Genomic DNA, 72,089 nt, shown 5'->3' with positions numbered 1-72,089 from the left:
AGCATTATCATTTATCATTTGTAGGTTAGTAACCAAATTCATCAAGACTTCTCATGAAGCTTGGACTTGTCTTAGATCCATATTTGGCCAAGTCAATGTAGTAGCTAGGATGTTCCTTAGAAAGAAGCTATATAGTCTTGAAATGGATGAAAAAGAGATAGTAGCTAACCATGTGAACAATGTCACGAGTCTAATAGATCAGCTCAGTGGAGCTGGGGTAACCATTGATGAAGAGGAAGTTGTTTTCATCTTACTTGAGTATGCCAGATGCTAATGAGCAATGTGTGTCTGCTCTTTCAAACCAATCTAGCATGACCCTTGCATCAGTTGCCTCGTCTTTGATCCTTGAAGAAACCAAGATGCAAGCCAAGAATACTTCCAAGGAATCCACCTCATAGGTTCAAGTGGAATCAGCTCTCATCATGGATGAGAAGAAGAATACTCGAAGTTTCTCAAGACTTGCTACTATTGCAAGAAAAAGGGACATGAAGCGAAGGCCTATTTCAAGAAGACGCAGGATGAGGAGAATAAGAAGAATGAAGACCAGAAGACTAGGAGCAGCCATCATGAGGTCAATGTGGCCACTGATACACTTTTTAAAACCTTGTGCTAATTATGTTTTTAGGAGTCTGTGTGGCGCTTATTGTAACCTTCTTGACTACACACCTTGTGTGTGGTATGGATGTAGATCAAGAGAGGGTGTTGATATTTCAGTGATCTAGCATTCATTTCTATTGGTCCTTAGTGGATAATGTTAAGTGCACCTTAGGGATAGAAGTTCTAAGGTCATAAGTTCTCCAATTACCATGGTTAACCAAAGTAGGCATGGTAGGTACCACTCTTGATTGTGGAGTTATTTTATGGTGAGTCTGGTGAGACAAATAGGGGAAGGTGGAGGAATCTTAGGGAGACTAATCGCTTACCCTCATGGAGATCTGTATATTTTAGGTCTCTACACTCATTGTGTACATGAGAGGAGACTTTGTTCTTGCTTTGTGCTACAGATCATTTGTTGGTTGGCAATATACTTGGTGGTTCTTTTGTGGGCAAAAGGCTTATTTCTATTGCATTAAGGTAATCATGGTGTTCATTGTTTATCATCTCTATTCATGTTTGTTTCTCATATGCTTGGTGCATCTATTCACTTATTTCACTAGCATTGTGTATGCTTATGTGTGGGATTGTTTATGCTTCTCAATCTAAGTGATTATAACATCATTAACATTGCAATATCATCATCTATTTCTAACATTGATAAGGGTGTAAGACTTGTTGAGATTACAAGATCGATGACAACTAGAGCTAGGCACGATATGTGTTGGCATGGTAGATAGCAGCATGTGGGTGATAATAAATGGCCGCGTCCAGCTAGCCATAGTGTGTGGACATTAGATAGGTTTATCTGGTGTGTGAACACAATACAATTAGTGTGTGGTGTGTAGTTGTCTTCTATTATGCATTGTGTGAGAGTGGATATGGCTTCCCTCTTTGGTTAGGGTTACACTATTTGGGTTTTGTGAGTGAGTGAGAGAAGAGGAAAAAAAACATTGTGAAGAAGAAAACCATTGGAGCTTGGAGCAAAGAGAAGCTATGGACCACACACATTGGCATCAGATTTGAGAGCTTGGCCTATCGGGTAAGAAGATCTAGCCTCCCTCTACGGATTGTAGGTGCTTTCAGTGAGATTGGAGCCAAAGAGTGGCTGCTCCAAGCAAAGGGAAAAACTGGTTTTTGAAGCTCTCCATTGAAGTTGGATGTAAGTATATGCACATGTTTGGCAGCTCAATCATATGTACTTGATGTATGAGCATTGGGAGTGAACCTGTCAATCAAATACTTGATTTGGCATGCATTAAACACTTGGAAGTTGGAAAAAAATCAGAATTTGCAGCCTTGTGAAAGGCTATTTTGAGCTATGTGTAGAATGCCAAAGAATGCCATATTGGTGGCCATTGAAGCATGGAATGGGCAATATAATTGATGTACTTGAACCCTAGAAGGCTTTTCAAGTCATTGGTGATCTTAGGAGCTGGTGTTTAGCATCAAAAATAGGGCAAAAAGCTGGCACAGACTTACTACTACTGGTTGTTGGGAGCTAAAACTATACCACCATTGGTACACATTGGTGGCTCAAACACATTATCAAATGGTCTCCCATGGAAATTATATGATGTTTATTGAATACCCAAAGCCCTAATTTGAGTGTAATGGAGAAAAGGGAGCTGATTAATGCATGATTAACAGAGCTGTTAATAGTGATTAGAGAACAGAGCCTCACTAAATTACTAATTACTCCCTCCACTTTCACAATTGGAGTAATTCCTTGCATACAAAGTTAGAGGACATAGTAATTAACAATTTATAGGTTCTCGACCAAAATAGAGAGCTATTTTTGGCATGTACTTGGCACTTTGTGAGCTCGAATGATGTTTATATGCTACATAGAGGATGTATGGATGTTAATGCATATCTTCCACACTTGATTTGATCGTTTCCTAGTGTTTTGGAAGATTGGAAGGCTTGGAAAAACCCGTCACAACAACAAGGCAAAGTGGACTATTTGTACATATAGTTGAGCTTAAATGCTATGTGGATGATCTTGTATGCATAATACGAGCAAATTAATGGTTTTTGAAAAGTGGAGGATTGTTTTAGAAGCATTTCTTAGAATTTGTGAGCGGCGCCAGGTTGTTTTCACCATTTGCAAACAATGTTTTTGAGTCCAAAAAGTTATCACCATAAAAATTTTGGGCTATGTGGATAGCATTGGTGCCGAGGTTTATGTGTGTATGTGCATGTCTTAGTTGATTATTGAAAATCCTCAGTGAACATCATAGTAAACAAAATGAGTGATAGTCTTGATAATTTTTTGGTGAGAATCTTGATAGGCACAACTTCGGCATTTGGAAGTATCGTATGATAAATTTTCTCAAAGGCAAAGGCCTATATGGAACTTGGTGACAACCGATGAGGCGGAGCCAAGGGTTCCCCAAATGAATGCAACACCTACTTAGCTTACAACACATCAAAATTAGACAGAGAGAGCCTTCAAAGTGTTGCATTACTTCTCGATATGTGTTACAAACACCATGTTATGCTATATATAGGACGACACACAAAATCACAAGGATGCATGGGATACTTTGGTAAAGTTGTATGATACGACCACAGCACCAAAGAAGATGCAATTGAAGAAGAAGTGGAAAACACCGTAACAGAATGCTAGTAGCATTGAATGACACTATTGTGGTAAAATGGGACATATGGCTAGAGACTGCTATAAAAAGCAGAAACATGTAATAGGTACTATGACATCACAAAGGGAGAGTGATGGTATTTGGTATATGGATTCTGGAGCATCAAACTGTTGAGATATCGAGCTCATCCATTGCGGCAGTGGACACTGACCCACTTGGAGGATATGCCCCACACTTACACCACTGGCATGGTTGGTGAGATCATGGGTGATATGCGACCAGTGGGATAACAGGCTGTGTAACAGCCATTCTAGCGCCAGCTCATTTAGTTGGGTTCACACTATAGAGAACCCTAGTATGTATTTGGTTGAAAACCTTTTCATATTGTGTGTACTCTTATCTTTGTATATGGTGTGTTGAGTGTTATGTGAAGAAGAAGAAGATTTTCAGCCTCTCACCTTGTGTGTTCTCTTTTAGGGTTTTGTGAGTGTGTGTGTGCTTGCAAGAGCTCAAGCTCTCTTCTCCCCTACATCTTTTCATGGTATTAGAGCCTGGTTCATGCTAAGGGCTGAGTTACAAGCAAGAGAAGAACAAGAAGCAGTACGAGGGTAAGAGCTTCATCTACTCTTCCCTATTTGTATTGGCGGACTACACCCTTGTCGGGAGCTCTGCGGGAGGCACCGGCAAACGATCTCTGATTAAGGAGCTTTCTTCGTGTGTGGGAGTAAAGCTATAGGGTAACTATTTTATCCTATTGGTTGTCCTATCGGATAGAATTTTTCATGCCGAATACGCGTTTCGGGCGCTTGAAGACCTTGGTTTTTCAGAAAGCAAGCGATTTCGAGCACTGCGGGTAAGTCATCGTTTCTATGCAGAACTCTGTTTTAAGAACTGCAAGAAGACAGATTGGTTGTGCAGACATTGTGTGTGCTTTAAGGAGGTCAACAGTTGCCATTGGGTGTATGTTTGCACATTGAGGTCACTGGTTATGATATTTGAGTGTAGTACAGTACCGCTGCATAAAATACAGTAGTTTGTGCAAGACAAACCAGAGTGTTGTTTTTGGTAAATTTGTGTGTCTGGCAAGATGTCAAATGATGACATAAACCAGATTATTGCTGAGAAGCTTGATAAGAACAACTTCCATGCTTGGAGGTTCAGGTTGACAAATTTCTTGATGGGAAAGGGTTACTAGGACTACATAGAAGGTGAGCATGAAGAGGCACCAAAGATACGAGAGATCAATTCGACTACTGCAGATGTGAAAGACTTCAAGGATTGGAACCAAGGAGCCAGAAAAGTTATGTATTGGCTCTCTATCAGTATACAGGACACCATGATTGGGCACATATAGGATGCCAAGCCCCCAAGGAGGCGTGGGACACCTTGGTAAAACTCTATGAAACGAATACCAAGGCACGACAGATAGAGTTGAAGAATGAACTTCATACTTTGGAGAAAAAGAGTATGTCTTTGATTGACTATGCATTGAAGATCAAGGGTATTGTGGAACCCCTTGCATCTATTGGCATTTCAGTAGATGATGATAATAAGGTGGAAGTTTGTTTACGTGGTCTCGGGCCACAATACAAGGCATTTAAGACGTCTATTCAGACTCGAGAAAACATTCCCAATTTCACAGATTTGGTGTCTATTGAATATAGAAGAGAAGAGCTTAGGTGAAGACCAAGAGTCTTCACAAAATAAAACCAGTTCAGAGCAACAGGCCTTCTACACAAGTTCAGGAAGAGGACGAGGTAGAGGAGGCCGTGGATGCGATCAAGAAGGTGGCCGAACAGGTAATCGAAATTATGGCCACAACAGCAGTAACAACAATAGTCCCAGAATTCACAAACAACAACAACAACACATAGGTGGAAGAGGCCAATTCATAGGCAAGGGGAGTCAAAGAGGTTGTGGAAATTGGCAAAGGCAGTATAATGATACACGTGGATGCTTTTATTGTGGTAAGCCTGGACATGTGCATGTAGATTGTTATAAGAAGCAGGCTGACATGCAAAATGGGAAATTGCAGCAAAACAACTATGCATCCTCGAGTAGAAACAATGAGGATAATGAAAGGTTGTTTGTTATGCAGCATGTCGTTAATGCCATGTCTGAAAATGTTGAAGCAGCTGCACATAAAGATGATGTATGGTACGTTGATTCAGGTGCTTCGAACCACATGACAAGTCATGGGGAGTGGTTCAAGGAGATGAAAAACCTTGAAAGACCAGGTTTTGTCAAAACAGGGGATGACATTGCTCATCCAATTGCCCATGTTGGAGATGTACCTTTGTCTATGCAAGATGGCAAAGTGAAGTACCTTGCAGATGTATTTCATGTTCCGAACATAACAAAGAATCTGGTTTCAGTTGGCCAGATGATTGAGCAGGGTCTGCAGGCTCGGTTTAACCCTGGTTGTTATGTTAAGGACTTTAAAGACAAGTGCAGGCTGGTTGCAAAAGGCAACAGAGTGGGAAGAATGTTTACATTGAATGTAAACATGCCTGAAGTGAGTGCTGCGATGTTTACAAATGGTTCAGAAATTATTGCAGACACAGACATTTAGCATAAAAGAATTGGACATGTGAATGTGCAAAGAATGCAGTATATGCAGATTAAAGAAATTCTGACAGGTTTGCCAAAATTTAAAGTTGAAGGTATGCAAAAAATATGTGAAGCATGCCAATTTGGAAAGCAAACAAAGCATGTATTTCCACGTGATAGAAATGTGAGCAGAAATGCACTAGATGTTGTGCATTCAGATGTATGGGGTCCTACGAAGACCATGTCTATAGGTTGTAGAGCCCACATGCATTGATGAGGCTGTTGGAAATGTGTGTTGGGAGAAAGCTATGGATGAGGAGATGATGCAATTTCCTGAAGGCAAGAAAGCCATTGGATGCAAGTGGGTGTACAAAGTAAAACATAATAGTGATGGAAGCATAAGCAGGTACAAGGCTAGATTGGTAGCCAAAGGATATGTGGACATATGGCATTGATTATGAGGAAACTTTCAGCCTAGTTGCCAAGATGGCAACAGTGAGAGTTGTGATAGCAGTGGCTACGTCAAAGCAATGGTCTTTACATCAGATGGATGTAAAGAATGCATTCTTGCATGGGGATCTGCAGGAAGAGGTGTATATGTTGCAGCCACCTGGTTATGAGCATTTGAGTCATCCCATGGCTTCTTAATAATGGTTTGGGTTTGGCTACAATATTTAGCACACTTTGAGGTTCCCTTGCTAGTTCTGACCCATGGAAGGCTAAATTTCACCTCCCACTGAGTCCTCCTTCACTGCAACTAGCAATGCAAAATTTGGTCGAGAGGGAGGCTTTAAAGCTGGCTCTTTTCATAGCTTCTTAAGAATGGTCATGGTTTTGGCTACAACAGTTGGTAGGCTCTGAGGTTCCCTTATTGCTTCTACCGTTGAATCTGGAATGGGGTTAGGAATACACTCAGGTAGGGTCAGTGGTTTGTACTAGACCACTCTCTCAAGTACCAGCTCTAGGTCAACTTGCACTTACAAGCTCTTAAATTAGGCCTTGAACACACATGATATAGAGAGCTCTCAATGGTTTTCAATTAAAAAATGAGGCATGAGGAGGCCATGGTTGCACGTAATCCCTCTATCGTTACCATATCGTAACGTTGCAAATCGCTCCTTAATGAGCAAGTACATGTGTGTGTTTTTTTTAAGGTTTTCTTATAGCTCGTTACAGCCTCACGAGACTTGGTGCACCCTTCGCTAGGTCAAAAGAGTGTCCATTTCCCCTAATTAGCTTAGGCGCTACACCCACGTGAACCTTAGAAATATTTTCCAAAAAAGTGCATGCCAGAAGCATCGCATATGGAAGAGGAAGTCTCAAAACCTAATTTCCATCAATCTCAAGATGAAATTTTTTTCTGAAAAGTTTTCCTGTTTCACAGCCCATTTTTTTGTGTTCCAAAAGGAATTTGAAAAAACTCTATATGAGAGAGTTGTAGTATTTTTGGAGTACTACAACTTTTTCTCTTCAATTATCTCATGATTTCATCGTTTAGACACTCAGAAAGTAGCCCGAATATGGTACGCAATCCTTTTCAGAGCTATTTTAGGCAATTTTTAGTGCTTTAAGGGCCATTTTTACCTCGATTTTTGAGGTTAAATTTGGTGCTTGATCGCTCTCTTCCTTTGATTGGGTGGATTCGGTGTCAATAGTATCTTCTTCAGATCCATCCTGGATTGTGACCCTGGTGTCACCTCTACCCACTTTTTCACTCTCCTTCTTCTGCCAGTTCTAGAAGTGGTGGCACTTGCTGGGTTCTTCCCTTTGTCCCCTAGTTGTTGGGCTTGGGCTCATGTCAAGACATTCAGTGGCGTGATGTTTCTAGGCTGCACACTTAGGATCCTGATAGTGGCCTAGTTAGAAGTGAAAGCAAAACCACTTGCGCAATATGGGCAGTCTTTGATCAAATGATCAATCCCACACTTAGTACAAGTAAGCACTTGCATGTCATTAGGTGGTGGTGCCATTGGCTCTAAGTTTGAAATGCATGAACCACATTCTTGTTAGGACAGTTTACTCTTGGGGATGAAGTCCACCGCAACCAAAACATTGTAGTGGCCCCTTTCTCATATTTGAGTTTATGTCCGGATCGCAACACAAATTGTGTCATTAGTTGGCTAAAAAGAACTGCAACATTCGAGCTTTCCCATAGAATGATGGTTTACCATACCCTTGGTGGACAAGGGAACCCCGAACTTGTCAACATCCCAAGTCTCCTCCAAGCCATCACCTCAAGGAACCCTTAACACTTAACACTCCTCTCGCCTTGCCACATCGACCACCCCCTCAACCCATTATGAAGATCTAAAACCTCTAAGATCTCACCGGTGAAGACTATGATCACTCTCTTTAGGGAGGTCTCACCAAGAAGGAGTACTCAAGAGTACCCTGGCTAGCCAAGGAAAGTCTAATGAAGATCTAAAACCTCACCGATGAAGACTATGATCACTCCCTTTAGGGAGGTCTCCCCAAGAAGGAGTACTCAAGAGTATCCTCGCTAGCCAAGGAAAGTACAATGCCCAAGCAAAAATGTGACAGCCACCATTTAGCCACAAGACAATCCATTAGTGGAGATATGCTAAGTGGGATCTCCATGCAACAGAGTTTTACCCAAGCCCCAAGCCCTATTAGATCCCTATCAAGGTGTTACTTCTGTTTGGGTGTCCCAAAACCTCATGGGCTGCACTCCAATCTCCAAAGTTAAAGAGGTCAAGGGTAACCTCCTCGATGTTAAAACACAGATCAAGCTCTTCTAATGACAATCAACTTCCTAATGAGATGCTAATCTTACTCTATTGACAACACAACTAATGACTAATCTAAGGTGGGTGATATCTACATGAACTATGAGTGTGTGCTAATTAAATTGCACTCAAGTTAATTAAATTCCAAGATAGATTAACTTAGACACATAGAGAAACTTGAGATAAGTGTAAGTGATATGTTCATTGCTTGAAATGGTCCCCTTTTATGTGAGGAGATACACCCTTGGGCTTGTACATAAATGTGGGATAATTCTCTTTGCTTCATGCTAGACTTTACTCTTGTGTGACTACTCATTCTCACTCCCTACCTCTTCCTTGTGCTGCTTAATGGCATCACATTTCCTAATGAGATGCTAATCTTACTCTAATGACAACACAATTAACATGACTAATCTAAGGTGGGTGATATCTACATGAACTCATGATGATGAGTGTGTGCTAATTAAGTTGCGCTCAAATTAATTAGACTCCAAGATAGATTAACTTGGACACATAGAGAAACTTGAGATAAGTGTAAGTGATATGTTCATTGCTTGAAATGATCCCCTTTTATAGAGAAACTTGAGAAAAGTGCAAGTGATATGTTCATTGCTTGAAATGGCCCCCTTTCATATGAGGAGGTACAACACCCTTGGGCTAGTATATCAATGTGGGATAATTCCCTTTGCTCATGTGGCTTCATACTAGACTTTGCTCTTACTTGGCTACTCATTCTCACTTCCTACCTCTTCCTTGTGCTCAATGGCACCGCACTTCTCAACACTTGAATGCTAGTTTAAGCCTAGTAGTAGCCAGCATTTCCGACAACCAAGTTGCTAGAAGTGCAAGGATTCTACAAAGAAAACCCCTAAATTTGGTCCAAAGTCAAAAAACCTACACCACAAGCTTGTGTAAGCCCACGACATTAAACACTAGACCACGACATTAAACACTAGACCACAAGCTTGTGTAAGCCCACGACATTAAACACTAGACCAAAGATGGAGTGGAGACCAAAATCCATGCCTCCAACACCAACCTTAAAGCTTAAATAAGAATGGAGAGCAATGGATTACCCCTTGACTCATGTACCGACATACCACCTTCTTCAAAGAAGTCAGAGGAGTCTGTGGATGCCAAGTAGCAAGAGGCAATACCTTGCCCATGTATAGTGGCCTCATCCATACCTATTTCCATATCAAAGAAGAGCCACCCATGGTGCCAAACCCCAAAGAGATCCATGTATACACTTTCGTGACACCACTAAGCAACCCCAAGGATCAAAAGATCACCACATGGCCTCATAACACTCATGTGTGCACCACGCCGCATGGAGAAAAATGGATTCCACCTCGACTCGTGCCAACATGACCTTTAAAGAAGCCAGAGGAGTCTATGGATGCCAAGTAGCAAGAGGCAGTACTTCGCCTATATATAGTGGCCTTATCCATACCTATTTCCATTAAAGAAGAGCCACCCATGGTGCCAAACTCTAAAGAGATCCATGCACACGCTTTCGTGACACCGCTAATAAGCAACCCCAAGGCTCAAAGGATCACCACATGGCCTCATAACACCCGTGTGCACGCCAGGCTATAACACCAACGCACTAGCTACAAAAGACAAAGCTCAATCAAATGTGCCGACAAAGGCAGTAATAGTGACATCAATTCTTTCATCATCATGGATGGGCAAGCAACTCTCTGCCTTAGCTCATCAATTCTTTCATCATCATGGATGGGCAAGCAACTCTCTGCCTTAGCTCATCAGTGAGGCCACATGATAAGCCAAACCATTAAAACCCCATTGTACATATGTAATGTAGCACTTCTTATTAATTATACATGCACGTATACCCCTGAATGATAAAAACCATGAAACCCAAAATTTGAAAACACACACATGCACCTATAGTATTCCAAAACCTTAAAACCATGTTGTACACATGTATTGTAGTACTTCCTATTAATTATACATACACATATACCCGTGGTCTATCTAGGAAAACTCTAGCACAAGGGGAGTTGGTTCGACTACTCGACTTCTATTTCAAATGCATTGGGCATGAACATGGTTGGTGATTTTGGCACCGTCCAATCGTGCAAACATTGTCCCCCAAGCTTTTGTGGAAGAGTATCCATGGCCAAAACATGAATCCAATCTTTAGAGTTAGCAAGATCTAGGAGGGACTCATATTCTTGGACCTCATCTTCACCATCCAACATTATCTAGCATCTTGTTATTACAAGCTCTACATATATCAATTGATGTGGTCCTAGCGGTTGTTTCAAACTCATTGGTAAGAATGCCTCGACCCATGGGATAAGTTTTCCCTATTTTCAAGTATATTTTCAACGATTAGATAACCTTGCGTATAGAAATATGATTGGTTTCCTAATCACATAAAGCAGCCTTGCATCTCTCATGTAAGGCCTTTTGAGTATCATGGTGTATAACCGTCTTCTATGAAAATTCATCACCACAAATGTGTGGTGGAAGGTTAGCCCAGAAGTCTTAATCTTTTTTGCATCTTGAAGGCCGCACAAAGGTTTAGTTGTGTCATTGATGCTGGCAAGCTTGACCACACGAGACTTGTGCTTTTTATGAGTATTAGGCTTTCTTAGGCCTCCCTGTAATCCTTGGTAATTATGCTAACACTAGCATCACCATCCAAGATTACAGAGCCTATTGTACCTTTATGAAATGATAGATAACATGACCTTCATTTCATCCCTTTTGATGTAGTGTCCTAGCTTTTTAATGGACGATTTTGGCTATCCTTTTGTCTTGGATATGGAAAAAGAGTGCTCAATGTGATTCATTCTCCCCCTCTTCAAGTTTAGGATGTTGAGATTCACGGTACCTCCTACAAGAAGCTAATTAGCTTAATAACATACTAAGCACGTACTAATGACTCATGATTAAGTTAAACTTATGGTGGATGGTGACTTATACTCATTAAAGAGGCTTGAGATGTGTGCAAGTGCTTGTACTTTCATTTCTTGAAAATGACCCCTTTTATATGAAAAGAGTACATCTTTTCTTGATCCTTGCATGTGGGATAAACCACTTTTTCCATATGACATCCTCCTCACCTACTCACTCCATGCCTCTACATGTGCTCTATGGCACCACACTTCTCAACACCCCCCCTTGGTGCCATATCTCTAGGCTACTGAAGGTGGTCAGATGTGAGTTACAAGTCATTACCCCCCCTTGGTGCTCAACTGGCTACTCTCAGGTGGTTGGGTATGAGTTACAACGATCATTAGCCCCCTGGGTGCTCAAGTGGCTACTCTCAGGTGGTCGGGGAGATACACACGACAAACAAGATGATAAGATGGGTGTCTACTCATATAGTGACTCCTTTTTTACAACATATGGCTAGGGTAGTGGTGGTGGCTGCTGTTTAGAAGAGTTGATCTCTGGGAGTCTCTTCATACTCTTCATACTTGGTAGTCAAAGTAGTCCCCATAAAGTTGTCTTAGCTTTTCTTCAATTTGTAATCTTCTTCTTTGTGTCCGAACTTGTTGCAAGAGTCACACTTTGGCTTATCTTTGAACCTGCATTCATTTTGAAAGTGTCCTTTCTTCAAATTGTTTTTTTTGAACAATGCGTGCTCAACAATGCTGGGATTGCTTCCTTTTGATTCTTCCTCCTTCTCCAAAAGGGAGGAGACACATCCATTAAATGTTGGCTCTGGTAGATTCTTCAAGGTTGTGACAAGTGCATTGTATTCCTTTGGCATGCTTTTTAAATTGCAACTGCATCTTTATCACCAATTCTAGCATTTATGCCGTCCAACTGGGTCATGATGCTTTTCATTTTATTGACAAACTGAGCCAAAGATTCATTAAAGTTCATTTCTAGACCATGGAACTCAATCTTTAAGTGAATTTCCTGGTTCTTTTTGCCTTGGCTCCAAACACGAGATTCAATGTATCCCGTACATCTTTTGCGTGCAAATAACACGCCAGTACCAGGGTTCCAAACCACGGTACACCCCTCCCAAGGATGATAATCTCTTTCGTTGTACCTCCGAGAGTCACATAAAACTTGGAAAATTTTTATTTTAAAGAGGAGATATGAGAAAGATAAAGAGAGAGAGAGAGAGAGAGAGAGAGAGAGAGAGAGAGACCGAGGTCAAGAACGAGGCTAAGGCCGAGAGAGAGCATGAAAACATCCCCCAAGAAGAGAGAGCATGAAAACCTTCGAAGCCCAAGACGAGAGAGAAGAGTTGCCCAAGAATCATCCCAGCTCTGCATTTACCTCCAAGTGCACACAATTACTACAACCATGCTAAAATCAATTGAGGTAGAGATGCCCCAAAGGTCAATGCAAATCTGCATACTAAGATTGGTGTTGTCGGGTAATCCAAGTGAAGCACACCATTACTACAACCATGCTAAAATCAAGTGAGGTAGAGATGCCCCAAAGGTCAATGCAAATCTACATACTAAGATTAGTATTGTCGGGTAATCCAAGTGAAGCTACACAAGCTCTGTAATGCTTTAGACATCACCATGCTTCAAGAAACAAGTAGACTTAGTAGCCACCAACCTTTCAAAAAGATACTCAAGAAGCACCCTAGATCCATTCGACAATGTCCGACAAGCCATCTATAGCTCACAGCTTACCAATGTACATGCCATACTCGGTGTCCTAAATTCTTCCATTCTCATGAACAAACCAACCTCATTTGCATCCACCTTATCAGTCAACCTCGCACACATCAACACTCAATTTCCTATCTCAAACCATGTGTAAGAATTGAAGAAAGCATACAAATAAGTGTCAAAAAATGTACTCTGTTGGAGTTTTCACCAAAAGGGGCTTCTACAACTTTTTCCCAATGTCCATGCACAACATCTGCACAATATATTTGCAGGCTCTGTACCCAAAAGACACATCAAAAGACACATCAAAAGGCACCGATATCTCAAGCATCTACATTAAACCTCGACCGTTCAAAGATACATTTTTGGATGGGGAGACCATGGTAGTTGCACACCTGGCCCATAGTACGACCCATTGCCTAGACCTTCCTCAAATCAACAAGAACCTTTTGTAGTCTCCTTTTCCGACCCACAATTGTTCCACATTGCCTCTATCCCTAATTCTCTCTAATGCCAAATCTCTTAAGCCACAGAGACCACCCATCTCCATTACAACTATGAGAAAGCTACCATGCATCAACAATCTAATGATCTTAACTTTCCAGGAAAAGGGATATTCAATAAATATCAAAGAAAGCAATAAAGACAGTCAAAGTACTGAGTTAAAGCCTTCTACGAGTTTAGAGGAGTATTATACACACACAAGGCACACCTTCCATCCATTGCCCATGCATGTCGCCTAGATATTTCACTATGGGCAACATCACAATTCTTTTCACATTTTACACCCAACAATATGCATGCACACATACACCTACAAGTAACCTCATCAATGCCAATCCTCCAAAGTACATCTCTGGATGGAGAAGACCATGGTAGCTAGCATTCCCAACTACCTAATTTTAAAGAGTCCCAACTATTTCCACAACAAAAGAAGGCTTTGCATCATGAAGAACTTCTATATCGCCTATACCTTTCATGCCACATCGACAAGTTACCTATCACTAGCAGTACCCAAAACTTATCATCAATGCCCTACATCTGGTTGCAGATCGATCCCGAATTAAACCACTTAATCTCAAATTTCAACTTCATGGCCTATCCTGACCCATCTACACTCCATGGTGGTGGGCTTTGGTGCCTCTTTATCCACCTCTCTAGGCTTGAAAAACTTGGTGATGGTAGAATGAGAGGAGTATTGGATGCGAGGATCTCTGAGCAATGATCTCCCTTTGATCTCATAGCAAATAGAGCACTGGCAAACATAGCACTCTTCCGCATCAACCCCCGTCTAACAGAGTCTACATGTCGTATCTTCTCTGGGTATCCGCTCAGCTCTGCCATTCTCTATTCTCAATCTATAGTATGATTGGGTACTCTAAGTTGGCCAATGGCTATCCTCATAGCATGGGACATGAAGACATCGAGATAACATGGTCTCTATATGAAACCTTCTACTATGAATCTCAAGAATTTATCTCTATAGTACTGCCTCTTGGTAGGCAATGCATCCATCTCACCCACCCTCAATATATGCGTGACTGTCTGGGACGGGACTTCCATCAACATAGGAGCCGCAACAAACTTTGTCTGGATAATCTGGTTGTGTGGGGAATGGAAGTTGATACCTGGTATCTCAATTAGGATAAAAGTTTGAGCCGTGATGTGCACGCATTATCGGCGAGAGAGAGAGAGAGAGAGAGAGAGAGAGAGTCTTTGAAAGCCATAGCCCAGCCAGCACAACACTTGTGATCTGTATGCCAGCACCAACATGCAGGCATTGAACTTGAGACTTGAGAGAGAGAGAGAGAGAGAGAGAGAGAGACTTTTAAAGCCATAACCCACCAGTACCAGCACTTATAATCTGTATGATGACACCAATGTGCAGGCATTAGAACTTGAACCCCACGCACACGCACGCGTGCAGACTCCAACCTTTTGAATGTGAGCTTTAAAAAACATGTCGACTAAAATTTTCTGTAGAGTTTCATCAACAACCCCACACGATATAACACAGCCGCCTCTTCCCACAAAGTTGGAAAAGGATTGCTAGGAGCCTGTCTGAAAATGCATTGTAACGTGCTGTCTTTCCCAAAACCTGCAGCCCAATAAAAGGTCAAGTTTCCTGCAAGATTACCACCACTACCCAGGACCAAAATCTGAGTCCAAATCACCAGCAGATCCTGTCCCTCCTTGAATGAATTTAAGCTCATTAGCAGCTCAAAGCTAGAGTTGAAGGCTTTGAGACTGGACCCCACTCCCTCAATGCTTAGCCCCTGCGAGGGTATTATCTATTTCAGAAACTCCCAACCACCGCTAAGATGGACACTAGGACCATTACGAACTCAGTACACTTGAAAAGCAAACAGAAGAATGTCTCGTAGGTAGGAACAATGGGATGACAAAAGAAAAAGGCCCAAATGACAGCAGCCAGGTCCCCTTAGGAGAGTGATTGCTGCTGTCACACACGAGAAGTAATTCCATGCTGCTGTCATACACAAGGAGTGGTAACTCCAGAATAATAACAAATTTAAGTCAGAACAAATGTACAGCTTACGCTGCCTTTTTAAGCAATTCCCACCACATCCCTGCACATAACCCTCAGTAGTCCCAACCGTCACCACGGCTGCCAAACTCCCATTTTTTCAAGGGGAGGCCACCATACAGCTCAGAAAATTTGAGAAGACAATTAGTCCTTTTCATGTAGTGAACTTTGGTATCCCTGCTGATAGCTGAGCTAGAAAGCTTTGATGTGTCAATTGCCCATGCAGGATGGATGTATTCAACTGTACGTGATGTCGTGCTGTTAGCCAAGATATAATTTAGGAGAATGTCCTCACAATTGAAGAGCTCATCTACAAGAGCTCTCCCTTGCTCTGCTTCTTGACTCCAGTACTTAGGGAATGCCACTTCACTGTCTAGAAAAGCAGCACCCGTCAAGATCATGTTGTAACCCTTCTTGGTACGGGCATACCGCTCATTTCTGTACTTAAGAGGACTCCCATCATTCAGACGTGGATAAAAGCCCACAATTCTCTCTGGATGATGACGCCAGGCATTGAAAGCCCTCTCCAGGTCATCGCATGTCATCATGATGTCATCATCCAACTCAAACACAGCTCGTGTCTTTATCTGAGGATCAGGTTTGAAGCGATTGTTTAGAGAGTTTTTCTCCTCCACCCGGATGCGGACAGGCACAGCCGAGTCAAAATCCGTATCAGGGTTTGGGGGTTGCCCCTTGTTCCAAACAACTACTATCTCTCTAACTGATGAACAGCGAGAATAATGCTTGATATACATCTTAAGATTCCAGAGCCGTGCCTCATATGTCATTGTTAGCATTGTGAATTGGGAGTATTGGCCTTCTACTGGGTATGGCTCCTCAGCTCCGTTTCCACCAAAGAAGGACCTCACTCCAATACAGACTGAAACCACACTCAAAAAGAAGCACACCAGCATAAGCGACGCACCCGCACAGCTGCTGAACCTGATTCGACCCCTTATAGCAGATGTACTTCTGTTCAACCGAGACAATGCTCTGTGTAATTTTGACGTGACCTGAGGCCGTACCCAGCCTGATGACGACACATCACTTCTCTTGCCTGCACTGAGGCACTTGCTCAAAGGAAACACGCACCGGACAACACCAAAAATGATGCCAAATAGGAGAACAAGCGAGATGAGAACCAGGAAGGCTGCAGAGCCCAACAAGTACCTTGCATTAAGATCACCAGAGGGGACCCTATCCCCATCCATTACTGCAATCCACCCACCTGACGGTAGTTTCTGGGCATCCAAGTGGTGGTAACGTAAACCATTCCAAGCATTCCGACCTTTCTTTGATTCTTCTAGACCCAAAGGAACCTCCACCTCATGAAATTCATTTTTGGTGAGAATCTCCACACGAAATAAGAGAACCCTGTGCCCATAGGTCTCAGCACAGTCCTGTCCTACCCGATAAAGCTGACCCTCGTGAATGAATGGTCTCCCGCCATTGCGAGCCCCCGAGCTTGGATCCCCATTATGCAAGGGGTTACCTTTATGTTGCTTCCATGGACCAAAAGGTGTGCTTGCAAACCAGATTTCAAGTTCCCCATTCTTTTTGGCCCCAAATCGGTGGAAATCCGATCCAAAAATCCAAAAGTTTCCATTGTATTCCACCATTGTTGCATCCACAAGGGGCCGTTTGATAAGGACCCTATCTAGAGTCCATTCAAGAGGGAACTTCAATGCACGGTAGAGGCGGAGATCCCCCTTCTCATTACCCTCTGGCATCATATATACCTGGAAAGAAAAAAATAAATAAAAGGTTACAACAAAAATAGTGAAATATGATATTTTTGCATGATAAAAACATTTTTTTTTTAACAACACAGTCCATGGATAAAGATAGGCATTGAAGGCATCATGCTGCAAAATTTTAGCTACCTTACAAAAACTTGCAGGCCCTTGGGGACTTGCGCTTATATCCTCTACCACACCAAGATCTAAGGAACCTATATTGTTATGTACCTCACGCTAACCGTAGGGTTTTTTTGACCTAATCCAAGGGTTAAGGGACTCAAGCATTAGGGAAAGAAAGATTTCTATAAGCTTTCCAATCCACTTTTTCTAGGATTTGCACGAAAGAGGTGTTCGTCTGAATCTTTGTTTATGGGTTGATGCATACTCTAGATAAGGTAGGGGTGTTGATGTGATTGCATGTATGAGATTCGAGCAGGTTCGTAGGAGGATAAGGGAGGTGTATGCAGATGCTTTTTGACGTTAGAGATGTGTGCGTGTCCTAGTGCAGCCATAGCTAGCAATGCACAACAAGAAGTTGATATACAAAAATGCAACCAAAGCATCAAAATACAAGTTGCTGATATGCAAAAACGCATCACGCAAACAAAAAACAAAAAAAACAAAAAAAACAAAAAAAATTGGAAACCAAAAAAAAGGTGGCATGGCATTGATGACATGGCACTGGCACGTGGCAAGATAGCAACGCAAGGTCACCTTATAGGCTTGGAAAGATGTGACAGCTTTTGGAAAGTAAAAGATTAAAAGGTTTTTAAAAACTAAAAAGAGGAGATTTTATTATTAAAAAGATGCTTGTTGGACTATAAGTAAGTTTTAAAGCGCTTTTCTCAAGTACTTTTGGGCAAGAACTATAAATTCAGCCATTCTCTCATTGTTGAGGTATGTAAGAAAAGACAAGAGAGCTCTCTAGCTCTAAGAACTTGTACTCAAGACTCCTCCAAGGAGTTCTATCTAATAACTCCGTGAGGAAGGGTCGACCCAAGGCTATTTCGACCCCCAGTGTGGTGTCTTCTCAATCTTTTGTTTATTTCCAGATTTTCTCAAGATTTTACGCGTGAAATTAGCGTGAAATTGTTGTTTTCTTGAAGATAAGCTAAGTACCCATGCCATAGCCCTTACGAAGGCCTGTTTCAATGGTGGATCTCTCTTTTGAGGATGATGTGCACATCAGTGACCAAGATTATGCCAAGGAAGTCAAGGGACAACAGGTTGAAATAAAGTATGTGGAAAAAGTAGCTTAAGGAGGAGATGCAACTTATGCGATCACAACTTAAACTATTCAAGAGTGCTGTTTTGAACCCTCCTCAACAAAACCCTCCTCTTTTCGCTCCTAACATGTTGGGAGGTGACCAAAAGGAGAAGACCGAAGAGCATATGGACTCTTGGTTAAATAGATGGATCACACGCTTTAAGTTCCATCCTTTTCCAATAACCGAGAGATTCAAATGGAGCAAGGTTCCCTCAAAGGGAAGGCCTTGACACAATGGAAAGACCTAAGCAAAAACCCATCACTTTGAACTGAATTTGAGTAGCGTTTCCGGGCTGAATTTGCTCAACCCAGGGATGAATTTGATGTACTCAACAAGCTGATGGAACTAGATGTGTGTTACATGCACAAGCTTGTGACACCTTTTACTTGACATGCAGAGATCATTCACAAATATGCAATTATGCAAGAGAAAGTGGAGAAAGAAAGGAAGTTGTGTTAACGTCTACAAAGGACCAAAGGATCTGAGACCAAAAGTGTAATAATGTGTCTACGAAGCGATAAAATCATGGTTTTTTAAAAAAAACTTTAAAAAACCCAATTAGAGCTGAAGCTATGGGGTGAAGTGTCTCCTCAGAAGAGAGAGAGAGAGAGAGAGAGAGAGAGAGGAGTTCACAGGATTGGGTCCCCAAAGCCCTCACAAGGGCCCCCACCCATAGGTGTATTTGCATGTATAATTGTATGAAGTAATGGACTGAACTGCAGGCCTGTAAATCCCTGTATACTGACCAAATCAACGTGCAGATGCTGGAATTCTGGGGCTGATTGCTGGCCACCTTGTGTAGCATCTGTTGGACAGTAGGACAATGTGCATATTGCTGTCTATGCGCTGAGATGCCTGCATATTTAGCTTCCACACTGACTTCGGACTGCTTCTGGACCTCTTCTCCTTGCATTAATGGTCGAGGGCTGCCTCTGGCAGTGGTATCTACCATGTATGTGTGCAAGACTCAGAGATGGGGATCCAAGCAGGGTCACCGCGAAAAGAGTTTTGCTTCTCATGAAACGCGAAACGTGAAACGTCCATGAAACATTTCAGTCATGGGCATTTCATAGCAGCTCTAAAAAATATAAGGAAAAAAAAAGCTACGATTCGGGCTTTCCAAGGCACCGCAGCTCAACCTGCTTCTTTCTCGTCTGCAATAAGGTAACCCTCTCTCTCTCTCTCTCTCTCTCTCTCTCTCTCTCTCTCTCTCAATTGAAATTTAAAAAAAAGGGTTCTCCCTGTTGCCAAATTTTATTCTGGGGTCCCCAATTTGTTTTGAAAAAGGAAAATTTGGTAAAATGGGAAAAACCCCCAATTTGGGCATCAAATTGAATGGTTATTTCTGAAATTTCAGAAATGGGCATTCAATTCGATGCCCAAATTTGGGGGTTTTGTCCAATTTGGGGTAAAAACCCCAAATTGGATGCCCAATTCAAGCAAAATCCCAAATTGGACCCCCAAATTGAAGGCCCAAATTTGATATTTCAGATTTGGACCTCCAAATTGGAGGGGGAAATTGCACTCCCCCCCCCCCTCTCCAATTGAAAGCCCAAATCAGAAATTTCAGATTTGGGCCCCCAACCTTCAGATTTTATGTATATAATCATTTTGGTCCATCGTTTCACTATCCACCTACCTGTTGTTGAAACATTTCGTTCCAAAATGAATCGTTTCAGTAAGGTTTCGCTGCAGCAGTGAAACGTTTCATGGCGGTGACCATAATTCCGAGACTGAAACGGATGCTTATATAAGGGTTTCTGGGCTGGCTGACTTGAGCAAGACAGCCCAACTTTGTCCTCCTTGCTGGTCGTGGAGAAAAAAGTCATTTCACCACAAGAACGCCTACCCCTTTGGGCCATGGGCACCCCAAGGCACCATGGCCCCTAAATGGGGTGGTCAAAAGACTGCCCAAGTCTCCCATACATGGATTTGTCCATGCCCCCTAAATGTATGGTGTTGCTACTCAAAATGAGATTTGCACACACCAAGGTAATGCATTTGACACTAGCCAACCAATGGCCTATTAAGTGCCCAAGATGACATGACAATATTACAACATATAAGAAAGCTACAATGGTGTGTGGGACGAGCACGACGCTGACATGTGTGGGACATGCACAACACTAACCCTGACTACCCATACGGATCCGCATAATTTGTGTGGATTTTTCTTCCATGGGTTGCCAGCGATAATTAGATAAAGTTTGAAGGAACCGTAACAAGACCGTGGAGGATGCAATACACTTTGCTAAGATCTTCGACAAGCCCATTTTGACCCCCCCTCGAAAATGATTGTTTCCCCCAAATAAAAACAGGTGTTAACAATAAGATAGGTGAATCAAAGTAGCATGTTTCTTATCAATCAAGCTAACCTGTTCATTATAACTGAACACATATGGGAATGAGAGATGCCACTCCTCATCCAAAGCAACACCAAGGTACTTCCATGATGAGCCCCTATCAGAGCTTTCCACAACCCCAATGTCACCTTGCTTTGTGAGAGCATTCTTTGTCTCAAAAAAAATGTACATTTTCAAGCCCTGGATTGGAAAAAAAAATGCCATCAGCAAAATCAGTCACCACTCCTTGCAACAGCAAAACGAGAAGGTTTACCACTAACAAACCTGGACATAGAGAAAAGGATCAGCAACAAAAGTGCTCGGGTGGCTTGCGTCCGTCACCGACGCACAAGTGAGTATGGGGTTTGCAACAGGCCAAGCACAACCCTTGTTGTTCCGAATGTTTTTCTGTACAGGTTCCACGACATTAAAGCAACAAAATATAGCAGCACAACCTTCAGCACAGAGACCTAGTGACATATCAACCCCCTAGTATGGTGTGGTGCATCAAAAAAGCACATACATGCCCATGCATGTCCGGAATCAAAACCAGGTATGCAAAACAGGAAGCCCACTTTTGTCGTTCTTCTTCAGCATTGGGTACCCGTATATAGGGGACGGTGTGAGGGTGTGTGTGTGTGTGTGTGTGTGTGTGTGTGTAGGGAAAAGCCGGGTGAAGGGGGGAGGGGGAGGGGGATGGGGAGGGGGAGGGGGAGGGGGAGGGTTTTGTTACTAACCAGTTCAATTGGTTGTAAAGACAGCGGGCTGTCCCCAAAGTAGATGCCAACTGACCACGACCCTTCATTGTCATGTTGGCATGCCAGTTCTGCGGAATCAAATAAAGGCTGACTGAAAGGAGAAAATGTGAGCCATGCAAATACCATTCCCAGAGCTGCGAAAACCAAACAGGAGCTGATGAAGAACACTAGGGTCGAAGAGAGAAGGCATGACGGGTTATGCAGCTGCTCACGGCAATATGAGCACAAGATTGCATGATCCCAGCGCCACCTACAACGGCACTTGACAGTCATGTCACAGCAGCCGATCGATAAGGCTCCAGAGCTGGCACTTCTGAAACCCTTCTCGCCCATTTTTCTGCACAAAAAAGAGAGGCACGGCCATCACATCTCTCCCCTGAGTCAGGGTTTTAAAGAGCATTCATAAAACTAGTTTTACTGTGTACACTATGCATCCATTTAGGGTTTTGGAATATATCGAAGGATTGACCTTTCTTTATTTGAATTAAAGTTTCAACGATTGGTGTAACCATTCACCAAAGATTGGTCCTTTTTTCCATGAAGCAACACAGAGTTTTTTTCTCTCTAGGATTTCAGCTCTCCGTGCAAAAATGAAGGCGCTGCAGTGCAGAGAGAAAGTGCGAGAGAAAACAAATAAAACAAAGAGAGAGAGAACTAAAGGAATGACGACTTACAGGTAGTCTGCCAGTAGCTGGAGAAGAATCTGTTAGTGAAGATCGCCATCACCATAGCCAGAAAAAACTTGCAGATCAGAGGGAGGAGGGGTCAAGTGGGCAAGAAGGCAAAAGGTAGTATATTAGGAGAAGCAACTCAAAAAGCTAGAGGTAGCATTCTGGGAAGGTGAGGGGGCTTTATAAGGGCTTTGTTTTGCATTTAAATCATCATCGTTGACGTTTCGTGGATGATTGAACCTTCCATATTTTTTCAAAGTTGTGGGGCCACATTCACACATGCTTCAGCTTAGCCTAGATTCTAGAACTTGTCCAATGGCGAAAAGAACACCTCAAGTTGCTCTTCTTACAAAAATTCAAGATTTAGTTATAACTAGACTAAAGAGTTCGCACGAAACGCTTGTTCAAATTTATAATTTTTGTTACAATCCATGGTGAAAAGGATTCACATAATGCTTGATAAAAGTAAATTCCCAAACATTACTCGTCCTCGTGCTATTTGTTCAAGTCAAGAGCTTACCTTAGTCTTGTTGAATCATGTGTTGTTTTGGGCCTTGCTTTAGAACCACAATTGCAACTTCCTGATGTGGATGAGTATCTATCGTGCATCGAAATGCTCCTTTGCTAATAATGGAGTGAGGGTGGCTATACTACCTAGATGAGATAACCTTTGCGATGGTTCTCTCTCACAAAGAACAGGGGAAGAACAAGAAGCTGACACACGAGAGAAACCTATAAACAAACCTATCTAATCATACAAGCAAGATTCAACAGCATACATGCAAGCAAGAAGGGCGAAGAGAAGAGGTAACAAGTGTTTTATTATAAGGGAATGAATGTGTATTACTTAGTTTCAAATATGACTTATATACAAATGACTAGTTTTTACACTAAGCCATCCAAAACTTAAAAATGGCCCGATCTCTATTACTAGCCTTAAGCAAGTATGTACTGGAAGTCCTTAGACTTTCCTTGTTGACATTAAGCTCAAGGTAAGGCTGCTTTATATGTTCCTATATTGTCTATGTATCCGTTCGAGCGAGTAAAATGGAAAATGTCTTACAGTAGGTCGAGTGTTAACATACCCCCCCTTCCTAATGGTGATGACCGCATCTTATGGAAGTCCATTCCACGAGCAACTCGCAAATGAGCAAGACCATAAACCGAGCAAGTGTTAAAAAAAAAAAGATTATAAAAATGCAATTACAAGTGCATTCCCCATTGCCAAATCAAAACTCGTCTTAAAACTAGGGATCTTTAAGTTTTATCGTCAAAGGTACAAAAATTCAAAATGTAAACCATGTAAACACTCGCTTTCAAGATTTATCCAAAATGTTTCTAGATTATCCACCCTTTTAAGAAACAAAAGATTTCCATGCAACCAAGGTACATAATTACGGACTATTGTTTTGCATGTGCCAAAATTTTAGCTCCTTTGTAGTTCAAACTCCTATATGAAACCCGCAACCTAACAAACATTGAAACAACTCCACTTTTATCAGTGCTTTTGCTAGTGGATAAAATCATGTATTGCAGCATCTAAGTTTAGGACTTGTAGGAAAACAAAGTACAAATGTTTGCAAGGGACATAGGTTCCACGCTTCACCTCTCATAGAGCTCGAAGTCCTCACACGAGCACCTAGGGAACTCAAAATTTTAACAAAATATGTTACGCCCTTTACTCTAGATCCCTTGTGCTAACATGAAAAATATGTGACCCATTGCAAATAACAATCACTTCTTTTACCACCTCAGCCCTTCCTTCTTTATTTTGTCTCGAAAATATTTTGTAAGGTTGCTCCTCTAGCAAACAACTTTTCCGTTCCTATATCTTGCACGCACAGCACTAGCAGGACTTGTTGAGGATGGTGTGTGGTTATGCAAAACAAAACCATTATGATTCAACTCTGTTATCTCATCCACACTCAAGTGTATACCTATACTACAATCGGCCAAACCCCCAAAGTTGGACCGGGCATAACAATCACAAGGGCTATGTCAACATTCCATGCATGGTTGATAATTGTGTTGTAGAACCGTATGTAGCTCTGCTTAACACCACCTAGATAAGATCGCCATCCCTAGAAACTAGGGGCCAGCACTCCAACATCTCCAGACCTTCCTATAGGATTGATGAGAGCACCACTCTCCACAATTTTCCCAACCATGTCACATCTCTATGTGGGTTAGTTATTTGTATTGCCCAAAAGCTATGACTCAAATCCGATTCAATGATATTGTCTTCATGTGATTCTCTACTTGTTGCCATGGTATGCTTGCCTTTTTATTGATTTGCTGTCACTATCACATATTCCGGCCTATGACTATCATTCTCCAAAACCACACAGAGTTAGACATGGATGGTCTCTTCCTCCACATAATTTTTTCCTCATAAAAATTATTTTGCATTTATGGGTTGTTTAGACCGGCCGCCTCCATGGTGGAATGAGTTAGGTCAACCAACCTCCTGCCTAATGAGGTGCCCCCTCTCTTGAGAAATCAATCCCATATAGCCTCTAGATTTGATCCTGCTCCAAAATGCTACCAGTAAGGTAAGCATTATAGTTTACACTTTTCTATACTACCATGGACAAGTCTGCACCCATAACCTTAAAAAAAGTAATTTGATTTTGGTATCCCCACTCCGCCTTTCATACTTGAATACTTCATTTCTACAAGTTTTGTATTAGGAACAAATGTTTTGTCCTTATCTTGCTTTAAGAACCAAGCACCCCAATGAGATGCATACACATCCCACCATGTAAGCCATGTCACCAAGCAAGGTATCTCATCTGCAAATGTGTGGTCCTTCCTTCACAATTGTTGCAATTCTTTCCTTCGATTTTTAGCAGTTATCTCTGTTGGTGCATCTTTCCAATGTCTACATCATAGCTTATGCTGCTCACATGAAATGGAGCATTTATACATTTCTTTGTGTGCTTAATCATACTATGCTCCCAATGAAAAGCACAAGATCGCTCCTTTTCAGACATTGGCCTCCCTTTATTGTAGAACTTTTTGGTTGCTAGCTAGTTTGCACTAGCCTCATCTACCCATGAAACCTCGTAACTCTGGCACTTCATGACCATATTGCATAATAACAGAGTTAAGCATCATCCAAAACTCTATCTGTGCATATCTATCCTCAACTTTAACTCTCGCAGGTTGATGTAGTCAAAAGCTCTCTAACAAAAGGGTTATACGTGTGAGCACCCATAGTTGACCAACCATGTACTCTATGCACATGATCAAAGTAAACCCACATTTTCTGTAACTCTCCTTTTGGCCTCATCTTGTTCACCGAATCCAAACTATTGCTAGGTCCCAAAACAAACATCTTAAATACATGAGGTTAATGCTTTGTCTCAAGCTGACCAAGGAAAAGAATACTATGAACAAATGGGTATTTTAGTTTGTTCTTGAGGTCCAATAGGGCCTCAAGACCCTTTGCACTATATTGTGGACATCTCTTGCCTCTTCAATACATCTCTGAATCCTTTTTCTATCAAATAATGGCATGAACAATTTCAAAACATCCAACATCTCCATGTCACCAAATTGAGATGCACAATTATCTGATTATTTAAGGATCATGTCCATCACCAATTTATGCGCCACTATCCTAGAAAGCAGTTAGAAGAGCAAGTAACATAATCAACCCATACATGACCATCATTCTTGTGCTCCATTCCCACCATTATGGACTACAAGGAGGGAGCTCAAAAGCAACATAACCATCATAGGTTGCAGGGAGATACTCAACTTTTATCATCCATTGAACATTTGCCAGAGTTATGTGAAGGCTCTTGTTTAATGGTAGCCCTTTAATCATGTCAATGACATTGGACATTTTATTCTTGCTATCTGTCCTCTCGTCAGCCCCACAATCACATGACAGGCACTGCTTCCTTCCTCATAACATACCTTATAGAAAACATTAAGAGTCCAGTATGAACTAATCATCCCTATTTATCTTCACTGTCTCACATGATTCATTGTATTTTTTTTAAAGATTCTTTTTAAGTTTTTTCACCTTAAGAAAGAGTGAGTCTTTGTTGTGAGAAAGAGTGTCTTAGTTACAGAGAGTAAGGGTTTTCAAGGTGTGAGGGTTTTTAAGGAGTGAGGGTTTTCTAAGGGTGTCAAGTAGAGCGGAACAGAGGGGCGACAATTGGAGGAACTATGGCACCCAAACTAAGACGGTATGCCTCTTCACCCTCCTCAACATTTTCATACTTGTGCATATCTTACTCATCTACATCATTCCTATAGTTATTGATGATACCTTGCAAACTCATTGCACTACCGTGTTTGAGTTCTCCGGCCTTCAAGTTTTAGCGAATGTGTAGCTGGGAACAATAGACGAGGGAGGGGCGTGTGTGTGGTATGGGCTGCGTTGCTTGTGTTTGAGTGCTCCGACCTTTAGGTCAGTCAAGGCCACCATTGTTGTGATGGGGATGATGTTAAAAAAAAGGACAAAGCAGCCGATGCAGATGCGAGCTATTTTGCCCCTTTTTTTTTCCTTTCTCCCCCCCTGGCCAGATGTAGGCAAGGTCACCATGATAAGATGTAGGCATGATGGTTATGATGTTAAAATAAAAAGGCAAAGCAGCTCGCATCAGTGTGGGTTTCTTTGCCCTTTTTTTTCTCTCTCCTCCCCATGGTCGACATGGGTTACTTTGCCCCTTTTTGTGTTCCTTCTCCTCCCCATGGCCGATATAGGGAAGGTCACCATGATAAGATGTAGGCATGATGGGGATGATGTTAAAAAAGGGGGAAAGGAGCTTCTGCTATCATGAGCTACTTTGCCCCATTTTCTTTTTCTCTGCCATGATGGGGATGATGTAAAAAAAATGGAGCAAAGCAACCCGCATATTGACATGGGGCTACTTTGCCCCATTTTATTCTTTCTCCTACCATGGCTGGATGCAAGCAAGGTCACCATTATCATGATGGGGATGATGTAAAAAAAAGAAGGGACATGGGCTACTTTGCCCCATTTTTTTTCTTTCTCCTACCATGGCCAAATGCAAGCAAGGTCACTTGAGAGGACCCCCTACCCTTTTCCCATTTCTCTACAGTGTAAGACTAGTGTAAGGGTAGAGTGACCTCACTTGGGACCTCTACACGACACTATCTTGATGTTCAGCTACTCTAGCAATTTTATCTCGTAAAACTACTAGTGCAAGCTTAACATTGAGAAATGCGTGTGATTCCTCCACCAAGGGTCATCCCTCCATAATTCTCATAAATAGAAGGCATGTTGGTGGCTTAGAGAACCATCGCCTGATGTCTTATTCCTCGATTATGGAGCAGACAATTCTACCTCGGTAACATTGATCTTAATAAACAATCCCATTTTTTTCCAAGTGTTTCTAATTTTAAAATAATTTTGGTCTCGATCATTCCTTGCTTTTTGGAAAGCACCTGCATCTCGGGTCCACCCTACCTCCCACTTTTCGATAGTTCAATCCTTTTCCAACTTATACCAGATCCGGCTACTAGATCCGACGACTGAGCCTAGCCCCCAATTAACACCATGGGTCTAGCTCACCCTGCCCGACCACTGGGCTGACGGATCCGATGTGAACTCACACACCTGTAATTGATATTCCTCTTCGTTACACACACACACACACACACTAACGACAAACAAGAAAAAAATGTACACACATGCACATGCCACAAAATAGTCCTTAATTAAAAGTTGGAATGTAGTATAACATCAAAATAACATATGTCCATAAGATCTCTGAGCCTACAACTGCAATCCTTAGACTGGAAAGATATGCACTGTTGAGCCCGAACACTCTGGGACCACTAACCTGTCCGGCGTGGAGCCCATGTCTCACACCTAGTACTAATGTCATGCATATCCAAACGGAGCTGTTTCTAACAGCTATATCACTTTCGAGGCACGAACGCTACAGTAACCATCGCTTGGATCAGTTCTCATAGCAACCGTGGCCTAGTAATATCCAAACGGAGCTGTTTCTAAGAGCTATATCACTTTCGAGGCACGAACGCTACAGTAACCATTGCTTGGATCAGTTCTCATAGCAACCGTGGCCTAGTACAATCAGAGCCGCCCCTTGTCCATCACACAAGTTGTATCTGGAGCACACCCACGTTCGCCGAGATGGGTCAAGGTCTCGGTCGAGCTTCTTCGCAACGTGATCCCCCACTCGGGTGAGATCCATCTCGTACAATAATAAGATGTAAGGCACCTTCACAAACTTCACAAACAATGAAATCCAATGAATACAATATTCAAACAGAAATATGAACAATCAACCATGCATTGCACATGCTGTCCAATGCAGAGTAAACCATTGCAAGTACGAGCGAGACTTTCTCAAACCTTGTGTGTCGACACTCCAAATGCAAATCCCTCATTCTGTGAGTCCAACAGGTCGGTCGAGCTCGTTGTCTAAATTTGTTGTTTGGGTCTTTTAATTTCTTGAGGACTCTTAATATGCCTTCAATTAGACATCTACCTTAATTATGATCAATTTCTAAGGCCTTTATAGAATTAACAAGGTATCGAATTAATCCTTCCAATTTAGGTCTATCCCTGTATAGAGCATTGCAATTAAATCTAGACCAAAACTCGAGCTAGGTCAACCACACCTTAAACTAGAGAACTAGCTAATTTTTCTTGGCCTTAAGATACTCTTAGGTTTAAATGTTGTATAGGATGGGTGTTCTCATGTATAATTTCATCAATCAAGGGCTAGTAATATCATCTTCTCTCTCTAGAAACTAGTCATTTTCTCACTCTTAAGAACTCTCTTTTAAGGGCCGGTAATATGGAATATATCCAAGTATCTTAAATCATTCATATTTTTAGGTCTTGATGTCTTTCTAGGAATGATTAAGCCTTTGTTTCTCAAGGATCACACTCCTTTCTAGACCTAATTCACAAGAGTTAATCTTATATGTACAAGACGCATGATCATAATCATTTCTTTTGATAGTCACTTAAACTACATACCACTTCCTAAAGATTTGGAACATAATCTTTTAAAATGAACTACATATCCTTGGGACTTAATGTAGGAAAAAGGGTATTACTAGAAAATTATTTGAATAAGGTATTTAGAGCTAATTAAGTATTCACCCTAAGGTCTACTTGAAATACAGATTCAAGGCTTGAGGCACATTTGTACACATATTCATCCCTAGTTCATGGTATGTCTAACCATAGCTAATGAAACATACTTCAAAGGGGTTTCAAGCTTTGTTCTAAGGTTCACTGTAATTTAATTTCAGAGGGTGTTAAAACCTTAGAATTTGATAATCTTTCACTTTCCTATGCCAAGGTTGACTGTACTTTACTCTAGAAACTATTTCCCTAATAATAGAATTCTAGAATAACAAGGAGAGTTATTTACTTAAACAATTTCTTATTCCAATCCTTTGTGAACTTGATAGAGAACAATAACATAATTTGTTTAAATAGATAAGATTCAAATCATCAAAAAGGACATGTACTTGGTAAAAATTCAAATATTTAAAGACTAGTTGGAATCACTTACTTGTGAACTTGCTTTGGCTTGGCATTGATACACTGTAGGGTGTGTAGAGAACTCCTAATCCCCAAGAGGAAAATTCACCCTTTTCTCCTTGAATTTAGTGCCCAAAACAAGCTCCCATGTGATGTAAATGACCAATATGACAAGTAAAAGGGGTACTATGACATGTAAGGGTTGCAGGGTACTGTTAAAAGGCATTAATTTCGCAAAATTAGTGCCCAAAACAAGCTCCCACTTGATGTAAATGACCAATATGACAAGTAAAAGGAGTACTAAGACATGTAAGGGTTGCAGGGTGCTGTGTTATAAGGCATTAATTTCTCAAAATCCTAGCATCTACACCTTATGAAGGGGGTGTTGTAAAAATGAAGGCTAGGGGGGGTCTTTTTATAAGGAAACACCCACCTTGGTGCATGGGAAGGCTCCCAGTTTGGTATAGCCACCATGCACTTTAGTTGAACTCATCTACCCTAGTTAAACTTCATATTACTTAAGAAAAAAGGGGGATAACTTATGCATGCCACTCATTTTTTGGGCTATACTAAAGTGAACTCAAGAAACACTTAGCGAACTAATAGAATAAGGAGCCTAACACCACCAACCGGATTATGAGTTTAGGGACTTGAGGCACTGGTCGCGGGCTATCAAGTAAGAGAGAAACTTGGTACAGGGTCCAGGTGTGCTAAGTTAACTTGAGGGGAGGTGTGCTAGAGACACTGGTCGCGGACTATCAAGTAACAGGGAAACTTGGTATAGGGTCCAGGTATTCCAGGAGTATTCACTTGAGGGGAGGTGTTGAAATATACAAGTGAATAGGGTGTGTGCGGGAACAAGCCCTTGGCTAGAGGCTGTAAAAGAGAATGTGTAAATGTGAAAGAACCTGTGAAAAGGTGAGAAGAATCTACTAGGAGAGAATAAAGGGTAGCATGAGAAGATTTAGGAAGTGTGGAGATATTCTGGGAAAAGTGAAGAGGTGGAGAGAATCAAGCAAAAGAGGTGGAGATATTCTGGGAGAGGTGGAGTGAATCAAGGAGAAATCAGTGGGATTAGATGCTTGGATGTAAACTCTATAAATTGAGGCATTGGCCTAATGAGAATTTGTTGATTTTTGATTATCCATGCCTACATTAAGCTATTTGTTAATTACTCACTAATCACGTCGTAATTATTTGCTAATCACTTTGTTAATGATGTTGATTCTAGTATTTGATCCACCATAGCTCATCACATTGCTGTAATTTCAACAATTCTCACTCTCCCTCTCTCTCACAAGACAAAGCAAGAGCTCCAAAATGGGATTAACATCCCCCCCTACGTGATGTAGGTTCTATCCTCAGAACCTTTACCTAGGTCAAAAGACTTGGCTGAACTCGTGTCTGTAGAAGTTTTGGTGGGTTTAAAGATTTTTAAGGGTTCTTCAGAATGAATGTGACATCTAGAACCTGGTGTCTACCATGTCTTCGAACATGACATGCAGGTAACTAGGAAGACACCTTAGACGATGATAATAAAGCATCATGCCTCTTTCAGTTGGTCCTCTGTTCATGTCAAAGCAAATCTTCTCTACCTCAAATTCATCATGCCTTTCCTTTGGTCGATCGATAAGAAATACGATTAACTTCATGAATCTTATGGCAGCTACTATCTCTGGATCTGGAATTCTACACCATGCTCGTATCCATGTGAGCAATTGTTGTTGTTGACTTGTGATATCCTAGAATGTGGATGGCAAGAAGTGACGGAAGTTATAATAGACATGAGAGTCTTGTTGCTTTGCTTCGTGGAATTAAAGTGCTAGAGTGAGTCGTCTTTTGATTGGCATGAATAATGGATCCACTCATTGTGCTGGCGGGGAGCATTGGTATTGAAAACTGTATTCTAGAACTATCCTTGCGCCAATCCGGGTGTATGCCAAAATTTGCTAGGCGGGGGTTGGTATTATTTGTTTGAATTGTCATATAGACTCTCCTTGTATGCATTGGGTGTTGTTTGTGCCATCTACAAAAATAATAGCTGACCATGAATGTGACAATTTAGATCTCCAGCAGATCGGCCAAGTGTGGATTGGCCAGCTTGGTGTGGCGGGCCACATTCTCCCACAAGGTTCCCTCTCCTCCCATTAGTAACAGCTCTTCTAATTCTGGCATTGGGGCTCGGAGAGGGTATGGTACATAAGGCTGCCTTCATGACTCCATGTTTGAGTATGCATCCGGCAGGATCCTTCTAGTAGGCTCAAATAGTGTGATTTGCATCAACACCTTGAAAATGAGTTTAGGCTTTAAGAGTGGGTTGCCTACGCGATTGAAGCCCTTGTATTTTATAGCTGACAAAGATTCAAGAACATTTACATCATTAAAAGCTTGGATCTCATCTTGAGGTTGATGATCACGTTGTGTGAAGTTTTTGGGGAACCTCAAACTCAACTTGTACATGTGTACATGAGTGATGTTCGTGTTGTGGTAAGTCATGGGAGTACCCATTGACTCAGTGTGGGCGTCGTGGATGCGGCAGTCAAGCTTTTGTTTTGATGGGAGTGTATGTGCAGGGACAATGTTAAGATTCTGAAAGCACAGGCTCGTCCGAAACGTAGCTGCTGGAGGTAGTATCAGCTGTTCGATGGCTCGTATGTGTGCGCGGCCGTTTGATATGTGTGGGCGCGTCAATAATACAATGAGCACTCGAGGTTGCAATTAAAGTTGGTGGAGGGCATGGGCAGAAAAAGGTGAAAAGGGCCAAGGTTGTTTTGGACATGGTGTGAAAAGAGAACATGGTGGCCATTTTCCAAACAAATAAAATAAATAAAACAATGAATAGGTGGCCAGCTATGTGGAGCTTGGAATGACTGCCAGCATGACATTCTGGAAGTTGGCGAGTGCGGGTGCTTGGAGGCGGTCGGGTACAAGAGTTAGGGGAGATGATTTGAGAGGCCCCCGGCAGTGCGCCGCTCTGGTGATAGCTGGTGAAAAAGTCGATGGCGGCCTTGTAGAAGGGGCGGCTCTAGGCATCTACAGAGGCCAGAGAAGAGGCTGGTAAAGAAGCGAAGCGTGGCGGTGCTGGAGGTTGCTGCCGGGTAACAGGAGCAGCTGATAAAGAGGCTGGCGAGGACAAACGGGAACCGCCTTTGGGCTGGTTGGCGACTGGGGAGGCGGGTCGTAGAAGAGAAAGAAAGTGCACGCTGTTTCGCTGACGAGGGGCTGGTAGCATGCAGTCACACTGATGTAAGCAAAAGGAGAGGGAGGTGGCGATTGGCGCTGCTGTAGGCGTCAACTGAGAAGGCCGAGAGCTGGCAAGCTGAAGTAAAGGTGATAAATGGGCGTAGTTGCACATACACGGGGGCTTCTCAGGAGAGAAGCGCGTGTGGGAGCCGAGAGCAGTGAAGACAGTATGTGTGTTCGTGGTTGCAGGCAATGATAGTTTCAAGGGCTGCTGGCTGTGGAAGGCGGCCTTGGTTTGTTGTTTTTTTTGAAGCAGAGGGCTGGTGACTATACAGAAGAGGCACAGCCGGAGAGGTGAAAGTGGAGAGCAAGGGGAAGCGTGGAGCGCAGCCGCATGATTGTAAGCAAAGAAGGCCGGCTGTGCAGACCTCTAGGTGATCGTGGAGAACTCAGCGACTGGGAGCCACCTTGGTGTATGTGTTTTGGGCTGCTGGCTATGTGCAGGCGAAAGGCAGAGAGAGAGTTGGGATGCTGTGAAGCAGGCAAGGGCTGGTAGCATGCAAGCAGGTTCTTTTGCTTGGGCTGGATATTGGGCTAGCTGCAAGTGTTGACAGCAATTGAAAGGATGTTTCTCTGGTGAAGTGTGGTTAGCAACCAGAGAGAGGAAGGTTCAGAGGTGTGACCGGTTTTTTGCTTTGGGAACTGGCAGTGTGCTGGTGGTGAAGGAGAGAGTGGTCATCAGCTGAGGTGCAGAGCAGAGAACGAAGGGGTCTCAGCTGCAGAGAAGCAAAAGAGCAAAGGAATTGGGAGCGACCAGGAGCTGGAGAGGGCTAATTGCGAGCGGGTGCTTGATGAAGCTGGTGTCTGGGATATCTTGGATATCCAATTCTGTAAAGCTAAAGGTTCTTTCTGAAATATAAGTCTTGTTCATGCTCTCTGGTTTGGTGTTCTGGTGTGTTTGCATGCGTGTGTGGAAGTGTGGCATTCTATAAAGGCGTAGACAGCTTTATCGCTTCCGTGCCATCACTTTTTGGTGCCTCCACAGAGGAGCAGATTTCCTCTGGTTTGTGAAAGAAGATAGGGGCTGTGTGAAGCAAGATTTGGAAATGGCTCAAGATTTTCCGGAGTATTGGGGATTGCCACAGGAGAGTGCAGACAGGTTTCTGGAGAAGATGGAATTTACAGCCTTGATGAAGGACAGGGCAACCCCGGAGATCCTTTCTCAGATTTTGACATATTGCTTGCAGGGTGATGCAAAAGTATGGCTACAGATGTTTGTGACTGCACACAGGAATGTTCATCAACAGGATCCTGAGTACCGTGTAGTCAGAGCTGCCTTTTTGGCACGGTTTGTCCATGTGAGGAGTCCGAATGAAGTGTGGAAGGAGTTGTGTAACATTTAGCAGAAAGACGGTCAGGATGTGGATCAGTATCTGATAGAGTTTGGTAGACTGTGGAGTCTATGGTGTGAGGCTCTGATTCCTGAAGTACCCCCGCAGATGATAAAGAGAGAGCGGTTTGTGGCTGGTCTGGAGCCAACAATCCGTCTGAAGGTGGAGCTGAAGAACTTGGATAGCTTTGAGGAGGCTGTCAGAGTAGCTCGAGAGAAGGAGTGGAAGGTGAAGCGTCTGAGGCAGTTGGGAATGCAGGAAGAGCCAAAGAGGTTTGTGAAGGTGCCAGGGATTGAGAGTATGCATCCTGGAAGAAAAGCTGCTGTTGTTCCTAAACAGGAGGATTCTTTGAAGAGGGAGGTTCATGATGCAGTGGAGCTCATGAAGTCTTTAAGCGTGAATTGGATAGAGTCCACAGGAAGAGGAAGAGGCATAAGTGATATGGGAAGGAAGACTGATGCATCATCTAGTTCTGAAGGAAATTCAGCAGATATTGAAAGAGGGAGAGGGTATTCGTGTGATGTGCAATGCCGCAATTGTGGTGAGTGGGGTCATATCAGTCCACAATGTGAGAGACCAGCCAAAGCTAATGGTGGCATATATCAATTGTCTTTGGGAATGAGTAATTGGGTGAGTGGCCCTAATATGCAGGCGAAGGATGCAATCCAGCCCAATGTTTGTGAAGTCCATAAGGTCACATTTGGAGAGCAGGATATGGGACAGATTCATCTGTTGGAAATGGAGAAGGATGAGGTTTCTGGAATCAGCCCTGAAGAGCTTTCAGAAGATGAGGAGGAGAAGGATGGAAGTATTGATGATGCTGTGGATTGTGAAAGTGATGCTAATATTGTGGAGCCTGATGTGTTTGAGCATGGATATGGCTTGAATGATCTCTTTGATTCAGAAAAGAGCAATGACTTGCAGGTACCAGTACTTCAGCCAGTCAAGGTAGAGAGTGATGATCAAGGTGTTACTAGTGAAGATGCTATGGATGGAGTATGTATGGATGATCCGGATGATGAGTTGGATATTGCAGCCTGTGGTGAGAGTGTGGATGATGAGCTGGACTGTGTACTTGATAGTGCACTAGATGATCTATTGGAATTGGTTTCCTTGGAGAAGGAAACAAATGCTTGCATGCCAGTTGTGCAGGAAGGGAATGATGGTGTGATAGATTTCGCAGGTGTGCGGATGCTGATCATAAGGTGTGTGTTCCTTGTCATGCCCAAGAGAATGAGTTGGTGGTTGTGAGTGGTGAGGATGCATGTGAGGCTATTGTTGTTGGTCAGGGGGACCAAGATGCTTTGCCTGGCAGTTTGGAGAGCTTAGACTTGGTAGGGATGCCTGTGCAAGATGTGGAGAATCTTGAAGGATCGCCAATGGTCTTGAAGCTGGAGAAACTGCAAGAAAGTGGCAATGATGAGTCTACAGTGCATGAGGTTGCTATGTGTGATGTTGATGGGCTGAAGGGAAGTGAGTGTATGGTGGACACACCACATGTGGATGCTCAGCATATGGATGAGCGGTTTGGTTATAGTTCGAGTCTGGCAATTAGTCCAGAGGAAGGGTTGGAAGCCAATGATGTGGGCTGCAAATTGGATGACCGTGAGGTGGGAGTTGATGATGAGATGTCTGTTATTTCGGAATATGATTATGAGTGGGAGTCAGATGTGTCAGAGGGGAGTAGAGGTGAGGAGTGGTTGTCTCCATCATGAGGATATATGAGCCGGTATGGAGGAGGAAGTGTAACAGTAGGTGATGAGGCCATGTATGAAGAAGAAAGGGGGTTGCTGAAAGTAGAAGATCATGACAGGGTGTATTAATGGTTGTTTGATGGAGGAAAATGCTTGAAGGATTGGAAGGTAGATGCACCGAGGTTTCTGTTTGATCCAGGAGGATAAGTGGTTTCTGTTTGTGCAGCTGCTGCTGGACATAAATGTCTCAGCAGAAGAAAGGGGGTTGCTAAATATGTGTGAAGTTTTTGGGGAACCTCAAACTCAACTTGTACATGTGTACATGAGTGATGTTCGTGTTGTGGTAAGTCATGGGAGTACCCATTGACTCAGTGTGGGCGTCGTGGATGCGGCAGTCAGGCTTTTGTTTTGATGGGAGTGTATGTGCAGGGACAATGTTAAGATTCTGAAAGCACAGGCTCGTCCGAAACGTAGCTGCTGGAGGTAGTATTAGCTGTTCGATGGCTCGTATGTGTGCGCGGCCGTTTGATATGTGTGGGCGCATCAATAATACAATGAGCACTCGAGGTTGCAATTAAAGTTGGTGGAGGGCATGGGCAGAAAAAGGTGAAAAGGGCCAAGGTTGTTTTGGACATGGTGTGAAAAGAGAACATGGTGGCCATTTTCCAAACAAATAAAATAAATAAAACAATGAATAGGTGGCCAGCTACGTGGAGCTTGGAATGACTGCCAGCATGACATTCTGGAAGTTGGCGAGTGCGGGTGCTTGGAGGCGGTCGGGTACAAGAGTTAGGGGAGATGATTCGAGAGGCCCCCGGCAGTGCGCCGCTCTGGTGATAGCTAGTGAAAAAGTCGATGGCGGCCTTGTAGAAGGGGCGGCTCTAGGCATCTACAGAGGCCAGAGAAGAGGCTGGTAAAGAAGCGAAGCGTGGCGGTGCTAGAGGTTGCTGCCGGTGGGGAGGCGGGTCATAGAAGAGAAAGAAAGTGCACGCTGTTTCGCTGACGAGGGGCTGGTAGCATGCAGTCACTGATGTAAGCAAAAGGAGAGGGAGGTGGCGATTGGCGCTGCTGTAGGCGTCAACTGAGAAGGCCGAGAGCTGGCAAGCTGAAGTAAAGGTGATAAATGGGCGTAGCTGCACATACACGAGGGCTTCTCAGGAGAGAAGCGCGTGTGGGAGCCGAGAGCAGTGAAGACAGTATGTGTGTTCGTGGTTGCAGGCAATGATAGTTTCAAGGGCTGCCGGCTGTGGAAGGCGGCCTTGGTTTGTTGTTTTTTTTGAAGCAGAGGGCTGGTGACTATACAGAAGAGGCACAGCCGGAGAGGTGAAAGTGGAGAGCAAGGGGAAGCGTGGAGCGCAGCCGCATGATTGTAAGCAAAGAAGGCCGGCTGTGCAGACCTCTAGGTGATCATGGAGAACTCAGCGACTGGGAGCCACCTTGGTGTATGTGTTTTGGGCTGGCTGTGTGCAGGCGAAAGGCAGAGAGAGAGTTGGGATGCTGTGAAGCAGGCAAGGGCTGGTAGCATGCAAGCAGGTTCTTTTGCTTGGGCTGGATATTGGGCTAGCTGCAAGTGTTGACAGCAATTGAAAGGATGTTTCTCTGGTGAAGTGTGGTTAGCAACCAGAGAGAGGAAGGTTCAGAGGTGTGACTGGTTTTTTGCTTTGGGAACTGGCAGTGTGCTGGTGGTGAAGGAGAGAGTGGTCTCATCAGCTGAGGTGCAGAGCAGAGAACGAAGGGGTCTCAGCTGCAGAGAAGCAAAAGAGCGAAGGAATTGGGAGCGACCAAGAGCTGGAGAGGGCTGATTGCGAGCGGGTGCTTGATGAAGCTAGTGTCTGGGATATCTTGGATATCCAATTCTGTAAAGCTAAAGGTTCTTTCTGAAATATAAGTCTTGTTCATGCTCTCTGGTCTGGTGTTCTGGTGTGTTTGCATGCGTGTGTGGAAGTGTGGCATTCTATAAAGGCGTAGATAGCTTTACCGCTTGCGTGCCATCAACGTACCTCATCAATTGGCCTTACTGGAGATAGAGTTGGTGCTGATATCTCCTTAGGGGATAGAGTTGCTGCTGATATCTCCTCAGGGGATAGAGTGTTAGTGGGAAAATCAACAGAGATAGAAGAGAAGCGAGAGAAGATACAATTGGCCTCAGTTTTGTTAGTGGGGGATACACTGGGCAAGGGATTTAATAACTTACTTGGCGATGGAAGAGAACACTAGATAAGTAAACAAAATGGAGGTTCCTAGTGTTTCTTCCTGGAACTTGGGGGTGGTAGGATGGGTTTGTTAGTTTTCATAAATTCTTGGAAGTTAAGTATATCTGTTGTGGTTATATCAAGATATTCTATATGCTCCTTATCAAAATTATAAACTACATTAGTAAGCATAGCCTCCAAATGCTTATTGGATATTTCGATAAAGTTTTATAATACCAAAAAGATGATATAATGTGGATTTTGAGAGGTTTAGATGATGATGGGTATTATACACTTCAGTCCAGCCATGGCTAATAACCCATTGGTAGCTACGTGCAACAACCTCGTAGTTGGCCGGTGTCATTGGGATATCATCTGGTAGAAACAGGTCGAGTTTATCAACAATACCATCTAGGACATCTGAGTGTTGCAGCACTCGACACCAACTACAAAGGTTTAGCACTATGGGATGTAAAGGGAAAAAGAAATTATCACCTGGGTCAGATAGAATAATCCCCCCATAGGATGCCCATTCTGCACCCCTTTTTGTGTTATGATGATGAATCACGGTTAGGTCTCCTAAGCTGAGGTATTCTATTAGATTAATTTCATATTTTAGAAGAGAAAGGGTTAGTGTAGACAAAAACAATGTGAGAGTTTGAGGAGGGGCCCGAGGAGTTACTGGCAAAACGAACCTATCTCCGAGGCACATTCGATGAGTTGGTGTAATTCATCCGGTTGAATTAAGACCTTTATTTGAGGGCGAGCTGGCATTCTAGATCTTGTATTCTGGAGTCTTTGGTGGTGAGTAATGTGGAGATGGTGGCTTCTTGCGTATCTCGAGCAGTGGCTAGATCTTCATATCTTCGTACAGTTTGCTCCATTGCAATCCTGGAAGTTGTGGCTTGAACATTAGCCTCTTCAATTTTCTTTAGTCGTTCCTCTGCCAAGATTTGGCTGCTCATTAATTGCTGGTGTACATGCTCAAGAACCTATTGATGTGGCTGACCAGCATCTGATCTATCTCCATCAACTTTGTAGCGATCACCTCATTTAGGGCTTTTAGTTTCTTAGCATGTGCTTTGTTTAGTTGCTCTCTTTTTGCCTGAAGGCTTATCACTCTCTGTTCTACTATAGCAATGGCTTCAGCGAGTGCATTGATATGCCCTATATATTCATCTTCCTTTGCTTGGAACCTGGCATGTGCTTCCTTTAGCTACTGTGTATATTGTTCTTCTTTCTCCTTGGTATGTGCCACTTCCTGTAGTTGTACCTTGTCTTGTTCTAATCTTGCCTTGAGCTCCTCATTCTCTTTGGTGGTACGGACTGTGGTCTTGCTTATGAGTATGTTATTGCCCTCCAAGGTCTGGAGCCTTGCCTCATGTTCTTTGGCTACCTTTAAACTCCTACGATCACTTCTTTGTGTGTGGCATCTGCCGGCGGCTATTTTCTCCTTAAGCGCCTTCACGTGGTCAATGGAATCTTGGACCTGTTTCCATAGGTTGGCATTCTTGTCATGTAGCCTATGAGTATTAAGCAAATGACATTCTTGTCATGTAGCCTATGAGTATTAAGCAAATGACATCTCCATACTCTTTGCTCTTCTTGGGAGAAAATATCTGTACTTGTGGAGGCTAAGCCTTCTGTATCATTGAGTTGATGCTGCAGTAGTGTATTGATGCCTTCCATGGTCTCTTGTAGAAAGCAATAAGCCTCGAGATGGTATAGTAAGGATCCTTCTCCAATGTCATCCATCCACCTTCATTTACTAGGACTATGAGTTTTGTCGGGTTGTGCTGAGGTGGCCTTTTCATTTCTCACCCACATCTTTTTGTGACAACTGTTGTTCTGCTTGAGCATGCATTGCTCCAATCTTTGTTGAGGTGGGCTGATTTGAAATTACTGAATCACAAAGTGGGGAGAGGTTTGTAAAGACTAAGTGGGCAGGGCTTGAAGGCGGTGTGTGTAGTGCTGACTCTGGAACGACACTTGCTATATGTTTCCTTTCTTTTGCTTCTTATTGCTCTAGAACTTGTTGGAAGGATGCGATGTCTTGGGTTACCTCTTCTTCTATACGCTGTGTTTTTTATTCAACCTGTTGAAGCCTTCCTCGCATATTTTTACTTTTCTTTGTCTTCTTACCACCCTTCAGTTCTTGAAGCAGCTCCTTAGTCTCCTTCAGGACCGCTTGTCCCTACCTGCAACTCTTCTAAAATGAGGGTAGATGGCTCCATGGATCTCTCAGCCTGAGGTACCTCTGCCTCCTGAGTGTCTTGGGGAATGGGAAGATTAGCTACATAGCTGAGTACTTTGGTTAGGAGATATGGATTACACAACTTGGATTGGTGTGACGAGGTAATTCTCCATTTCTCGGTGGATATACCAAGCCGTCCTCCTGTTTCTCCTCATGGACCTTTGCAATGCGATTGAGAGGGACCCTGATATATCTATCCACTAGCTTTACTTGCATGAGCATTAACATAGCTCTACAAGCCTTATCATCTACTTCATCCCTTATGTTCTCGTACTCCACCCCATTTGAGTTAAAGGAAACCCTTTTCAGCATGTCCTCAATTGGCATCTGATCAATTAGAGATTCCCGTATCATTTCCTCTATGATGAGGACCTGCTCAATGGAGCCATCCGCCTTTTGTGACTGTTCTTTGCTTGGTATTTCTGTCATATGACTTTAGAAATTCAGCACATAGTGTTGGGTTGATGGTGCGGGGGAGAACCTCTGCCATTCTACCCAGTCTTACCTTCTCCAGCTTGTTTAGACATATGTATTTTCTAATTTCGGGCTATGGGATTGGAACATAATCTTCCCATGAGCTGTTTAAATTTCTTTGTGGATGACGGTACCTTGAAATTTCTGTGCATATGGCCCAACGTAAGTGATCTTGGTGCCGCATGGTGCTCTCCTCCTTTTTTCTAATGGTGACCCTGTGGTATTGGCATGAGTTATGGCCGGGTTCTCCTCAACCTTTGGTTCGGAAGTTGCGGAGGAGGCCATCTGTATAACATGGGAAAAGAACATCACTCATTGTGACTAGTAGGAGCTCACGGTTCTTCCTTTTTTTTGGGTTTTTCTTTCTTTCTTCTCTTTTTTCTTTGTGTCGTTTTTTTGGTGATATGTGTGTGTTAGTGATTTTTATGCATGGGTGTATGATGGGAAGAGTGTTAGTGTGGTGAGCAATGAATCAAGAAAGGAATATGATGGATATACAACCCATCATTATGCTTACATGGTTAAAGCAATACGTGAATTGAAGCCCACTTGTTTTAAGCAGGCACTTGGAAATAGGAAATGGGAAGATGCCATGAATGAGGAGATGGCAACATTGGATTTAAATGCAACATGGGGTTTAGTACCTTTGCCTAAGGAAAAGAAGGAAATTGGATGTGAATGGGTGTATAAAGTCAAGCATAAAGCTGATGGTTCAGTGAGTAGGTATAAAGCAAGACTGGTGGACAAAGGCTATGCACAGACTTATGGCATTGACTATGAAGAGACATTCAGCTCGGTTGCAAGAATGGCAACCGTGAGAGCTGTGATTGTTATGGCTGCAGCAGCAAAGGGTTGGTCTTTACATCAGATTGGTGTAAATAATGTCACCTTGATTTGCAAGAAGAAGTTTACATGATGCAGCCACCAGGTTATGAGAGTCATGCACACCCAGGTTTTGTGTGCAAGCTACGCAAAGCCTTAAATAGCTTGAAGCAGGCGCCTAGAGCATGGTCAAACAATATCGGGGAGTATCTTGTTACCATTGGATTTTAGATATCCAATGCAAATTTTTCACTTATATGAAAAAGACAGATAGAGGGATCATGCTATTAGTTATTTATGTGGATGACTTGATTATCACTAGTGATAGTGATGTTGACATACAGGATGTCAGGAGGCTTTTGAAGCAAAGTTTGAGATGAAGGACTTGGATGAGCTGTGATATTTGTTGGACATAGAGGTGGTGAGATCACCTTATGGCTTTTTGTTATTTCAGAGGTAATATGGCTTGGACATGTCCAAGTATGGTATGAGAGGCTGTAAGCCTATTTTAGTGTCATTGGAGCAGAACACAAAGCTTTTCGCGCAAATACAGGTGAGATTTTGGAGGACCCCACTACATACAGGTGCATAGTGGGTAGCTTGATCTACATGACCATTACTAGTCCAGACTTAAGCTATGATGTTGGACTTGTGAATCAGACCCCTAGGAAGCCACACTTGGATGCGGCTAGATGGATTCTCAGGTATATAAAGTCCACGGCTGATTATGGACTTTTCTATGAGGCTGGGTACACAAATGCTGATTGGGCTGGTGGTGTTGCAGATAGGAGACCTACTAGTGGTTTTATGTTCTCCTTTTGGGAGTACTTCAGTGAGTTGGAGCAGTAAGAAGCAGCCAATAGTTGCCTTGTTGAGTACAAAGGCAAATAATAGGGGTGAGTACTTCAGTGAGTTGGAGCAGTAAGAAGCAGCCAATAGTTGCCTTGTTGAGTACAAAGGCAAATAATAGGGGTGAGTACAAAAGCTACTTGGTGATATGGGTGGTCCCGTGGATAGGGCAGTTGTCATTTATTATGAAAACATGAGTAGCATACAGTTGGCCAGTAACCCGGTATACCATGCTAGAACGAAGCACATTGAGGTGCACTATCACTTTGTAAGGGAGAAGGTTCTAGCACGTGATATGGATCTGGTATATGTCAGCACACAGAGGATCAGGTGCCTACATCTTCATGAAGGCATTGGGCACAGAGAAGCTCCATAGGTTTAGGAGTGTAATGTGTGGAGTTGAGCTCGAGGGAGCTCAACTAGTGCTACTTACAGGGGATATTGATGACCTGCCTGGGTGATATCTTTTGCACTTATATCACTGGCATGGTTGGTGATATTATTGTCGATATGCCGCAAGTGGATGACAGGCTGTGGGACAGCCACTTTGGAGTACTAGAGTTATGTCATAGTTATAGCGCCAGCTCATATAGTTGCGTTCACACTATAGACCGACTACTTTGTATGTTGTTGTAGGGAAGTACTTTCCCTTTATGTATGTACTCTTATCTTTTAGTTATTATTATGGTTTTAGAGAAGAGAAGAAGATAGAAGAAAAGTTCAGCCATCCATCTCTCTTGTGTCTTGAACTCTCTTGTTGCACTCTCTTGTGTGTGTGTGTGTGTGTTTTGCAAGGAACTCAAGCTCTCTCTCTCCCCCACATTCTCTTTAACCTTTTCATGACTTGCTTATCATGAAAGTGGTGCACATTAGAAAGAAACTTTTGCTTTGTTTTTTTGGTCAATACATGTATTTGAATTACTAAATCTTGAACATTTATTGGTAGGTGAAATTTGCTCAAGCATTTAATAAGAAACTTGAGTCCATAAAATGCTCCTTGTCTCTTGGAAGAGCTTTCAAAGGTGGAGAGAAAAGAGAGAGAGAGAATAACAAGCACCTAAGGTTTGTGATAAAGTGTTATCTAGAATAACAAGCATCTCATGTTTGTGACTTTCCATAAAATTTGAGCTTTGGAAGTCAACACCTATATCGGTAAAATGAATGTATCACTTTCTTCTAATAAATTTATCACTCCCATTTGACATAAGGTCAAGCGGGCATGAAGGATCCACCCTTGAGTCATCCGTCGCAGTACATAACCCAAGAGATTCATCTGATTGCTCTGGATTAGCACTCACACTTCTTCTCATAGAAATCTCGACTAATCACTCCAGATCAGCACACCTTTCTAATGAGGAAGGCAATGATTGCTGGAAAGTGCGTGTGCATACAACAATACCATGCCAAAGTATAAAAAATGATCAAGATAACTACTAGGCATTCCATGCTAGCATCAAGATCAAGATTTGTGTAATCACTCTGGATTAATGTCAAATCTAGTGTGGTTTGTCTCTAATCTCTTTGGGTTAGCTTCAAACCTTGAGTTTTCTTCTGAACCACCATGTTTAGTTCTAAACTCGCTAGTTCTAAACTCGCTAGATATGTTAGAATACTCCACTAAGCTCTCCGGCTTAGAATTCTTTCTAACAAACACAATCATGGTTTATAAAACTATGTTGGATCCAATGACAATAAATAACCATGCTCGTTTGGAGTGAAATACTTCTCACTTTAACTAGGTAGTACCCCCATCCAACCACTCAAAGATAAAATCAAGGGTAAGCTCACAAATCTAGCCAAATCTGGCCAAATGGGCTACTCAGTACAAAACCCACTTTAGGGGTGCTAACCAATAAACATATGTTAAAAAAAAAAGAGTCTCTAGGTGATTAGGATCTAGGTGATTATTAGGACCACAAGCATAACTTTTGGCCTTGCCCATGCACAACACCTACAATTCTCATTGAGCTCTGTCCTATGTGCACACATAGCACAAAGGTTCATCATCGGCATTCATCTAGGTACATCTATGGATGGGGGGACCATGGTGGGTGCAAGCCCGTTCAATGGTATGACCCATTGTCTAGATCTTCTTAATCACCCCGCTAGAGCTTCATGTACATCGCCATTGACATACAACATCTTGGAGCACAAGCAATCTCCACATGTGTTGCGTCCTTGTCCCTCCAGAATTCCCCCCTTGTTGCCACTTGCTTACTGACACTATTGTTTTACTAACCCCTCCTTCACAATACCACCTCCCACTTGGATACTGGTCATTAAGTATTCCGTGCTAGTCTACTCAAGTACTTTGACCCCTCTAATCTGGATGTCCCACCACAAAGGAGACAAAAAGAAGAAGAAAAATACCAAAAACAATATAAAGAGTACTACTGAGTACATACAAAAAAGCAAACTCATAAACATCCATAAGACTAGCTGGATACTTAATCGCTAGTACTCCACTAACTTGTTTTCATCTTACTAACTCCCCCATCCCCTCTCATTTATGGAGAGACAAGAGAACCAACCAAGTGCGACACTTCCCTGTGTGCCTTGATAACCTCTCACCGATCATGAGGACAAGATTGGCTTTAGGAAGGGGAGTATGTTAGCCACATATTGGTTAACACATTCTTACGATAACTATGTCCACACACAAGGTTCCATCCACACTCTTAGAGATCATTTTTTTCTTGCATTTTGAGATAGTTTACATGGCTTTAAATCGGTCTTCTAAGGGGGCTTTTCTGATAGCAAAAATCTCGGAGAAGTGATCTTTGATTATTTCTAGGTTTTCAGCCATCGATTATGCACAATTGCCATTGTTATTTCTGGGATATGGTCAGCTACTACTGCCTTCCCTTTCAAGACATTGAACATCTCTTTAGAGGGTCTATCTAGTTTCTTTGCCCACCATTCCCCCTAAAGGATAATTTGAGTTGCTGGCACTCGATCTCATCCTCTTTTTTAAGCTGATGAAATCAGTTGGTTTTGGAGGAGGAGTTGACCTTTGTTTATTCTCTGTTCTAGAGATTGGAGCTCTTTGAATTTCTGATGTCTCCTATTTTCCCTTATTCTAGTAACTTCCTTTTTAATATCAATAAGTAGTTTTTGGGAATCTCTCACCGCCTAGATCCAGGCTTGAGAGGGAGAGGCATTGGAGTTGAAGTGTTTTGTCCAGATTAACTCCAGATTGTTCCTATAGCAGTTGGGAGTTGAACAACTTCGGGTCTGTGATGGAACCATCCTGACTTGACTTTTTGGGTTCCTTGTGAGAAAGAACAGAGGATCGGATAGTGATCTGAGAGGGCTATGCTATATTGGACTTTCACTTTGGTGTTCACAAAGCTATTGCATAAGGCTATTGAGGAGTAGCACCGATCTAGCCGAGCCTTTCTTAGTTGGTTTTTCCCAAGCCTCCCATTTCCCCAAGTGAAGTCATGGTCGCATGCCATGTCATGAAGGGAGTGCATGCCTTTTAGATCAAGCCAACTTGTCCTTTATGCACCTCTTATATAGTTTGCCCTAAGTTCGACAACCTATCTTGTGGAGATTCCACCATATTGAAGTCCCCTACAAGAATGATTGGGTCCACAAAGTGCATAAGAGACTCCCAGAGCTTAGCTTTGGTGCTTGCTGGACCAGTGGCATATACTGAAATCACTGTCAGCTTACGGTCTTGTAATTTGCAGATTAATAGCTATCCATCTATTGAGAGAGTCTATCTCATGACTCATATAGAAAGGCATCCATGAGTTGTGAATCCTATAGAAGTACCACCTCCTCCCTGGGTACGGTTAGAGCTAAACCAGTTATGTTGTTTGGAAACTAACTCCAGGTTCTTTTTTAGCAGTTGGCTTGTAGCTTTGACTTCTTGGGGGAGAGGAACAGATTATGATAGCTTGAAGGTTAATTTGGGTTAACCAATTCTTAATTACTTTGGCTCTATTGCCATCAGTTAATCCTTTAGTATTGTAGGATAAAATATTAAATTCAGTGATAACTTCTGATTCAGGTAATCCTTTAGTATTGTCGTTACTCGAGTCAAAAAGTTGGGCGGCGAGTGGTGGGGCGACTTTGCCTTTACTCGAGTATAAAAGTTGGGCGGGCTACCAGTGGGGCTACTTTGCCTTTACTCGAGTCAAAAAGTTGGGCGGCCTTCGCTGTCCGTAAAGGACCTGCTAGTGGTGGGGCATTGGGAGCGTCAGTTGATTTTCAAACTCACAAAAAGTCTTGACGGCGGCTTACTCAGAAGAAGAAGAAGAAGAAGCAATGGCAAGGCCGCGCCGCCTCTGCTTTTTATCATCTTCTTGCTTTCTCTGCTCTCAATTAGCGAATCAGGGCGCATTCCTGCTATTATACAGTTCCAATACACAGTGAATGGCAGCAGGGACTTGTATAAAGAATGGCAAGCTCATGGTGGTGGGGTGACAGCTTCACACTAGTCTTGTAAAAAAAAATTCATTTTTGTAGCTTTTTGTTACACATTTTCTAAAATCTATTTCTCCCAAATGATAATGAATCTTACCAAATCATTTTAGGAATTTGTACCCAACACTTGATACTAGTTTAAAAAAAGTAGTAGAAACAAAAATGACCTAAAAGTCTATTTTTAGAATGTCATCTGTAAAGTGGTTTACTGCAAAAACCGTTCAAGTGGAGTTTTTTAATCCGTAAATTTTAAGCATAACATAGAGCATACAAAAATTACTTCTAGACATATGGAATCCATCCATATAGTTATGATGTCCATTGAGTAAAAGCTGTCAACTATTTTAACCCCTCGAAGTGGAGGCTATGCAATAAATTTAAGCCACTTTTTGTGGCTATTTGGTAATACCTTGTTTTAAAATGTGATAGGCTTCATGCAAGATGACTATCCAAAGTTTCCTTATTACTTATTGCTTTCATATGTTTCTCACATCATATGTGAAAGTTATATCTAAAATAAACAAATTTTGTCGAATCTTGTTTTAGCCACTTTAGTGGCTTAAGCCACTTTTATGGCAGCTCAATTAGAAGACTAGTGTTATGGAAGAGGCAAGAGAGTGGTGCTAGCTACCACTAGCAAAGCTTGGAGTGTCTATCGAGATACGAGCTTGGACATTGAAAAGTTATCCTATGCGACAAGTTAAGGTGAGAATTGTCCTTTGCACTAGAAGAGGAATGGTGTAGCCAGTAACACATACACATGTTTTTAGAGGAATATGAGATTTCTTATAGTTCATATTATAATGATTTTCACATTTTATTTTGTAGCAAACTAATCATCTATTAAAGGTGAGATTCTCTTACTCCAATATCGATAGTTACTTTTAACTCTACCTTGTGCTCCTAAGTTTTATTTGAATATTTGCTATTTATTGAAATTGAAATTCCTAAAATGATTTACAGGTAGATGCTATTTTTCTTCTTCACAAACATTCGATTCTAACATAAAGCTTCTCTACCATTTATATATATACCGAATAGCTTTTTGTTTGTCAAATATGCTCTTGGAGTATTAACCCTTTTTGCTAGGACTTTTGAAAACAACATTTGTATTCCAATGAAACTTATTTCTTATCAACCTCTCAAATAACAAGGTTATGCAACCAACACACTATTTAACGATGCATGTACGTATAAATTCACATTTGCAAATAGTTTTATATTTGCTATTAAATTTTGGTCGTGTTGCATTGTATAGTCTTTTCTAATTCCTACATAATGTAGATAGAAAGACTAGTTCATTATCACTTTAAGTTAGAATAACAAATAACTTATAATTTTTGGCTTCAAGTACTTACATTTCTCCTACAACAATGACCATTCCAATCTTTACAATCAATGATAAACTCCTTAACCACCATAAGTGAATAACTTATTATGTGAAATAACTAATTTTTTAATTGTTTTTCTTTTTTATGCTAAATTATGGTACCATGCTAATTTTGTATTTTGTAAATCTTGAAGAATATATTTTACCCCATTAAAGGGCCTCAATGGCTCCCTGTGATCATGCCCTTATTACCTATCCATCCTTGATTGCATCTTATCTTCATACTCACCCATGATTATTTTTAATTTTGTGATAGTTGAGGATAGTTACTTTTTAACCCCCAGGAGATGTTATGAGAAGTAAATTCATGGAATTTAGTATTCCTAAGTTTCTCATTATTTATGATTTCTCCTAGATGGTTTTAGATTGGGATGCCTTTCTAATTTAGGTGATTGTAGCTTATTTTTCATGTACTTGGGTGATTCCATACATGCATGAGAATATGGGTTGCATTTGAGACTTCCACGTATCAGAGATAGGACGCTACAACTGTTCATTCATGAGGATGGGCAAGTGGCAAATACAGGGCTACTTAAAGTAGCTTGGTGCACTCATGTAGTTATGGTATCCCACATTCTCCTATGATATGTGTGACGTACTATGGTGCCATGCCCCATCATCATGAGATTCTAATATACTTTGCACAATAGCTCTATGCTGAGATTGTTTTGGGCTTGGAGGTGTACTATCTTGATCATCTCCCCCCTACACTTTGGACACCATATGGGTGGGGGATGCTTCAATTTGTCACAATGCACATGAGCTTGGTGTACTTATCGATACGTGATGCTACTGAGATCATTTGTGGGTCTCTTCTTAGATAAGATCACTACCATGGTATTCCCTTAAACCCTTCTAGAGTAATCTTTTTATGATTTGTATTTCTAGGTAAGGGAGGAGTTCACCAAGATTTTATCTTGTTTATGTAGGACCCCACACCAGCATTAGCAGACTGGCTATGGTGTAGTTTTGATGCATTTTGAGGCTTTTACTTTAAGTCAGGCTCTGGAGTGACTTGAGGCGGCATCACATTCCCCTACAACCCCTAGCCGAAGTTCTTACATGTCTCATTTCTTTCTTAATTCCTGAATGCTACCATGTTTATGTTTGTCATTAGCTATGGAGAGTCTAGTTGAGTTGCTTACTTGCATGTGTGTGTGGTTGTAGGTAAGATTTCTTAATTCTTGCTTGTGATTAAGTAGATGTGGAGTGTGATTGAGAGAGAGAGAGAGAGAGAGAGAGAGAGAGAGAGAGAGAGAGAGAGAGAGAGAGAGAGAGGAAGCTTGCTAGATTTTCCCTCATGAGTGATTAGATTACGGAGGTCCAAGGATTTGATTGGTAGAGCTTGAGGGCTTGACCACCCTTGAGGTTTCCATTCCCATCTTCAATGTGCTTTTACACTCTAGACAGGCTATATTGTTCGTATACACTCAATGCCCGCCTCTTAGCATGTATCTTACATCTATGTTTGGTGCACATTTGTAAAGGCCCCCACTATGAGGAGAAGCCACTGGTGCATATTTCTTTGGTGGGAACCCTGGCTTAGATGTTGATGTTGGGGTCAATATTGTGACCATTGATGGGTTAGGAGATGGTAAGGGGGGTGCAAGCATTAGCTGGGCAGTAGTCCCCCTCCCGACAATATGGAAAATATTATTGGAATATTCCCTAGGATACCTTAGTTGGGTAGTGGATGGTTGGGTGCATTCTTGATACGTGGGCGGTGCCCGGTGTCTATACCGCATAATCGTCTGCATTCTATACATGTCTACTACACCACATGTAGCACTATATATGGACACGGTTATCACAAGGTAAGGTATCCAATGCTTGTGAGTATCCACACCCTCCGCACTTTGTACTTCCTCCATCCAAAGTCTATCTAGATCACCACATCTAAGCTCTACTTGTTGAGAGCGCACGGGTGGACATCACCATTACATTGTACCTATCTAAAGATTTTTTAATTTTTCTATCTATTACATTGTCCATTGCACTTTGTTTTGCTATCTATATTTCCATTGTACTATATTCTTATATATACCCCTTGTTGTGAAGACAATGCTTATTTTGTGAAGCTACAACTTCCTTGAATAGATTGCTTTGCCCATTGCTGCAATGAAACTGGGTTGCCACTATAAGGCTCGAGATATTTGGCATTAGCAAGTATGAGGGATAGAGGCAAGGTGGACATGTTAGTATATTACCCTCAATGCTCGCCTCTCAGCATGTATCTCACATCTATGTTTGGTTCACATTTATAAAGGACCCCATTATGAGGAGAAGTCATTGGTACTGGTGGGAACCCCGGCTTGATGGTATGGTTCATTACTAGTAGTTGGCTGCATTTTAAGGGTGGTGGATCATGTCTAGGCCACGTAATCACCTATGTTGTATATGTGTCACCACTTGTAGCACTATATATAGACATAGTTACCATAAGCTAAGGTATCCACACCCTCTTCACTTAGTACTTTCTCCATTGAGAGTCTGTCTACATTGTCATCTAAGATCTACTTAAGAGCGTATGGGTGGACAATACCATCACATTGTACCTATCACATAATTTTAACTGTGTATCTATTACATTTTCTTTTGCGCTTTGTTTTGCTATCTTACTTTCTATTATGCCATATTCTTATATGGTATTAGAGCTTACTTTCTATTATGCCATATTCTTATATGGTATTAGAGCTTACTGATTTTAGCAAAATAATTGTATAAGGTCTAGTCTTTCTTTGCATAGAATACTAGGAGGATGGCTTCCGACCTTGGTTGCTGGCTTGTTGATGTGGCTATTGTTTAGGTGATTTTAGTAGAAATAGTGTATAAAGTCTAGTTTGCATATAATACTAGGAGTGATGGCTTCTACCTTGGTTGGCACGAGTTCTGTGCATTTTTCCACCAACCTTCACATAAGGTAAGCTTGATGGGACAAACTACACTCTCTCAAAATTCAAAATCAATGCCACTCTAGACTCTTATGAGCTTCTAATAAAAACTATTAGGAATGAGAACCAGTGGGAAACACCAACCTTAATATGCGAACATACTTCCACCAGAATGCTACACTTCTTTGCGCATGGAAGAGTCACAATGCTATGCCATTGTCACTAGCATAATAAGTGATTTTGTTCTTACTTTGATTCAATGCACAATTAAGGCATCAGAGGTTTGGACCATACTGAGGAATTAGTATGGGACCCGAAATCAAACCAGGATTCAAAACCAAGACCAAGCATAAGACCATGATTCAAAACCTAGAGAATCATCTCACGCTATTGAGAAGTTTGCTAAAGGAGAAGCTGTTGAAGCATTTATCACACAGATTAAAAATCTGTAGGATCAAATGGCTACTATGGGGATTGTAAAGAATAATGAGGTACTAGCCCAGCTGACTTCTTCTCCACAAAATTATGATGGCTTGGTTATGGCACTAAACACTTTACCACCTCTATTATTTTAAGAATTTAGTGCTATGTTTCTTGAGGAGGGGATGCAGTTGTTAAAGGTAAAGGCTCGGCATCTTCTTATGATAAGAAGACGAAGGGAGTTGCTATTAAGTTGACAAGAAGGGTCACACTATCAAAGACTACAGAAAGAAGCAGGCTGACAAGAAGAACAACACGATGATGTCTTCATGGAAGGGAAAGGAGTCAGTTAATAGTGCCAAGACCGAGCTTAAACTTTTGGTCGTCATTGAAGAGTTATTCTCATCTTTTGAAGCTCCAATTATTGTGATGATTCTTGGACTTGGATAGTGGAGCATCCCAACACATGACCAATAAAAAGGACTGGTATAGAACTTGGAAGCCTCTACAGGCCATCTGTGTTATTGTTGGGAATAATGCTAAATGTCTAGCCAAAAGGTCCAAAACCATCTCTTTTATGGCAGCTTAGGTGAAGAGAAGTAGTTATTAGACGTGCTCGATGTACCTCAAATAAAGATGAACCTAATATTAGTTATTGTGTTGCAATGACGATATTTTGTGGGCTTGAAGTACGCTTCAAGAAAATCGAAGAAAAAATTCTAGATACTGCAGTAAGTTAGTGATAAGTTAGTCGGCAAAGGAGTAAGGTGAAATAATTTATATGAGCTGAGTGTCCTTATAGACAGCAACAATGATTGCAATATATAAGAGCATGAGTAGGCTTTGACATGAGCAATTTGGTACATCAGATTTGCAGTGCTGAGGAAGATGAAGAAAAGGGAATGGTAGCTAATTTTCTTGCATTTTCAGAATTGTAGGAACCATGTGAGGTGTGCATGATGGGCAAGCAACAGCACAAGGCATTTCCATAGGAGAGCAGCAATAGAAAAAAGACTCCTCTAGAGCTGGTACATGATGATCTCTATGGTAAGATGTCTACTACTGCATTGTGGGCATCTGCTCACTTTATACTATTAGTTGGATGATTACTGTAGGAAGATATAGGTTTAAATAGTGGCATAATCTTGTGGAGAATGAGACAAGAAAGAAGGTGAAAAAGTTTCATACATATCAAGAAGGAGAATTCCTTTCAATGGGATTTGATAGCTATTGGCATTAAGCACCAACTCACAACTTCTCATACACCTCAGCAAAATGGTGTTATAGAATGCCATAATCAGACCATTGTGGAGACGGCTTGATGCATGCTAAAAGAGAAAGGGTTATAAGACACTTTTTTGGGCTAAATTAGTAAGCACAAAAAATTATAATATCCTCAATCATAGCTACACAAAGGCACTTAAGGGTATCACACCACGGGAGACCTACTTTGGTAAGATACCTTCAGTGTCTCATTTCAAAACATTTTGCTATGTGCATATACCAAATGCATCCAAGGAAGAAGCTCGATGCCAAAAGCAAGAAGTGTATCTTTCTTGGATACAGTCAAGAGTCAAAGGCTTATCGACTCTATGATCCAGAGGTGAAGAAGATAATCACTAGCACACAAGATATGGTGTTTGTGGAGAAACCACACTAAGTGGAGGAGACAGACCCATCCACTCTATCATTAGCCGAGATGTGTGTTTGTGGAGCAACCATACTGAGTGGAGGAGATAGGTCCATCCACTCTATCATCAGCCAGAGAAATAATCCACCATGAGACTAACCCAAATCAGTTAGATTTCCTCTCAAAGGAGGAGTTTTTAGAGGACGAAGACTCTCACACATTACACCAACCTACTGCATCACACGAAAAGCCACTTTTAAAGTGGGCACCAATAGCTCTTTGATGAGCACAATCTAATACTTGAGATGACAGAATCTTCATGGACGGACCACGTAGATCAAGGAGAATAGGGGAACAGAGAAGATTATCTGATGTCATTATCAACATGGCCTTGATGGTGGATGAGATAATGGGAACAGTGAAGAAGCAACCACCTTGGATGAAGCCTCAGCACATCCAAAATGGAAAGCCATGATGCAATCTGAGTATGATAGCATCATAAAGAACAACACATGGGAGCTAGTTGATTGACCACCAAACAAAAAGGTAATTAATACCAAATGGGTTTTGAAAGCTAACTATAAAGCTGATGGCTTACATGAAAAATATAAAGCTCTGTTGGTTGCAAAGGGATTTTCACAAGTGAACGGTTTTAATTTTGTTGAAGATGTCAAATTAACATTTCTATGGACATCTCAAGGAGGAGGTATATGTAGCTTAGCCACTAGGTTTTGAGATGCCCAGATCAGAAAACAAAGTTTGTTGCGGCTGAAGAAGGCGCTGCACAAGCCTCAAGGGCATGATATCATAGGATAGATCCATTTTTTAAAAAGATTGGGTTTACTAGAAGTGCTTTTGATGTTAGCTTGTATGTTCCAAAAAGGCATAGCAAGATTGCTTTGGTTTTCTTATATGTAGACGACTTAAACATCAAACGTGACAATGAAGAAATAATCCATTAGACAATGGATATGTTGAGCTGTGAGTTTGAGATGGCAAACTTGGATCTTATGCATTTCTATTTGGGGATTGAGGTCTAGTAGGAGTCACACAATATATCATAGCAGAAGTATGCTGGGGAGATTCTCATAACATTTGGAATGACTGACTATAAACTTGTGTCAATGCTTATGGAGGTAAACGTGAAGCTTTTTGCATCAAGAAGTACATGAAGCTGGTGGGGAGTTTAATGTTTCTAACATTAGACTTGATATTAGCTTCATAGTTGGTGTTTTGATGACCAAGTTTTCCAACAAGTCATGGGAGAGTTATCAGAAGAAGAAAGGGATGTCCCAAGGGAGACTCTCCAACCACTTGTTGAAGTAGCTAGGTTGTGCTGCTATAGCCTCCACTGTTCTCACATGTAGTGTTGTCGTAACTCTCAAAGGAGAAGCCCTCACAACAAGAAACTATGGGGTATGGATGATAACCTACAAGATCTCACACTCTCTCTCACCACACCCACACACTCAAGTGATAAGGTAGGGTAGATAAGCTAGACTTGCTCTTAATCTCATACATGGGAAGTGTCCATTATTATTAGATGAGTTACCTTTTATACAAGGGAAGTGTCCATTCTCATTACTTGAGTTATCTTTTATACAACTTACTAAGTGCCTGCACACCTAGATGAGTAGCTAGACTAAACCATGCATATGTGTGTCCTAGGCTAATAAATATACATCCCTTAGATGTCAACATTACACTCAGCTCGGTTATCCCTTGATTACATCGTATGAGTGCATAAAGTAGAAAAAATAATAGATTTACATGAAGTGCTAAAAAACCACTTGGGTGGCCAAAATTACAAAGTAACCATTGTTGATGAAGCATATTAAGAGCCGAAGATGCAACTAATGTAATTGTATGTAGCTTCTAGGGTCTTGAATTGTTTATGAATAGGTATTAAAGTTAAAGTAAAATATGAAGTAAATGGTGCACCAAGGGACATTGAAGAGGGCACCCCTTTCTAGGGGTAGTTGAAGAGGAATTGGTTAATGAAAAGGTAATGTTTAGCCAATGAAAGGTCAAGGGACTGAAGTTGGAAGGTCATGCACCACTTAGGCCTATATAACCATGAGTTTAGGGTCCATTTGGGATATGGTTGGGTGGAGAATCAAAGTACTAGTATTACAAGTCCTCAAGCTTATAATGCAAGGAGAATTACATTGGTATTAGAGCCAAGTTCTTTCTCTTCCATGCTTCCATTGAGCCACTCATTGCTAACTCTAATTATTCTTATATCCATTAATCTCTACTCCTTAATCTCTTTTCTATTCATTTCTATAAGCTAATTCATATATTTCTCAAATCTTCTCCATACAATCTTGTGTAATAAATTGGGCACACCTCTTGCCTAATAAATTGTGCATAACTTTTGCCTAATAAATTGGGCAAACTTTGGAGTTCTACATGGAGCAAGTGGAGTACAAGACAACCTTGAAGGAGTATTAAAGCAAATATCAACAAGGAAGAATCAATGGAATTGTTCTTCACATCATTAGGGACAGTTCATAAAATTACCCAACCAAGTAAGGTCATTGTGCTACCTTTGTTTTGCTTTGTATAAGAAATTTTCCATTTTGCTTAGTGTTAGAGTAAATGGCTTCTCAAGGTGGGAAGGATGAAAATGGTGAGAAGGGGGAAAATCTAATGTCCTCTTTCCACATGGAAGAGGATATTACAAAACCAAATGAAATAGATATGCAAGATTTAGACCTTAATGATTATGAGGATATGGCAATGAAGGAAATGAAAGAAAAAATCTCTAATATAGAAAATAAACTTGAGAAAATTATGGGTCTTCTTAGTTCCCTGATGGGGGGAGGGATTGGGAGTAAAAGAAATATCTAAAAGTAACATTGGTGAGGGAAGGGAAAAAACTCTAGAAAAAGGATTGAATGAAACCATAATTGAAGAGGGTCCCATCCCAAAACTAGAGATAAAGGTATAGTATTCAAAGGTATAAAGGCACCCACTTTTAGTGGTGAAGAGAAGGCGAGAAATGAGATGCGGTCCATATTTTCTTACAAAAATGGCAAGATTTGCATCTTTTAAGAAATGTGCCTGATTATAACTGCCCCATTGAAGCTAGCCTATCCTTGCAAGGCAAAGCTTATAAGTGGTAGATGAGTTTAGCGGAAGCTAGGCAAGTACTCGATTCTTGGGATTCATTCAAGGAATTATTCATAAAGGAATATCTTCCTGAAAATGAAGAAGACCAAAATTGGGAGGAGTGGGATTAATTGTTCTATGGAATAAAAGAATTTAAATCTCACTCAATATATAGCTTTTTATAGAAAAATTATCTTAAAACTTAAGGGAATATACAATTTTCAAAAAGTACGAGGCTTCATTAGAGGTCTAAAAATGGAGAACACGAAGGAAGTTCGCACCAAACAGCCAAAAAACCTTAGATAAGGCTATAAGATTTGTAAAATTTTTTGATGATAACTAGGGTGATGGTAATCGTAAAGAAAAAGATGAAAATTTTTCATATAAACCTCATGGAAGAAAATTTTGCTCTCAAAAAAGAAAAGGTTTTTAAAAAAAAATAAAGAACCTTCAAAAAAGTAAAAAATCAAATCCTAGTAAGTTTCTAAAAAAGTAAGATTTTGAGAGAGAGGTTAAAGAAAACTTTGTTTCTCTTATCTTGAGCTGGGAAATGATAAAAATCATTGTCCTAAGTCCTATAAGGACAAGAACTTATTGGCCATGGTAATGGTAAACCTAAAGAAAAATCAATGCACACTATTCAAGTGTTGACACTTAAGGATTCTGCAAAATATAAATCGATCGAGGTTTGTTATTTTGATGAAAAGCATTGTTGTATGGTGTCAAAATCTATGTGGGAACCATCATTTGGACCACATGATTTGGTTTGAGTGCATGGAAATATTAAGTATAAAAAAGTTAGAATCCTCATAGATGATACGAACACACACAACTTTTTAATTACAACTTGGTTAAGAAACTTAAGATGTTTCAAGTTCCATGTATATAATATCATTACCCAATGGCTATGATAAAGATAGGTAGGATACTGTGGTAAACCAAGTTGGGATAAATCTTTAAGAGTATAAAGCACTTTTTTATTTTAAAGTGATGCATATGTTGACCCCAAAGATGTAATTCTTAGGAGAGGATGGTTATTTTCATTGGGGAAATACTTTCGAGAAGCTATTTGAATAATATACTAACATTTGAGCATAAAGGAAAATTAATAACATTGCAAGGAGAGCATAACGTACCATATTCTCCTTTGATATGTAATATTGAGCTCCAAAAGATTCATCAAGATAATGAAATAGAACATTTGTTTTTGTGTTATGTAATGCCTGAATTTAAAAACCATTGTGAAAACTTTGATTCAAGCATCTGTGAAGTAGTTAATTCTTCTTTGAACAATTTATTAGAAGAATTTAAAGATGTTTTTTCAAAAACATTGCCAAAAGGTTTACCTCCAAATAGAGGGATAAATCATCCCATAGAAGTTTTAAAGGATTCAAAGCCAATTAGCAAGCCACCTTGTACAGTAAGTTTGATTGAAAGACAAGAACTAGAAAAACAATTGGCTGAATATTTAGAACAAGGATTTATTAGGCTAAGTAATTCTCCTTGGGCTTCATCAATATTATTGGTAAAGAAAAAAGATGGATTTGTGCACTTGTGCATAGATTATCGTGGATTGAATGCAATCACAATCACGATAATCTATGCACTTGTGCATAGATTATCATGGATTGAATGCAATCACAATAAAAAATGAACTTCCTATTCCCAGGATAGATGAGTTGCTTGATCAACGCAAAGGTGCTAAATATTTTAGTAAGATAGATTTAAGGTCTAGATATCATCAAGTAAGAACTAGAATTGAAGATGTGCCAAAAACAACATTTAGGACATCTTTTGGGCACTATGAGTTTTTAGTTATGCCTTTTGGTCTAACTAATGCTCCCACTACTTTTATGACCATGATAAATACTATACTTCATTCTTATTTAGGAAAATTTATGGTGGTTTTTATTGATGATATACTAGTATTTAGTCAAAATGAACAAGAATATATTAAGCACCTTAGAAAAGTATTTCAATTATTGAGGAAAACCAAATTATTTGCTAAAAAATCTAAATATGATTTCTTCAAAAAAGAAGTGCAATATCTTGGACACATAGTGTCCAAGGAAGGGTTTTGTATGGATCATGATAAAGTTGAAGCTATATTGAGATGGAAGGCTCCATCTAATATATATGAGTTACAAACCTTTTTAGGACTCGCAGAGTTTATAAGGAATCTCGCTCCTCTAAGATAGCTATTCCAATGATGAATTAGCTTAAAGGAAAAGGAAAACAATTTAATTGGACTCATGATTAACAAAATAGTTTTGAAAAATTGAAAGTAGTAATAGCTACTGCTCCTATTTTGTAAATAGTGGATCCAAATGAACCATTTGTATACTGGAAACAGATGCTAGTAATTTTCTTATAGGAGGAGTATTATTGCAGAAGGGAAGGCTAGTTGTATTTGAAAGTAAAAGTTGAACAAATCTCAAAGTAATTATTCAACTTATGAAAAAGAACTATTTGCAATTATGCATGCTCTTAAAAAGTGGCGTCATTATTTGTATGGTGCCAATTTTGAAGTATTGTCTGACCATGAAAGTCTTAAATAGTTAAATACTCAAAAGGAGTTAAGAGGTAGGAAGGCTAGATGGGTTGAAATCCTACAAGAGTTTGATTTTCAAATCAGATATAGAAAAGGAAAATTTAATGTCGTGCAATATGCTCTAAGTCAAGCACCCATGATAAATGAGTTGAATTTTACTCAACTAGAAAGTGAATTGCTAGCTCACTTAAAAGGAAAATGTGCTAATGACCATAGCAATCAAGTAGTTTGGAATTACTTGATTAAAAAAGATAACTCTAAAATAGAGAGTAAAGAAAATGCAGCTGGCTATTGATATAACGGTGTCACTTAAAAAATATAGTAGTTCAAAGGAATCACTTAAAGAAGGGTTAATCAGTGAAAAAAGATCATCGATTGTTTTTCCATCGATAATGGGTACTTGTTATATAAAGGTCTCATTTGGGTACCTAAAGAAGAAAATATTCGTGTAATATTTTACTAGAATGTCATGACAATTCAGGTGTGGGGCATCCAAGAATTTCTAAGACCATGCATTTGTTAAAGGACAATTTTATTGGGCAGGTTTAAAGAAGGATGCCTAGAATTATGTTATAAAATGGTCTAAGTGCCAAGTCAATAAAGCTGAGCACCTAAAAGTAGGTGGAATATTACAACCACTACAAATACCTGAGGGTAAGTGGGAAAGTAATTCTATGGATTTTATAGTGGGACTACCCCGAACAAGTAGAGGGCATGATTTAGCGTGGATAGTGGTGGATAGGTTAACCAAGTTGGTATAGTTTATACCAACTAAAAAAGAAGTAAAAACACCAGAATTGGCTAGAATGTATAGGTCAAGCGGTTTGAGGAACAGTATGCAAGATCCGACATCAGTGTAGATCCATTTAATTATGAAGTCATTTTAGGAGAACAATTTGGAGAGGGAAGTCTGTAGATTGTTCCAGACAATGTGGGAGAATTACATGAAGATGTGGGGACAAGTGGTTTTGCACGAGGCAAATTTGAAGCAACTTCGCCTTGGTTTGACCTGGAGTTGTAGGGATCAGGTAAATGATCCACAATTACTTGTAAAAGAGGCACCTAAATCAATGGTTAAGAACATTAGGCCTGATATCTTTAACCTCCACCCAATAGATGGTTACAGTTTGAACCTTTTAATAAATCTAAGCAGCTATCTGCACCTAGTAGAGTTTGCCTACAATGCTTCTTACCACCGAAGTATCGGGATGAGCCCTTTTAAAGCTCTGTATGGACAAGATTGCTTAACTCCATTAACTTGGTCCGACCCATTGATTAGGGTCGAGATGTCCAGATCGATGCTTGACGACATGGAGCAACAGATGCAGGCAATTCGTAAAGATATAAAAGCTGCCCAGGATGATCGACAGAAGCAGTATGCAGATAAGAAGAGGACAGACAGAGAATTCAAAGAAGCAGATATGGTCTTCATCCGAGTACGGCCCAAAAGAAGTTCTTTATCTCTTGGGAAGTACAAGAAGTTATCCCTCAGATATTGTGGGCCATATCTGATTACAAAGAAAGTAGGTGACTTAGCATACAAGCTTCTTCTGCCTTCTCATCTTAAAATACATAATGTATTTCATGTCAGCGTTCTTAAAAAGTATATACCAAGCCCGAATCATGTTCTTGATGATGAAATCTTAACTTTTTCTACCCAAGGGCAGATGGAACTCCAACCTGAAGAAATCCTTGATGTTCGAGAAAAGATTCTCAGGAACAGAATTCTGAGAGAATTATTGGTCAAATGGAAGTTCTATTCTTTTGAAGATGCCACCTAGGAAAAAGAAGCCGATCTGTTATGAGATTACTCCCAGTTTGCGAGATGAGGACACCTCGCATTTTTCAAGTGGGAGAGAATGTAAGATTCCTCCCTACCCTCTCAAGATGTCCAGCATCTTCCCCTGTAATCAATTCCCTCTTCAGAAATATAAAAGATCTTATTTCTACCTGTTTTAGCCTAGAGAGAAAATATTCTAGAGAGAGAATATTCAAATTCTGAATATTTTTGGATGAAAAAATAACTCTCCTTATTAAAATAAGTTTCCTCGAAACAGAAGTTCAAAAAGATTTTGAGAAGGTGCATTAGAAATTAAGTATAATCTGTTCAAGAGGCATTATCCTGGGGGTGAAGATTTTTTTAAAATTTTAAATTAAGGCTCCTATGGACCAATAAGATTCATCCAAATGTAGGGAGGAGATAAACGAAGAAATAAAAGAAAAATCCCCCAAAAATGAGTAAATACTCACATAAGATGAAGAGTTGACTAAGGACAACGTTAATAGTTAAAAAGAGGAGATATTTAGAAGTAATGATGCATTTTTGACACCTCTGCATGGGGGATTCCCCCCTCATGAATGAGGCGCCTACTTCACATGTGCAATTGAGTTTTAAATCTTCAAAAATTGAGATATTTCATCTCTCCTCTCTCCTAATTCAAGTCTAGTTCCAAAAAGTTAGCTCAACTCACCTAAAAATGGTCAAAAATTGACCAAACTGATTTGGAAAATTCTAGAATCAGTTTGTTTCGTTAGGAGTTCAATTTTTCCTATAAATAGAAGCCTCTTCCTTTGTTGAAAAACAATAGTGTTTATGCACTGTTACTCTACTCCTCCCAAGCCAAGAACTATGAATTTATTAATAATTCACTAGTTTTTGACATTTCCCTCTTCCAAAGATTGGTGGCCACTCTTGTTACAAACAAGAGTAGAACCCTCAAACTATCAAGCCAAAGGAAAGCTCCAAGAAATTATGTAAGTAGAGATCTTGTAATTTTCTTATTGATTTTTATGCTTTCCTAATTTTTATGATTGTTTGAAGTGATAAATGGACATTATGCCTTGATCGAAAGGCTTTTCCCCTCTCTCTTCTTAGAATCAACCCTTCTTTATTCTAGTTAAGTGAAAATTATTGGAATTAAACTTTTTATAATGTTTTCTCATTTATAAGTGAATTTTGATTAGTATAGATTACTTTAAATCAATTAAAGTTAATTTTTAAGACAAATTAAGTAGGAAAATTTGAAAAATGGTCAGCCATACAAAGGAGGTTATGGTAATTTTTTTTGGAAATAAGTATTATCTTTTATTATGCTAAAAGAGTAATTCCTATCAATTCTATACTCTAAAAGTGTCATTTTCATGCATAGAAGATGCATATTGATTATTATTATTTTTATGCATAAAAGAAAAATATTTCTATTATGAAAGTGTTACTTTCATCAATATAGATTTTTATGCATAAAGGAATAATTCTCTTTTTATTATGAAAGTGTTACTTTCATCAAAATAGAATTTTATGCATAAAGGAATAATTCTCTTTTTATTATGAAAGTGTTACTTTCATCAAAATAGATTTTTATGCATAAAGGAATAATTCTCTTTTTATTATGAAAGTGTTACTTTCATCAAAATAGATTTTTATGCATAAAGGAATAATTTTCTTTTATTATGAAAGTGTTACTTTCATCAAAATGGATTTTTTATTATTATAAAAGTGTTACTTTTATCAATATTGAATTCTATACATAAAAGTATGCATAAAAGATTATTTTTTTATTATAAAAGTGTTACTTTTATCATAATTAATTTTCATGCATAAAAGTATGCTAAAAGATTATTTTTTATTATAAAAGTGTTACTTTTATCATAATTGATTTTCATGCATAAAAGTATGCATAAAAGATTATTATTATTTATTATAAAAGTGTTACTTTTATCATAATTGATTTTCATGCATAAAAGATTATTTTTTATTATAAAAGTGTTACTTTTATCAATATTGATTTCTATGCATAAAAGTATGCATAAAAGAATAAATTTTTTATTAAAAGTGTGATTTTCATCATAAATGATTTTTATGCATAAAAGATATTTTTTTGATATTAAAAGAGTGATTTTCATCATAAATGATTTATATGCATAAACATATGCATAAAAGATATTTTTATATCAAAAGTGTGATTTTTATCATAAATGATTTTTATGCATAAAAGATATATTTTTTATATCAAAAGTGTGAATTTCATTACAAATGATTTTTATGCATAAGCATATGCATAAAAGAAATTCTTTTATATTAAAAGAGTGATTTTCATCATAAATGATTTATATGCATAAACATATGCATAAAAGAAACTCTTTCATGATGGTAAAAGAGTGATTTTAAACATAAATGATTTTTATGATGATAAAAGTGTGACTTCATCCAAAATAGATTTTATGCATAAATAGATGAATATAGAATCTTTATAATAAAATAAGGGTTCTCCTTAATCCTCTGTTTAATTTTCACAAAAATTAGAAAAAAGAATAAGTAGATAATCTGTGAGAAGAAATGCTACCGTCTCATATTCACTAAGATGGTAATGAGAAAGTTCAATTAAACTATCGCAGTCAGAGATCGAGATAAATGATTATTTTATTCCTCATAAGAAATTCATGTTTTAGAAATCTGTAATTAAATATTCGTCGAACGAAATTTAGAAAAAGAGAAATTGAAATAGTACCTTTCGAGAAAGATAGCTTAGGAGGAATGTTTCCAGACCCAAACTCTGATTCAGACTATTGACCAAGACCTAATTCCTTCGTCAATTTCAATCAATGATGATGTGCCCAGTTCAGGAAAAATGTACTCAAATCTCCCTCCGAATCTGAAACTAAGTTAAGAATTTGATTTTGATCTGAGGATCAAGTTAACAGAATTCGAGGAATTCTGTTTGGAATTCAGACCTGGATCTAGAAGTATTGGGATACGGATTTAAGATTATTCATGGTTTTCAAATAAAATCTAAACTGAAAACTTGCATAGAAACCTTGTTTTCTTAAAAAACTGTCTTACGCCAGAATGCTGGTGGAGGGAGCATTTGGCATTTATGTTTTCTAAGGAAAATTTGGTTGCAACAGCTGGCAGGGAGTGTTCAAGGGATAGCTCACGCGGCAAAGCCTGCCCACGTCTTGACCAGCCTCGATATGGTTAAAATGGTATGCTTCCGATACGATGGACGAGGGCTGACGAAGCGGTCCCTGAGTGAAGTGCCAGGACACCTAAGGAGGATCCTGGAGGGTTCTGACCAGGAGATGCATGGGCTCGCGGCGGTTGTGCCGAGGACATCCATGCGTATGTCGAGGAAGATATTATATGATAGACCTATGTTTATTGTAATCTATCATTGGATCTCATTGTTGACTCGCTAGTCTCAACGGAGAGTCCAGAGTGATACTGTTTTGTGAGAAACAAACACTCAATGAAAATTTTGAAGTATAACATGTGTAACCAGTAAATTGTTTGTCAATGGATTGTTTTATAGATTAAAGTTTTAAAGAGGAGTGTGTGCGTATCTGTTTTCTAAAGCTAAAGTTAAGAATGGCATTTCAATTATGGGTGGGTGAGTACTTGTTCGGTTCCACCGATTCCAGTGGTAGGGTGGTGGCTAACCCATGGGCCGCCGGATGGGGTTAGGCTGGAATCAGTGGAGTTTTAATAATCAAACTGAAAAATCTTAGGATTACGCTAGGATTCGAGTAGCTAGTCAATTCCCTGATAAATTTCTCAAATGAGTGGATCAACGGCTGTGCCTGATCTTGATCAGGAAAAATGCGTTGAATTTACTAAAATGATCAAATTATATCAGTGATAGTTTCCTTCTATCTTGTTTATTCAGTTGAAGGATAGCTTAGAATTGATCACGTTAGAAAAATTCGTTAAGAAAATTCAAAAAGGTGGAATCGTCCCCGCTTTTCGGGCATGGAAAATTTTCTCGGTTTCGGTTTTCGGAGTGACCACCAGCCTAGTCTCGTGCCCGGATATTCCTGGGCGAGGCCCCGAGTGAGAAACCCTACCGGGAGTCCGATGCGCGGAGGGGGCAGGGGGATCTCACAGGACATCTCGCTTTCTTTAAGGGGGGAAGGATGTAACATGCCCATCTTCATTAATAAAGAAATGTCCTTGTAATAGATGAATTTATGAGTTTTTATGGTGTAAAAATTAGTAATTTTATTAAACGAGACATTTCCACTTAGAATGTTCAATCAAATTCCAAGTCTAAATTTGGAATTTGCATACGATTTTACCTAATATAGGATTTTACTGCATCCAAAATGGACACCGGATCAAGCTTATATGCAAATTTTCGTTATTTCTAGTTAAAAAATGACAACCTTAATAAATGCACGACTGGGCATCCAATCGACGGACGGTCTACACCCCAATGACCAGGAGAACCTCCCGGACATTTTCGCCAATTCCCCCCCCCCCCCGGTGAGGTGGGAATACTATCCAAGGCCCCTTGGTGCGTTGGGGGTATGCTAGCCCGCACTGAGGAAAATGCATCTTTATAAGGAGGAGGTGCAAGGAGAGGCAAAGCACGGACCCATGTAGGCACACCTAGGAACACACTCACGTAATGGGTAGGCACGTTAGGCCTCCCGTGGTGCGAGTGAGGTTCTGTGGGTGCTGTGTGCCCCACGGGTTTCCCTCCCCACCTTGATGGCGATCGGGCCGAACGTGGAAACGAGACCGAAAACAATGATGGAAACAGCGGAGCGACGAGCTGTGCCGTGCCGAGAGGTCGAGACGCAGCCGGGGGCCCCGACTTGGTATGTGTGGATGGCCGCCCCGCGGCTAGACATCAAGGGACCGCTCCACCCAACCTAGGCTCAAGACTTGCCTTGCATCCATGATCTGCCGGCCCGGTCGCGTCTTGCATCTTGGCCCATCGGCCGCACGGCATGCCTCGCCGGTCCGCCATTTCCACCATTTTTGGTCCCGTTTCCACATTCGGCCCAATCGCCGTCAAGGTGGGGAGGGCAACCCCCGGGGCACACGGCACCCACCACGGAACCTCACTCGCACAATGGGATGTCTAACATGCCTACCCGGTATGTGAGTGCGTTCCTAGGTGTGCCTACATGGGTCTGTGCTTTGCCTCTCCTTGCACCTCCTCCACATAAAGATGCATTTTCCTCGGCGTGGGCTAGCATACCCCCAAGGCACCAAGGGTCCTTGGATAGTACTCCCACCTCACACCCTGGGGTAGTCCGACACGCAAATTGAGGTCGGTGTCCCAAATTTGGGGACCCCCCTAAAAAAGATCATACACACTCACTAGGGTGCCCGTACAATGGCTACATTAGGACCAAAGGCCGACCACCCACTATATGGTCCACATGTAAGGCCACGTGGACATCCATGCTACCTCTGACCAAAAGGGTACATCCGTACCACACCTTCCCCTGTGCACCACCATCGTACCTTTCTCGAGGCCCATGCAGACCACTAATCGGCATACTTTGATGGTACACCATCCTTTCAACCATACTTTGTTCAGTACCCACACCTGCACCCCATAGCTATATAAACCCCGGGGTACTCCATGGCCAACACCCATTTTTGGATAGAGTATACCCTGCACAAGGTGGTACCGCCAGTCCGGTACCACCCTTCTACACCTGCAATATTGCACTTACAGCAGTACTACCTCTCAGCACCCCCTAATCTGCCAACTCTCAGACAAGCCCACTTTCAGTCAGCAGCCCACCCTTGTGATGAGGAGAGGGTGTCCTTAACTCTTCTCCCCCTCTCCCCCCCCCCCCCCCCCGCGGTGTGAAGAGACTTCCAACAGCCCTCACCCTTCATCAAAACGTTTTTGCCCTTCCCTTTAGGACATCTCACAAATTCCTCCCCCCCATTTGCATGGACTTTAGCAAGAGGTTTTCTACCTTAGAGAAGGTTCACACACTACAGTTTTATGCTCATAGAGTGAGCAAACAAATCGAGATCTAACTAAAGCATTATGATCACAACATTGAGCACTATAAGGCAATGTTCAAGATGGTCCCATCTCCGAAATACAAAAATATTACCTCAGGAGAAGCACACAACAATGAGATTGGAGAAGATGCTCCTAATACGACTCCAACACCCCTCCCATTTGAGGAGTGATTGTGATGCTATCTAGTTTTGAGGGCCCAGGCTAGTGTGATGAATAAGCCCACCCTAGTGCGTAGACATCCCTCTGAGGGGCGGGAGGATTGAATGACGGAGCTTGAGGGGGGGCGACAGGCTCTGGCTTGAGTCCTCATCAACGGCCAATGACGAGGTGTATGGTCCCATAGGGTTTTTCCCAACATATAGAGGCTGAAAGGCTGAATTCTAGATCATCAGTAGTATAAAAGAAAAGAATAAGAGAGCCAATTTGGATTGTATGCAATTGATTCTTGTATAATTTTAAAAAAAAATCTTGTCTTTCACATTATTGTACTGTGGAAAGAGGTTGTTTTAACAAACCTTGTGAAAAGGGCCTTAATTAAGTAACATATTGGGTTAATTAGAAAACAAACTGACACGTGAGTAGGGTGAAAAGTGGGAGGATGGAATGCCCCGACAGCACCATCCTATGGACCGGTGTACCCGATTAGTTGAGTAGCTTTCCAACAGATTAAGTGAAAGCCCTACGCTAGATAAATAGATTCTCTAGCAACTCTATTCTAGAATACTAGGCCAGCGCGGCTGTGCCTTGCACAAATGAGGAAAAAAGCGTTGTATCTAGGAATCAAGATTAGCAGTTGCCCAAATTATGATAAATTACCCTATGGTGGGTGATTTGATTTTTAGAAGACTACGCTCCCCCTGCAAGATAGGACTAGTTCTTACCTACAAATCATATCCTTGAATCTTTACATGGTCAAGGTGTCGGACGAGTAGGAAATTTTCTCCAAGCTAAGACTTAGTAGACTATCTTAAGTGTTTCCCCTATTTTGGAAGGGGAGAATCTTACAGTTTCATACAGTTTCATACAGGTAAAGGATCATAGGGTGGATAGTCAATGGGTTGTTCCATATAACCCTTTTCATTCTATGACATACAAAACCCATATTAACATTGAAGTATGCTCTACCATTACATCTGTAAAGTATTTGTATAAGTATGTATACAAAGGACATGATAGAGGTACTGTAGAGTTGAGGTTATTTGGATGCACGATACGTGTCAGCGGCATTAGAGGCATGCTGGCGCATATACCAATATGATTTGCATGATGAAAAGCCTGACATACAAAGGTTTCATGTCCATCTCGCGATGCACAACGATGTGATATTCAATGATCAGGATGGTTTGCATATGTGATTAGTTGTGAGACAGAAACCAAAGAAGTTCATCTTTGACTAACTAGTTCAAAGCTAATCAATTGTATATACTTATGCAACAAGTAGCTTGCTATATGTTGGAATTTAGCTCTTCGCTCATGGAGTAAAAGGAAAAGGGAAATATGATCAGACGTATGTCTAATGTTAGTCTGAGAGTGCAGGTGAGTAATATTACTTACACATGTTACTTACTATGTGCAAAGGTTGTAAATCTTTTGAGGATTTACAAAGAGTGAATGGACATTTGTATTCTTGTTTTAAGGCTATATGTGAAGCCAAAGGAATGCTAGAGAGCAATGAGGAGTGCTATATGTGTCTCCAAGAAGCTGCATTTCATAAAATAGGATTCCAGCTGCGTCAGTTGTTTGTCATTATAATGGTTTTTTGTGAGCTTATATCCCCTAGCCACCTTTGGAATAAATTATCCACCGAGCTTTAGGATGATTTTTTCCATTCCTCAGAGACGGTGTGAAAATGTTGGTGTTTGTCATTCTATAGTAAAGAATCAAACACCGCACTGCTATGAAGGGAAATGATAACACGCGAAGGCTGCCGCATAACAAGGTTAACTGAAGATTTATCTTCGTGCTAATTAGAGAGCACTTTGATCCCCGCAGTGGCATCTGGTGCATGTGTTCGCTAGATGCTGACAAACTAAAATGCCGCCTCTGAACCCTTGTCTGGAGTCAGAGGAATATGGACTGCAACCACCACTAGTGCAGAAGCCTCTTGCATGTTCTAGGTCGCATCCTCTTCTAGGTTCTAGTTGCTGCTCCAATCCGCATCTCCGCAACAATGCACCATATGCATAGCACACCATAATCAAAGTAAGCATTGGCACCACTCGGTGCGTTATATTCAACCTCAACGGCATCAGCACTCAGTGCCTTGCTATATAGAGCCGCCACACACTTGGAAACTGCATCGCAGAAGAGAAGGCGTCATTGTTTTACGTCTTGCTACACCAGCCGCTTCGTATTTTCCCAAGCACACACACGGGCTGCTACCTTGCCCATAGGCTTGCACACCCTTGTATGCACATACATATGCATGCTTGTTGCCTCGGGTTCTTACAGTACATCATTGCAACTAGTGTGTGACCACCTGCAAAGGCTCTGCAAACAAGGGCCTAAAAATGGCAGTAGCAAGACATTCGCTTCTTCACCACCATCACCAAAAAAGGCCGGTGCAATTCAACTTCGTGGTCGCCATGTGTAGTTGTTTTTGTGCCCCCCCCACAAGGTACCTTCACTCCGCTAATCTCTCCTCGAAGGAGATTCGTATGATTGTGGTCGCCATGTATAGAGGGTAAATAAGCCCTCTACAAGACTATGCTTTTACACAAATATAAAGATGAAGATAGAGAGAAAGACACAAGAAGCGTACACAGAGCCATACATCCCAAGCCATGACTATATTAAGAAACTTAATACCCGTTCATAATACAATGAAAGAGCCCCTTATTTTATAGGACTTGTGCACATCTTTATATCCCATAAGTGAAACTCGTGCATGCCCCTTCACTTCTCCCCATGATAGCCTAAGGTTCAATTACCCTTGATATTACCAATGGCACATTCCCGCATATGCTTGCGGTGTACGGCCATAGCCGTAACATCCCTTAACCTGAAATCACAATCCGTCTAACACCAAGGTGGTCATGAGAAAAACAATACATGATGTGATTGCAATCCTTCTTCCTTTGCAAAAAATGCCTTAGTACCCAAAAGAGCCTTACTCATAAAAATGTATATTTTCATGCTATTTTATCTTTGAGTTTTTTTTAAGTGCTAGATTATTTAATTATATTCTAGTTTGATGTATAAAGTACGTGAGCGGCAACTAGACGTGAGCAAATGGCTTCACATTAGTCCCTTGATATTGTAGAAGACATGGGTTGTCTACTACTACATGGGTTGTCTACTACTACATGTAAGATGTTGACCACTTCATAGGTTACCATAGTTTTACCTGTAGGACCTATTATAAGACACTTTGCCATCCTACCTCTTGAATGGGTACCTATTCTTTGTAAAATGGCATTGAAATATATAAAATGGCCTTACCCTGTGCTTAATGTCAAATAAGGAAAGTCTATGAACTCTATGAACATACTTGCTTTTTAAGACTAGTAATAGAATCCAGACTATGTTTTAGTCTAGTTAGCCTAGTGTGAAAACTAATCACTTGTATATGTCATTTTTTACAATGAGTAACACACAATCATTCCCTTGCAATAGAATACTTGTGAGCTCCCCTTCTTCTCAATTCTTGTTTGTATGGTATTGAATCTTGCTTGCTTGATGGATGCATTTGTTAGTTTCCCTCTCATATTAACTTCTTCTTCTTTGCCTGGCTTTTGTGAGAGAAGAGAATTGTCTCATGATGATGAGGACAGATCTCAATTTACTTGTATCTAGGTGAAGAGGGCTCTCTCTTTGCCCCATTGGGTATGGAGCATTCCGGTGCAACAATGGAGTGAGGACATGACGTACAAGTGCACTCACATAGGGAAGTTACAATTGTAGCTCTAAGACATTATGGCCTAAGGACACATGCTTCAATAAGGCTAAGCTAAGCTCTTGACTTGAACATATTTAGAATTGCTATTGGGGGAGTCGAGCTCTATTCATCCATTTTAAGTTATAAGCATTCCGGTGTAACAATGGAGTGAGGACATGACATACAGGTGCACTCACATAGGGAAGTTACAATTGTAGCTCTAAGACATTAAAGCCCAAGGACACATGCTTAAATAAGGCTAAGATAAGCTCTTGACTTGAACATATTTAGAATTGCTATTGGGGGAGTCGAGCTCTATTCATCCATCCATTTTAAGTTATAAGGATTACCCAATATTTCCCGATGTTGATTAGGAGGTAAAACTTTGAAAACCATATGGTTTGGAGTTTTGGATATGTTTAGTTTTTTGCTTTTAATTTTGATTTGAACCTTATTTACGTTAGGGCGTTCTATTTTCATTGCTTGGAAGGAAAAAAACATGATTTCTTGGTGATTTATATGATTTTGTAGTCAGAAAGGCTTAAATTTCATTGCATTGAGCGAAGAAATAGCTTAGCAATTGTGATTAGGAGTGGAATCTACTCCAAAAACATGACCATGAAGCTCTATTAGGTGTGGATTAGAGTGAGATAGTTGATTGCATTCATTCATTTTCTTAGGGGGTGCACTACTAAGAAACCCTAGGTAGCACCTGCGTTCAAAATACCTTACTTGTTAATTTTTTATGAATAAAATGACCCCTTTTTATTTACGGACTTACGAGTTTTTTTCAAAAGTTGATTTAAAAAACCCCTTCTATAAATGTATTTTTGTAAATTTAATTTAAAATCTTGAATTAAAAAACCCTCGAGTGCATTTCATACATTATTTTTAGGTGAACCCCCCCTCCCCCCCAGAGTGCATTTCATACATTATTCAGGCATTGTTGATGAATTAGTAACTTAGAAGCATGAATATCTAACAAAAAATAATCAAAAAACATTTAATCACTTGTATAACCATCATTAACTAGGATTGGGACCATTAGTCACCCCTACCAAGTCTAAAAAATCTAAAAAAAACTCCAAAAACTAGGCAAAACTAGCTCCCACGATTGAGGACGTGACTCCACAATTTCGTGCAAAAAGACGTGCGTCTGAACACGTGAATATCTAGACAAGAGCCTACACACCTGAGCTATGAGTTTGGAGATG

At 40.9% G+C, this 72,089-nt stretch overlaps 1 protein-coding gene across 1 annotated transcript; it reads right to left on the bottom strand.

The window, feature by feature from the left end:
• Nucleotides 1-15,464: 15,464 nt before the first annotated feature.
• Nucleotides 15,465-22,608, bottom strand: LOC147615396 (glucosamine inositolphosphorylceramide transferase 1-like). The gene is made up of 5 exons (XM_086779492.1): nucleotides 22,437-22,608; nucleotides 21,742-22,099; nucleotides 21,290-21,412; nucleotides 21,038-21,205; nucleotides 15,465-17,394 (listed from the first exon to the last, which is right to left on the bottom strand). The coding sequence occupies exons 2-5, from the start codon at nucleotides 22,093-22,095 to the stop codon at nucleotides 15,712-15,714; spliced, it is 2,328 nt and encodes a 775-aa protein (XP_086635618.1). The 5' UTR covers nucleotides 22,096-22,099; nucleotides 22,437-22,608; the 3' UTR covers nucleotides 15,465-15,711.
• Nucleotides 22,609-72,089: the final 49,481 nt, after the last annotated feature.

Source organism: Cibotium barometz, chromosome 40, assembly GCF_041138505.1.
Source record: "Cibotium barometz isolate CiBa-2024 chromosome 40, ASM4113850v1, whole genome shotgun sequence".
Taxonomy (NCBI): Eukaryota; Viridiplantae; Streptophyta; class Polypodiopsida; order Cyatheales; family Cibotiaceae; genus Cibotium; species Cibotium barometz.
Note: the sequence above shows the minus strand (reverse complement) of the source record. Positions and strands in the feature narration are given on the sequence as shown.

Coding starts and splice junctions, on each gene's coding strand:
- LOC147615396 (XM_086779492.1), bottom strand. CDS start 22,095: ATGGGCGAGAAGGGTTTCAGAAGTGCCAGCTCTGGAGCCTTATCGATC. Junction 21,413..21,741: donor CTTTACAACCAATTGAACTG/GTTAGTAACAAA, acceptor GAACCTGTACAG/AAAAACATTCGGAACAACAA. Junction 21,206..21,289: donor ATCCTTTTCTCTATGTCCAG/GTTTGTTAGTGG, acceptor TTTCCAATCCAG/GGCTTGAAAATGTACATTTT.